We start from the raw sequence: 72,089 nt of genomic DNA, 5'->3' as shown, positions 1-72,089 counted from the left end.
GGATCTAATTTCCGCATATAAGAGAGTGGAACAACTTAAAACCTCCACAGAGAGGTTAATGAGTTATCACAGGAAAGAAAAATCTCACGTGACCACTCAGAACCTCAATTAAAACTTATTTCATGTTTATCAGTACCTCAAAAACGCTCACCTAAAAACACAATTTGTGTCAGAATCTGAGTTAGGCTACTGTTATGAGATATTGTAGTTAGATTCTAGGGAAGTTGTTTTTCTTTCCTTCCAAAGCTTTTGAAGGACCCCCTCTTGTCAGCTTTCCTACCATTATTTATGGTACAGGGACAATCCCACTTGATTGGATGAATAGTACAATTTGTTCCATATTCTAAAGGACAATACTCTGTATCCAAAATGGTAGCTTTCTTTTATTGGACAATAGCCCTAAACTATATGCCAGGTATTTGATTGTCAACTTAACAAGCTGACTTTTCATAGGTCAATGTTTTATATAAGGAATAGAAAGCACCAAGAAAAGCTTATTTCTTTATAGAACACTGCCATCTTCTTTCTTCTCTCCTAGGGAAATACATTAGAGATATCAAATTATTGCTGCATTTATTTCTTGATCTTTAGTCTTATGTACAAGATTTGGCTGATTGAAGAGTATGATCTCATCTAGACAGAGCCCCAGGTACAGATACTTTTGCAAACCTGGCCCTATTACGGTTCTGCTTGGATCAGAGCCAATAGGAACAGTCTTTCAACACAGAAGACCATAGCCTTTGGATTGTGTTTAGGTTTCCTTTCTTTAAAACTTGGCTCTTAATGATCTGGTTGAGCTCACTTCAACCCCTCCCACTCCTGGCTATAGAGAAAAGTAGCACAAACATTCTTTCTTACAAGAGTGTTAAGGCTCTATTATTTCAAGCAAGGAGTGGCCTGAACAGGCCTCTGACCCCACTGGCCAATTACTGCCCAAAAGAAAGGCTGCTGATAAGGCTTTTAGTCTTTTTCTTACTTATTTTTCTTTTTCCAAACAAGTTATGTCTTTGCTAGATATTCTCATCTTTTAGCTGGTTTATAAATAAATAACAGTCCACAAAACTTGTTGCTATTTCCTCAATGCACATTCCATAATGGTTTCTATTGGAACACACAATAGAAAGTATTCTCAAAGCTAAAGATGTTTTCAGGACTATGTTGATATTTTATTTTGCTGAAGATGGGTGTCTGGTTATCTTTGGCTAATTCAGGCTAATACTAAATGGAGTAGAATTTTGAGGCCTCACTGCTTTTACCTGGGTTTGTAGTGGGTTCAAAATATTTTTCTCAAAGTCATCCTGGCCCTTCTTGACAGAACTCCCTATGCTCACCTTATAGAAGGGTGGCCTGGATGTCCATTGGACACGTGCCTTGATGCGCTCCCTAGCTTCTGCAAAAGGATATGGACCCTAGCTCCAGCTTTGGGGTCTGCTTAGGCCCCGGAGGATGAATTCAATGAATTCAATAGCCACTCTCAATATATTTGCCATCAGCACACAATATCAATCAAAAGCTAGGTGGAACAATATTTAGAGAAGATTGCTAAAATTCTTCCAATGCCAGATATTCTGAATTAAATCCCTGGATCCAAGCTGATCAGAGGCTGGAATACTGTTTTTGTTGTGCCAATCATCCGTGTCTTTTCTTTCCCCCTTTCCAGAAGAACACCTTTTCTCTGTATCACATCTGTGTATGTACCACTAGCCTATATCAAGTTATTCTAATAAGCAGCCCCAATAATCTTCTATGAGTTGTAAAGAAGCTGTGATGATTGTTCATTATATCACCTACTTATGAAGATCCCAGGGAAAGTGCCTGTCTTTTCTGAGTACAAAGAACAATTAGACTTCCCCAGGAATTTGGATTGTTAGTGTCTTATGGACACTGTATTTGTATACTGATAAGGTTTCTCATTTCATGTTGGCTGCCAGAAAATTTAGGACCAGGTTTATGGCCCACCTATTGCACACGTGTGGGTTATTACGATATGCATTTTTAGACTCATTCTTGGCTCTTCTTCATCTCTACTCTTGTTTTACTTTCTTCTCTTGCCCCACTTTTAACAGATGCCATTGGGTCATTTTCGATGTGTCTTGTTATAGGTTGTTTCAAATCTTTTCCAGAATAGAGCAAAATATGAAAATAAACACACATACATAAATGAAATACTCTCAAGTAGAGTTTTGGAGGGAAGGTTGCAGATTGGTTGGTGAAGAGAAAATAGGGGTTTCCAGATGCAGGGAGCAACATGAACAAACATAAAATCTTCCTTATTACAATTAAAGTGATGTAGCAAAGCTGTTCAACCGAGATCTCTAAAATAGAACATGGAAAAAGATGCATGATATAAAATGAAATTGCTTTTAAAATCTCTCAGCCTGAAATACTTTATTTCAAGAAAAATTTGTGAAAATATTTTAGTTATTCTACATTGGAATGAAACTTAGAAGTTCTCTGAAAAAATAAAGGAAATCAAGATAAGAAAATCATATTAGTATCTTTACATTAATATATCTTCGTGTGTTATTTAAATACTTCAGAAAGAATTAGGTGAAGACATCCTTTCAATTTTATTCATGCCTTCCAAAGGTCATGCCTACATCTATGTGAAAAAACAAATATGGGAAAACACTGAACATTTTAGAGTGAGATTAGGTCTAAATTGGAAATTCAGATGAATAATGATGGCAATAATTCAGAGATAAGAAACATGATGTCTACTTTATTTACCTGGAGATCTTTTAATCTCAAAGCTCCATTTTCATTGATTAGTTCCATGAGATTAAGGGCTTTGTATCTAGTTTATTATTGCTATATCCCAAGTATACAGCCCATTGTCCAGAACATAGTGGATAATCAGTATGCGTTTGTTGAATGAATAAGTGAATGAGTGAATGAATGAATGAAATGAAAGCTAAGTTTGGACTATATTTGTAGAATCAGGATGAAATTGATTCAACCTCGAAGAAGCAATGATAGGGACTTTAGTTTTGCCCCATCTGGAGAATACAGGCTAAGGTAAAATTCCTTTTAGAGCTAATATTCCAGATAGCTTTTAAATGTTGCCATTTCTATGATTATTTGAAGACCTTTTTCCTTCCACAGTGTGGAGCCTAACCTAAGATGATTGTTTTGTGAAATAAGTACCCTGTTGCCATTAGAATGATGAATTAGTTAATGGTGTAAGGAACTTTAAGACCGTTAGCTCCTCCCCATGGAGGGGAGAGGCTAATGACTGGGAGGTGATACTTGTGGCCCAAATCTTTTGGCTCCATCTTCATGGAGGCTGTGTGGCACAGCAGTTACACACACTCACTCTGGATACAGGCAAGTCACCACTAGTCTGTTTCATCTGTAAGATGAGAATAATAGTTCTTACCTCATAGGATTGTTGGGAAAATATGATGAAATAATGAATATGAAGTATTTGGAAGAGTGCTTGGTATTATTGAAATCAGGGGTTCCAAAGTATGGCCAAGTTGTATCATTAGAAAGCAAAGTGTAATTAGCTTGAGAGCTCAAAGTCAGCTTTCCATATGGAATTTTCCGTGATGCCCAAGTAGAATGGATCACTTCCTTTTCTAAAATACCTTACATGCATGTCACTGCCCCCCCAATCTGGCAAATAGTGACCCTTGTAAAGGTAGTGTCGGCCTGCCCGGTAGGCAATTTAAAATTGTCTGTTAATTTTATTTGAATAATTATCAATATTATCCTTGAATGAAATTAATGCAGTGGTCTGAGACCAAGGCATTGTACACACAGATGACTTTAACGATTAGTTCAATTATTCAAACTATGAATTGTTTGCCCTTACTCAACTATTTCAGAGAGGAATAATTTAGTCACACTGGTTATTTGTCTAGATAAGGGTTTTTCAAACTTGGCACTTTGGCGTTAGTCTGGATAATTTTTTGTTCTGTGGGGCTGTCCTGTGCAATGCAGGAGGGTTAGCAATATCCCTGGCCTCTACCCACTAGACATCAATAGCACCCACCTTCCCCATCAGTTGCGACAATAAAACGTGTCTCCAGACATTGCTACAGGTGTCCCAGAGAGCAATATCCTCCCCAGGTGAGGACTACTAAAATAGATTACATTATATAGTTGCTTCTCTTTATTGCATTTTATAATGAATCTCTGGAATATGCTTTGAAATAAGATCATGGAGTCTTCTTTTGAAGGCTATCTGGAAACAGAGAATGATAATTCTCAGTTCTGAAAGGTACAGAGAGGTGAATCAAATGCCCTTTTTAAGTAACTCTCAATTCTCTGGATGGATGATAAGGAGCCCCCTGCTCATCTGTGTATTTAAATATTTAGCATATAATCTCCATGTTTGCCCTTCTAGGATATATTATGTAAGGAATCTAGCCAAAATTACTGGAGAATAATTACAAATCTTGCTTCCTTTAAAACATTATTGCTTTGTTTATTAGTTTCCTATTTACTATATTTGCCTTGTCCTTCCCCACTGCACAGAGCATTCTGAGTCATTTGCTAGGCCTATTGAATATAGTAGGACAGGAGGTTTGCGGTCACTGTGGCTGTTCACATATCTCAGAGCCTCTCTGCATATCCAGTGGTTAACACACCTGGTGCTTAGAATATATCCTAGCATCGCTGCTACAGCAAACTCCTAGCACCCACTCCAACGCTCTCTAGCTGCCACACCCCACAGACAATCAGAGCATTGTGCAGAACAATCCCAGAGCTGTTCAAAGAGCATAGCCCAGGGCTCAGGGGGTTGCTGTTAATTTGTGGCTCTAGATCAAGAATGATATGGCAGTAGCTTTATGAATATGCTTAGGAATGACTTGTATCAACAGCACCTGAGGCTCTGGCCTTTTCTCTCAGCCTTCTACTGTCCCTGAAAACAATGCTGTATGTATTTAAGGAGTTGGACATGTTCTAGGAAAACATGTATTAGGAATGCACCCAAGCCCACAGTGGCCTCTGAGTCTGTTGGCACATCCCTTGGTATTCCTCTGTCTCAGATACACGTCATTACACAGGTGAAGGAAAGTAAGATTGTGCATGGTTTGTTAGATGTCTGTTGGGCTTCATGGTCAGGGCTGGGACTTGGAGTCATAGGAGGCTATGAGGAAGCTAAGATGGCTCTAAAAGAACCAGATGCTTCCTGTCTCCATAAAGGGTCCCCCAGCTCCATCCAAAACCTGTTTGAATGAAGGCTTTTCCCAAACTCTAGTCATCCTTCAATTATATATGTGATCAAGTTAAAATAAATCACATTTAATTGATGGGGTACAAGAGAATCCAACTTCAGAATATCCACAACACAATAAAGGTAGAAAAATACTAGTGACATCAGGGAAATTCAAATCAAAACCACATTGAGATACCACCTTACACCAGTTAGAATGGCAAAAACTGACAAGGCAGGAAACAACAAATGTTGGAAAGGATGTGGAGAAAGGGGATCCCTCTTACATTGTTGGTGGGAATGCAAGTTGGTACAACCACTTTGGAAAACAGTGTGGAGGTCCCTTAAAAAGTTAAAAATTGAGCTACCCTATGATCCACCAATTATACTACTGGGTATTTACCCCAAAAAGATACAGACGTAGTGAAGAGAAGGGCCATATGCACCCCAATGTTCATAGCAGCATTGTCCACAATAGCTAAATCGTGGAAGGAGCCGAGATGCCCTTCAACAGATGACTGGATTAAGAAGATTTGCTCCATATATACAGTGGAATATTACTCAGCCATCAAAAAGAACGATTTCTCAACATTTGCTGCAACATGGACAGGACTGGAGGAGATAATGCTAAGCGAAATAAGTCAAGCAGAGAAAGACAATTATCATATGGTTTCACTCATTTATGGAACATAAGAAGTAGGAAGATTGGTAGGAGAAGAAAGGGAAGAAGAAGGGGGGGCGGTAAACAGAAGGGGGAATGAACCATGGGAGACTATGGACTCTGGGAAACAAACTGAGGGCTTCAGAGGGGAGGGGGGTAGGGGAATGGGATAGGCTGGTGATGAGTAGTAAGGAGGGCATGTATTGCATGGTGCACTGGGTGTTATATGCAAGTAATGAATCATGGAACTTTACATCAAAAACTAGGATGTACTGTATGGTGACTAACATAATATAATAAAAAATATTATTAAAAAAACAAAGAAAAATACTAGTGACAAGGAAGATTAGCTAAAGGAAGAGGCAACAAATGAACCCATAACCTTTTTCCAGATGTATGGTTCTGACTTAAACACAGACAAAGCAGAATTGTGGACAAGATTTAGAAATAACTCACAGAGGATTCACACTTAAGTATTTTTTTAGCACTAAGTTTATATAAAGTATGGAACAATATTTATTTTGAACATTAGTGACTTGTGTTGGCACAATGTTTTTATTGACTATTATTTCAAGCTATGGCTTTTATATTTTCCTGTTCTCTTTGACTGATATTTAATGAGTATATTTTAAAGAACATTTTTGCTATTTTATGGCCAGAGTGCTAGCTGTAGCAACTGGAAATTTGTAAAACTGTACAATATAGCCCTTCCAACATGGTTCCATCAGTTATACACCAATAAATAACAGTGATTTCAAGGATGATTAATCATAATCATTATAAAGCACTTTGGCCAAGCCAACATCTGTTTCCATGGATACAGCTGCCGGCCATCCAGGTTTTGTAATTTATATGTTTTAGTTATTGTTCCCTGATGACTATGAGGACCATTCTACACAATATGACCTTTTAACTTTAGGCCCCAATGGACTCTGTGGTTTACATGCAGCCTGTAGTTCTTTTGAGAAGTTTTTATTGAGAATTTGTAGGGCTCTGAGGAAATGAAGCAGGATTTCAGAGGTCTTCCCATCATTGCTTCCTTGAAGAGGCAAAGTGAAGAAAAGCACAGTGGTAACAATGTCAGTAACAGGCAACTAACTAACTGGAGACATTGTCAGTGAATCAGAGATCTAAGGACCCACAAGGTACTGGGGAAACTGAAGAGTGGGAGGTTGGAATGTCTTGCTCCATGTCACACTGAAATTGAGTGGAAAGCTGGTTCCTAGCCAGATCCCTTGACTCTCGGGCCAGGGCTCATCTTTTCCTCAATTATTTTAGACAAATAGGTTTTATTCAGTTCTTTATTGAATAAATGTTTATTGAACCATACTATGTGCCAAGCTCTAGGCTCAGTGCTGGCAAGTTAATGTCAAGCCAATGAGAGAAGTCAAAACTTGTCTTGGTATTTACCTGTGTGGCTCAGAATGAGTCTACTGGGGGAAGGCTGGCATTAAGCAAATAGGGACACAGGTGAATGGACAGTTAGGCTATGACAAGTGTTGAGTAGGTGAGAGCTATCATATCCTCAGGGCCTGTCATTGGGCATTAGGGCTAGTTACAGAGGTAAGGACAGGCTTCTCTGGAGGCGACGTCACCTGAGCTGAGATCTGAGGAAGGAATTAACTTTGTGAAAATGAAGGAAATAGCATGTCAGGGGCCGGCATGTGCAAATGACCATGGCAAGCGAGGTGAGTAATGGCAGTAAAAGAAGGTGTGACAGGTGTGTAGAAATATGGGACAAATGATCAGGGGCCTGATTATACAGGACTTGTGTAGCCCATAATGAAATATTCTGTCCCTATTCTAGTTACAGAAAGGACTCATCTGCAGTAGCCTAGCCTGATTGGGTTATATCAGAATCAGTAGGAGTAGCTGGGGACTGGTGGTTGGAGTCTCTCTAGCTGGGAGGGTACAGCCATGCTTCAGTCCTTTGCCCCTTAAACACCCTACTGTGACTTTTTCTGCAGTCGAGATATTGAGAACAGCAAGAAAGCCCCAAGGTCTTGGCTGTGATTGGATAATCTGGTTTCATATGTGGTAACTGTCCAGGGCCCTGGTCTCCTCTCAGCTGAGAAGGGAGACCACGCAGTAGACTGTGGTCACAGGGATGAAAGAATAGCCTTAGCACAGACCTTTCTCTTTCTATGCATAGGAACCAAAGTATAATGTAATCAGAGAGTGACATCCCAATTGCCAATCAATTCTGTTGGTTAGAATAAAGTCACAGATACTGCCTCCATGCAGAGGGAGCGGATTACAGAAGGGTGTGAACACCGAGAAACCGATCATCGAGCCAGTCTGTCTGCCACAGGCCCTAACATCACAGACTCATACACAGGGATTGTCTTCATAAAGCCTCGGTGAATCAGAGAGACCCCTGGACATGGTATGGTTGCCACCTAAGAGGATTGTGGAAGCCCAATAGCAAGTCAAAATCCCTTGGTGGGAAGGCAGTCCTCTAGCCTAGTGCTTTATAGAATGAATGACAAATGGAACATTAACTACTATGGGTGATGAGGGAAATGGGAGAGTGTCTGGGGATTTCCTCTAGTTCACCGTGCTTCCCTTAGAAGGCAATCAGCAAGGAAGGAATAGGGAGCTTGGCTGTAAAGGCAGGAGAAGGCAGGTTTGGGGCAGGACGGGAACTGGGTGCTTTAGATGGAGTTCTGGTTCTGCTGTCCCTGGTGGGTCATCCTCCTTCATGGGTTGTGCTAGTAAACAAGCAACTTGGAACAGGGGCTCTCTCAGTCTCTAGAATGGTAGTCTCTCTCTCTTTGTGTGTGTGCGCACATGTGTGTGTGGGAGAGAGACAGAGAAACAGAGATAAAGAGACAGAGAGAGATGCGAGGAGGGAAAGATGGGGCCAAATCCTAAGCTTAGGTAGATGGTGAGGAAGGAAAAGCTAGGACACGAGAGGCTACGTAGATTATGGCCTTTGGCATTAATTTATCATCCTGTAAGAAAGATAAGACTCCGCAGAAAACTGATTTGCCCAAGGTGTTGCATTAGTTATTTTAACAGCAACACTGGGCCCAGGGTTGACGTCTGATTTTCAGTTTGCACTTTATTGCTTCCCCATGAATCGCTAGGCTAAGGAGGGAGGTTTCAGGTGCTTTCAGGAGGGGAAAGTAGAAACGAAGGGAATAGGGAGACCACTCAAAGGAGAATAACAAGACCCCTAAATACAACTACGCCGATTTCAAACTTCTACTTCAGTGGGGTATGATGGAGCTTTACTGCTTTGAACAAGAAAAATTCTATTTTTTTAAAATACCACTCTCAGATAGACATTCTTAGTCACACAGGTTGCTCTTCACTCTACCACTGCACCTAGGAGACAGGAGTTTTTCTCTTCGTATTTTTATGCAACACGGGAAGGATTGCTAGGCATGGTATACCGTGCAGACTTTTGGGGGCTGATGATCTTACTTGGGCACATTTTTGAACCTTGTGAGTGGTGGTATGCAACCTGATGATAACACAAGTCCCTGCCAAGATAGGGCGGCTGACAGTGCTGTCACCTCTTTGTAGCCAAGGCCAGCTCCTCAGTGTGTCACAGAAGGGAGAATTTCACGAAGCCTTCCTTGCTCATAATCTTGGGGATGCAAGTGAAAACAACAATTAGGAGCATTTTCACCCATCAGATTAGCAAAAATGAAGATTAAATAGCCAGTAGGATATCAGTGATGTCGTCACTTTGGAGAACAATTAGGCAGTTTCCAAAAAAACCTAAAAGTGCATATTCATTTCGTTTCCAAATCTATACGCCAAAGAGGAAACTCATCTAACTGCATAAGCAGGCCTGCACAAAGCTGCTTCTCGATCAGCGTTGTTTGTGAGAGTAAAACATTTGAAACAACCTAAATGAAAAAAATATAATGAAATATCCTAACAGAACAAATATAATGGGGTTTGTTCATACAATGGAACATAATCCAGAGGTAAAAAAATAAATGAATACAGTCTCTCTACATAAACATGGATAGATCTCACAAACATAATATTAAGTGGAAATACTGCAGAACAATACGATTTTATGATGTGACTTATTTAAATGTGGAAAGCAACACAAAAATAAAAATATGCATTATCTATGAATACATAAATGTATATCCGATATGATATATACATAATAAATATACATATTGACTATATATCAAATAAATATATTATAAATAAAACATATATCAATATAAATATATAGCAATATAAAATATAGGTTTATATAAAAATTATCTATCTATCTATCTATCTATCTATCTATCTATCTATCTATCTATCTATCATCTATCCAAGTATCACAATGGATGGGAAGGTTTAATAGCAAAGTGCTGGTAGGAGTTGCTTCTGAGAAGCAGGGACGAAATTGAGTTGGAGCGTAGGAGGAGAATAAGGGCACTTGAATTTGATTTGTAATGTATTATTTCCTTAAAAATTTAAAAAATGTCAATATACAATCACACGTGTGTGTGTGCGCGTGTGCACGTGCGTGTGAGATGCAGGAACAGGCTTTTAATTTTATCCTTTGCGGTTTTTAAAAAGTTCTCAAAAATATTATTAATGAAGAAGATTACTGCTTCTTACCAAGGGGAGAAATGTGGAACTTTGCAAATCTACTCCTTTTAACTAGAGTGAGCGGGCTACCCTGAGTTGAAAAGCGTTTCCAAGGGTTAGCTTCAGCAGAATTTGGTATAACAGCATGCACAAGTATACAATATGAAACTACAAATGAGTAACTACGTTTGGAAATGACCCCGGGCAGACACATTCATTTGGAACTACAAAACTTTTAAAAGACAATGTGCTCAAAGAAGGCTTTAAGTAAACACTTGCTGAATTGGATATGCATGATGATTGCAGCTAATTGTATTTTTAATAGAATTATTCTTTGGTGTCTAGGAAAAGGAAGTTGAAAAGCAGGAAATAAATTATTTCTTACATTAAGTCTAAATTTCGGACTGGTTCCGATTGTGATGGAAATTGCTTTGTTGAAGGTTTTTCTGCTGTTCAGATGGGTGGCCATGGAGCAAAAGCACTTAGTGAATTAGAGGGGAACCAATACACTTATAATTTTGAAGGCAAAGGCAGGGATTTGCAGAAGTAAACATTTCCACTCAATAATGTTCAGGAAACCAGACCTCTTGCTGCTTTGATTTGCTAGAGTAAAAAAATCCAAAGACACTGCTGGAGATTTTCTGATTTCTTTTAAACTGAAATGATTGAGATAGTCTAATGATGATGCAATCATATATTTCTGTATCTCAGAAACCTGTTTTTGCTGCATATCATTAAAGATCTGTTTCAGTAGTAAATTATTCCAAGGATTATTAGTAGTGATTCTGGGTGTGATTCTATATGCAGGGTACACCACTGATGCAGAAATAGCACTTGTGGTTCAGTGAGGAGGAGTTACACAAATAGAAGACTGGATTTGTTTCTTATTTTGCCACTACCTCTTTCTCCCCAGCTCATCCCTCATTTTGGTTCCAGGTTAAATCTCTCAAGGAATCTCTGATGCTGTCATTCCCTTTCTTGGAAATGTTCAAGGATACCTCACTTTCCACCGAATTAAGAACAAATTTAGGAGCCTCTGCTAATGCTCTTCCCTAGTGTTATTCCCCACTGTTCTACAGCATGCCCAGCCAAGTGATTTGGTTTTTTCCACCTTTACTGAGGCAGTCTAAGTGGGTTAGCTTTGGGATATTTTCTGAGTAATTCTCACCTTTTGTTCATTCTTTTTCCCTTGTCATACTTCTCCTGTTCATTTTATCTGTTCTAGACATTACAAGAAGTATCTTAAAACTCATAACCTCCACACAACCTTTCTTAATTCCACCCCATGGAAACACTGTACTTCTTCCATAGCATTTGAAGAATGGGTTATCTGTATATTCATGGGTTTTTGACTATTTATTCAGTCTTTTTCAGTCCATTGCAGGCTTCTCCTGCATTGGACTTATGACTTATTTATATTTATGTCCCTCACAGCAGCTAGCACTGTGCCCTACAAATAGTAAGTGCTTAGTTAATGTTTAATTAATGATTACCTGATTGAGAATGCAGTTGTATGGAAATGTTGGCCCTAGTCAGCTATTAACTGACCTGACTTCAAATGTCAACTTCTTTTTTTTTTATAATAATTTTTTATTACATTATGTTAGTCACCATACAGTACATCCCTAGTTTTTGATGTAAAGTTCCATGATTCATTACTTGCATATAACACCCAGTGCACCATGTAATACATGCCCTCCTTAATACCCATCACCGGCCTATCCCATTCCCCCACCCCCTTCCCCTCTGAAGCCCTCAGTTTGCTTCCCAGAGTCCAACTTTCTAATTGTCTTAACAAACTGAAGAAAAGCAAGTGACTTCGTCTGGGACCTCTGTTTTATGTGGCAACTTTCCTAGAACAGACCAGACACCAAAGTGTACTTGTTTTCTTGCTGCTGTATGTGGAGATTGCTTTTGTGGTATGGTGAAGCCAGAGTTCAAGGACCTCCAGAAGTTCTCATCATGTGGGATTCTGCCAATTTTCTTGGGAGGCAAAAGATTTTCTTTTGGGTCAATGTTTCCAACTCAGTGGCATCAGGGATATTTTCCAGAGTATTTAGTGCACAGGATCTGATTTGCTGTGGTTTGGGAAGGTTCCATGGCATCTGGATAGGCAGGTATGGTGCAGGGTGAATGACCTTAGGACTCAGGTCCTCAGAACACTTTAGGATGCCCATTCTTTGCCTGAATTATACATAATGTGGATCCTTATTTTATTTATTAATTTAATTTATTTATCTATTCTCTTCTTCTGTAACTAATTTTAAGTTTTTTTATGACCAATGCATATATCAAAACAGTTAAATATAAACAGGAGAGAAGAATGTTAAGACTAGGGCAAATACAAGTTTGTGTCAGAGGAAAGGTAAGATGGGCAGGAAGATGAGAGGAATAAGAAGAAATCCCAGTGTTCACACTATGTGGATCTTCATATCTGTGAGAGATGAATAAGAAATTGGGCTCATGTTGGCAACCTAGATGAAAGCAAAAGTTGGCCTGGGACATGGTTTTAATATATATGAGAATAATATCAACCTTGGTGAGAAACAAACACTTTACTAGATTAGAATCTAAACTAAACTGCTCATGGAACTTCTCCAAAAGAGAGTGGATGATATTCTCAACAGCACTGCACAAAGCTGTGTGATGTTAGTATCATTTCTTGGTAAATTACAGACACACAGTTCTGTACAAGACCCATTTCAAGGGCCACTATGTCTCAGGACAAGTGTGCCCCTTCCTGAGGGATTAGTTTGATTTGAGGGTAAAACCTGAAATGCTAATGTCCACAATAGCTAAATTGTGGAAGGAGCCGAGATGCCCTTCAACAGATGACTGGATTAAGAAGTTGTGGTCCATATATACAATGGAATATTACTCAGCTATCAGAAAGAACGAGTTCTCAACATTTGCTACAACATGGACAGCACTGGAGGAGATAATGCTAAGTGAAATAAGTCAAGCAGAGAAAGACAACTATCATATGATTTCTCTCATCTATGGAACATAAGAACTAGGATGATCGGTAGGGGAAGAAAGGGATAAAGAAAGGGGGGGTAATCAGAAGGGGGAATGAAACATGAGAGACTATGGACTATGAGAAACAAACTGAGGACTTCAGAGGGGAGGGGGGTGGGGGAATGGGATAGACCGGTGATGGGTAGTAAGGAGGGCACGTATTGCATGGTGCACTGGGTGTTATACACAACTAATGAATCATCGAGCCTTACATCGGAAACTGGGGATGTACTGTATGGTGACTAACATAATATAATAAAAAATCATTTAAAAAAAAAAAAAAAAAAAAAAGAAGGCCATGTGACAACAAAAGCAGATTCAGAGAAAGAAGATGCCAAGTCTCTGTCTCTAAAGATGAAGAAAGGGTCCACAAGCCAAAGAATACAGTGGCCTCTAGAAGAAACAAAGGCAAGGAAATGGACTTTCCTGGAGCCTCCAGAAGGAACTAGCCAGTGCTTTGATTTTAGACCCGTAAGACTCCCTTTGAACTTCTGACTTTCAGAAAGGAGAATAAATTTGAATTATTTCAAAAAAAAAAAAATAGTTCAAATCTAGTTTTTCTTATTATCTTGGTTGAAAATATAAGCAAACAAAGCATCATTTGTCCATCTTATCTTATGAGTTTTTTTTTTGCAGTTACTAAATCAGTAGGGGATAGTCCTACCCAGTTTGGAGGTCTTGAACAAAATATTTATTTAGAAATCTCAATACTGTTTCACATCGAACCTTTGCTGTACGTATTCATTTATGGAATGGCTGTAGCTATTTTCCCCAAATATATTATGCTCCACTGTGTAATGTTTAGGCCAAATTTGTTCAGCTAAGATTCCTACCATATTTTTTCTAGCTTTTAAAATTAATGTGTACTGAGTTGGGACATATAAACTGTAGGCAGAGAGAAGAAAATATTTTCCAGTGTATTCTGTTTTCCTTCACATACAAACATTCTTCAAACCAAATTCAAAAAAAAAAAAAAACCTGAAATGCTAGGAAGAATGGGAAGACTATCAAAAAGTCCTTCATAAATATCTCCTTCTTCAAGCACAATTTGGATGTGAGGTGAAAGGCATAGAGTTCGTGATTGCATTTTTTATGAGCTCATGAGGGATTCTTCATTATTAATTGAGGGTGCATTATTAATTATTAATTGGCCCTTAGTTGCATTGTATGCCGAATTGTCCTCATTACCACCACCTCTACCAACCTCACCCTCATCCTCAGAAAGTATCTATTTCGCTCCCACAGTGATATGCACATAGTTGGTGATTAATGAACATGAGTTGAATTAACCATGCCAGGAGCCAGTTGAAAGTAAACCCCAAGTTTATGTTTCTTTAGAAATTGACCATTAAGTAAGCACTAGAGATGTATCAAGGCTAACCAAGATTTTCCATAATCAAATGTATCTGCAAGAAATACTTAGTTTGTAAGCCAAAGGGAAAATGGTTCTAAGAATTATATCCATGAAGTGGGACTTCAGAATGTTTTAAAATGACAATGAAGGGATGGTCAGAAAATGAATTCTAGACAAAGAGCAGTTTTTGAGAAAAGATTCAGTAGGGAGAGCACTTCTAATCTTATTTCAAGAAGTCCAAGCCCATAAAAATTATTAAAATGGGCATTTCTACAAAGATTACTTCCTTTTACCCTAAAGCTGTCCCACCTAGCAGAGATCAGTATCTGGTCAACTATTGAAAGAGACCCAGAAAGGCTACACAAAGACCTCAAGGTCACAGTGCCAGGACTAAGAATGTTTTCTGACTTCAATTCCAAAGCTTTAAAAGTTGGTCTTCTGCTTCTCAAGATGGTAAAGATGTATTTAATAAATATTATACAGGGAAGAGCAAACATTCCACTTGCTGACTCTTTTCCTCTTTACCATCTTACCCAACTATGCCCCTTTTGTTTTGCAGTTCCTTCTCATCTTGTTTTCCCTTTGTGCCAATCCATAAAGGTAGAGCACAGCAACATTCAATGGATGTTGGTACTTACGGATTGATACTTTAATTTGGAGTATGAGGTAAAAAACACCTGTTTTCTGAAGAATATTACAACAGTTCCTGACAGAGCAGGAGCAACATAACATACATTTGACATAGACTTTATGATTTGAATTCAACTGTAAGTATCAAATACCAGGAATAATTGTAGCTTAATCAAGACAGAAGATGTGTAAGAATGTCTAGGGGTGGCCGTCCAAAGCTGGGAGAGCAGACTTGTGGTGTCATCATGTCCTAGGATTCACCCTGCTGTGCCAGTCTTAGCACTGGCTCCTAGTCACTGTGTCAATTCATGAACTGAGTTGATTCATGGAACTCTAGGCATTATATCCACTGAAGGTTGGCAACAGAGGATACTGGAGAAAGATGAAAGGCTTAATCTCCTTTTTAAAAGAGTGGTCTTGGGGGCGCCCGGGTGGCACAGTCGTTAAGCGTCTGCCTTCAGCTCAGGGCGTGATCCCAGCGTTCTGGGATCGAGCCCCTCACATCAGGCTCCTCCGCTGGAAGCCTGCTTCTTCCTCTCCCACTCCCCCTGCTTGTGTTCCCTCTTTCGCTGGCTGTTTCTCTCTGTCAAATTAATAAATAAAATCTTAAAAAAAAAAAGAGTGGTCTTACCCATACAGAGAACAAACTGAGGATCACCAGAGTGGAAGGAGGCGAGGGAAGGAGCAAAATGGGTGATGGGGAGTGGGAGATACAAGCTTCCAGTTATGGAGTGAGTAAGTCATGGAGATACAGCACAGGAAATAAAGTCAGTGGTACTGTGATAATGTTGTATGGTGACAGAGGGGAGCTACACTTGTGATGAGCACAGCATAATGTATAGACTTGCATAATCACTATGTTGTACACCTGAAACTAATGTAACATTGTGTGTCAACTATACTTCAAAAAAATAAAAAAATAAAAAGTGGTCTTAAAGAGGTCCAGTTCGGTCATATAAGGCTTTGATTTATAACACATTGCTCAGAGTGTGGCCATAGGCTGCAGAAGAGCTGGGAAATGAAATCTGGTCTTGGAGGCAATGTGCCCCACTAAAGATGGGACTCCACTACTGAGGAAGGGAGGAAGCCACAGACGATTTAGGCTAAACTATTGTAATTAGGATTTCTAGTTTCTGATGATTATAGATTTCAGACATTTTTCCCCCAACTTAAATAGTTTTCTCATTTAGATTACTCTTTCTGAGTTGCATTAACTCTTGACTTCACTTAGATCTAAATAAATCTCACTAAACGAATCTCTACATTATATGTTCTCACAGAAAAATAAAAGAAAAAGAATGGATTGACATCTCATTTCTTTGTTTGCTCTATAGTTGATTAAAACTCTTAAAATGTTTGTAATAAGATTTAGTTTTATATATCCTGATATTTATTTCTTTCCTAATATTGCTCCTATTTTTTGCATTCACCATTTACTTGTATTTTGAAAACTGAGGACTCTTTCTGACCCCACGTGAATTTATATCATTGTTTTCTTATTTTGGACAAGAAACTTTGTGTGAGATTAAAACTACTTACCTTCAAATCCTTCATGACAAATTTAATTATGTCTGAATTCAGAACCACTTTTAATAAAAGATGATAAGAAAGATAGATACTGTCATTTTCCGTTTCTAAATTTTACTCCGTGGCACAGGATTCCCCATTCTCTTTAAGTTGTACATAAAAGAAAACTGCGTCCTACAAATCACTAGGTAGATTAGGAAACATTTGAAACCCCTTTCCTCTTCATTATTTCTTGCTAAAAATGGGTTCCGGCCTTCAGAATTCCTTCCATGCTCTTTCTCCGCTTAAAAGATGGCCTATGAAAAGTCCTTATGAATGCATCTGGTTCTAGAATTTTCCACCAGCCATCAGATTCATTTAACTCCATTCATTTGTTATTCTTTTAAAGTTGTTATGGAAAAAAAGTTTATTTTTGAACATCGGCAAAATGAAACACCTAGAATCTCTCAACACAACAGCTTCATGTTTGCCCTATTTTTTAATAGTACCACATTTCACTTAAATTTAAAAAAGAAAAAGTGCTCCCAGTTAAACATAAGACAGTATTGATTGTTAAGATGAATCCTGATTTTACACGTTGACATGCTAAAAATATGCCTTTTAGAATTGAGAAAATTCACTATTTGTCTAAATAAATACGTATTTTTACAGTTACATTTATAGAAGACAGGCCTTTCTTTATTCTTTTTTTCCCACTTAAACTATAAACCATGAACATTTTCTATATTTCTACATTTACTTTGCAATTACAATTTTAATAACTACATAATTTTCCATTAAGTCGATGTACTATAATTTCCTAAACCATTTTGCTGTTGTGCATTTAGGGTGTTTCTAGGTTTTTGACAATAAATATACTATGAATGTAGATATTTTTATACTGTTGAGTAATTTACTTATTTCACTTCCTGGATTGTCTGGAGCAAAAGATTTGTGAAAATTTGTATAGCTCTTGCTATTTTTCCATTGCTTTCCAAAAATGTACCAATTTCCATTGCCACCAGGAGTAAATGAGTATCCCAGTTCCACAGGAACCACTCCAAATGTGGAGAGCTATTTAAAAATCTCAGCTTTTTTCGCAGTCTAAATGCTTCATAAATGTTGCTTTAATTTATATTTATTTGAACTGGTGAGGGTAAACATTTTTCCTCATACTCGTTCATTTATTTTTTTCTTATTGAAGCTTGTTTACTAACCATGTATAGTTTTGGTTTCTATTCTTTACTTCTATTTGGCACTGGGACAGTTTTAGAAATAGCTGTGCTATTGGTGTGATAGAAAAAAAAAACCCGTCTTTATTTAAAATAAAATCAAAATTGTGGTCGTGGCAGAATGCGGTGACATGGAAAAAGAGATGTGGTGACCCTGGTTTAACAGAAAGACTGGGACTCTCCTGAACCTGCATTTCCAGCATCTATAGGAGTCCAGCAGTCTTTACTTCTTTTTTGTCTTTGAAAGATATTGGGCGATTGCTGTAGAATGAAGACTTTGGTATTAGGCTTACTGAGTTTTAATTCTGATCTTGACACTTAGTAGCTACATGGCATTGGGCAAATTACTTGGTCTCACCTAAAGTTTTTTGTTTTTTTTAAAAATTTTTTAAATTAATTAATTAATTTGAAAGACAGTTGGGGGGGTGGTGCAGAAGGAGAGGGAGAGAGACAAGCAGGGAGCCCGACACTGGGCTTGATCCCAGGACCTGAGATTATGACCTGGGCCGAAGGCAGACGCTTAACTAACTGAGTCACCCAGACATCCCAAATTTCATCTAAATCAAGTGGGATATTAATCCTCACCTAGCAAAGTATGAAGAACACTGAATAAGTTGATGTATGTATGAAAAGTGCCTAATGTGGGGCCTGGCTTGCAACGGCCCACTTAACTTTCCTGTGGCTACTGTGGATGCTAGAGCAGGCCATCCACAGCATGAGGGCACCATATTTAAGGGGATACCCTTTGTATTATGGTCATTGTGGATTTATATATATTTATTGCAATATAATAGACATTGTAAGTTTTTAATGTACTACTGTCTTGTTCTAACCAAATCAATATATTTTGACAACATTTCATCAGATACAAATAGATTTTCTTGAGAAAAGTGGACTTTTTCTAATTTACAGAGCAAAACAATGTTACTGGTTGGATAAAAGTTTTATGAATGACTAGTTTATGATTACCTATGTGTTTTTCTTGTTACAAAATAATTCACATTTGCAACAGGCCAAATAATGCTTCCTACCCCTCAAAGATGTCCACATCCCCAGAACTTGGGAATGTGTTACCTTACATGGTAAAAAAGAATTAAGGTTGCTAATTAACTGCCCTTGAAATAAGAACATTATCTTGGATTATCTCACTGGGCCCACTGTAATCACAGGTGTCCTTAAAAGTAGAAGAGGGAAGCAGAACAAAAGGTCAGATGATGCCATGTGAGAAGAACCTGACCCATTGCTGTTGGCTTTGAAGATGGAGGAAGCTGGTAGGAGCCAAGGAATACAAGCATGTTTAGAAGCTGGAGGAGGCAAGAAAGTGGATTCTCTTTCTCAGAGTCTCCAGAAAAGAACACAACCCTTCAGACCCCTTGATTTTGGCGAGTAAGACCTATATTGTACCTGTAAACTATAGAACTGTAAGATGTAAGATAATAAATTTGTGTTGCTTTAAGGCACTCAGTTGTGGTATTTTGTTACAGCAGTAATAGGAAATGAATACAACATTATTAGCAGGAAATTCAGAAACTACAGACAAGAAAAAAAGAAGAAAATAGAAGTCACTCACACTATTTCCTAGCTCTGCCTTCTGATAGGGTCTGATAGGGCCTAGAAGCATGGCATCCCAATACCAGCAAGCACCCCTGTCTCCAGATTTTGCTATGGAAAGGAAACCGTAGCTTTGCAATGGAGATACCTGGTAGACCCCACTTTAGCCACGTGGTCAAGGTTAACATCACCAGTGATAAGTCATGTTGTTGTCATATAGCCCTGATTTGATGCAATGAGAAAGCCACTTTATCTTTGTGGTATTCTTCTCAAAAACCTATAAACTCAGTCTAAACATGAGAAAAGAACAGGAAAAATCCAGATTGAGGCACAGTTTACAAAACACCTGTTCAGTACTCCTCAAAACTGCTAAGGTTATGATAAACAAAGAAAGACTAAGAAACTGTCATAGACTAGAGAGATTAAAGAGACATGATGGCTAAAGGCAAAGTAATATCAATATATCAGTTTTAACAAATGTACCATAGTTATGAAAGATGTTGACAATGGGTGGAAATGGGAGCGCTCCCTACTGTCTAACTTTTCTGTAAATCTAAAATTATCCCCAAATAAAAAAGTACATTTCACATAGTCTAATCACTCAAAAATTGCTATTAATATTATATAAAATTGAGGTTAAACTCTAATTTTTGGTAACCTACTTTTTTACTTGTCAGTATATTAGGACATTATCCCATTGGTAGAGCCATGAGAGACATCTTTCCCTTTCTAGTCATTGTGGTTCTCTGAGGTCCTTTGGCTACTTAAAGGGAGATAGTGACTGGTCAGCTGAGTCATAGATTGTATGGTCATATGACATCTACTATGTGGCGAGAGGTAAGCTCTGCCTGGCATTGGTTTGGTCCAGACCTCACTCCACTTGCAAAAGAGAGAAGTGTTCACAAAGATTTCATAAGCTTTAATGCTCATTCCACCTTAATGTATGTGAACTCTGCACAATTGTGCCCCTCCTAACACTTATAGAACAGGAAAGGTGTAAGGAGAGCTTCCTGTTGCTTTAACACAAGAGCACTGTCTTCCTTTATAATCCATAACTTATGATGCCACCAAGAGGTTGGACCTTGTATTTTGTACCAAAAAAACCCCCCAGATGACTATTTACTACTTGCCAGTCACTAAATGTTTTATGCATATCATTTAATCCTCAAAGCAATCCTCTGAGGTAGGAAATATTTTCATCCCCACTTCATACATTTATAGAGCGAGGTTAAATAACTTGCCCAATGACACACAGTTGAGTGGCAGAGCTAAGTTTCAGCCCAGACAGCCTGGCTCTAACCAGAATATTATTGTACTATGAGTCTCCTCAAGGAAAAGTTACATAAATTGGGAGATAGCAGAGAAATCACAGAGCTTATTCTATGGAGATTATTGTAGATCAAAAACAAGAACAACGACAGCAACAGCAAAACCCTCCTGCAATTGTCTTGTGTTATTGAGCCACCTGCTTGGAGGAGATAATGTCAGAGCAGCCAGCAGGAAAATGCGAGAAAGTGTAATCTAGAGAGTTCTCGCCACTCCTACTCTAGTTAATACTAAACCTCTGTAAGATTGACATTATTTTCAGTATCTGTCATAAATATTTCTCTGCAACATCATTTTTGATTACATCACAATGCATCACATCAGTGTAATGGACCTAAAACTTTTGCAAGTTCAGAAAAGAGAGTGTGCCAATCAATAGCTTCGAAAAGCTTTATAAACTGTAAAATGCGATGTGACTCTTAAGCATCCTATTATAAAATATTTTAAAAATTAGAACTCTTTTCCTACAAAGATCCCTAGGTATCCATCTAGTTACTTAATGCTAAAATGAAACAAAACTTAGATGTAATTTTCTCTTATCTTTGTTGCTGTCTTGCACATTTCTTTGTAAGTAGAATTAAATTACAACCAAAAATAGAAATGCATTTGTTAGCACCTGGTACCATTGTTCTGAAAGAAAGATATTTTCTCCATGATGGCAAACCTTCCTCTCACTGAGTAATATACAATTGAATTTGCATGTTAAAAAAATGGGTGCCCTGCTTTTTATAATTAAAGATAAGATTAACCTGTGTGTTGAATTTTCCTCCAACAACAACTTGAAAGATTTTCATGTTAATTTCACTGAAAACAGGGTGAGAATAATGGGTAATTATTTTCTGCCGACATTCCCTCCCATTAGATTGAATGTGCATTTTGGAACTGAGCTGTCAGTTTTGATTTCAGCTTAGTTTTTACATAGAGTTGGTGCATTGAGATTATTTTCCCATTATTGTTTAATATGTACTTTTTTACGGAAGTGGAAGTAATTTTGGGCCATCCGTCAATCATCTCCTCATAGCTTGGACACATATATGTGAAATGTAAAAGGAAAGTCTTGAGCCACCTGTTTCAGACAGTCTAACTTATTTACATATATTAAAAACCCTGATTTTGTAGCCTTTATTAGAATTGACCATGGTTTAAAGTTAAATAATTTAATGAAAATCTATATAGTGCTGATGTCATGGACAAAAGTCATTTTATTTGTTTATACAAATGAATCCACCCATTCATTTTTAATGCCATGCTCCTATGTATATTGCATTGAGGGGATGGTATTTACCTAGGTAGCTGAGAATATAATGTCAGCTGATCTCATGTTTTCTCAGCTTTCCTAAGAATTTGAGGTGTTGGATCACACAAAGAAGTTCTGATTAATATAATTATTAACTCATAAGGAGAACTTTATTTTCATTTTATATACCAATGGTTTAATAACAATTTTAAGTATATTATTCATTCTTCAAACATTTATTATGTGCCTACCATATATAATAACCCTGTTAGGTGGAAAGAGGGGTCCTAAAATATATATGGCAAGGTCTCTGAGCTCCAGGTACCAGCTATTCAACAGCCTGTAAAGGGATGTTTGGGTTTTATTCGATAAAATTTGGGGGAACTAATGAATGTTTTTGACCAAGAGCATCAACACGGTGATTTAGAGAATTTAAGTGGCCATGGTATGTGAGCTATATACCTTAGTAGACCATAGACTGGGACAGCTGGTATGAGGATACTATGACAGTACAGGGGGCAAATGAGGGTGCTGGTGTTTAGATGGATGGACAAAAGAGGAGCAGGTAGAGGAGGAGAGTCTAAACATCCTCACAGCTGACTGGCTAACTGAAGGTTTGCATTTGACTGAATGGATGAATTATTTTAGACACATAGTTGGGTCTGGGGATGGCTCTGGGTTAGAGTGGAGATGGTAGTTGCTTTGATCAACTAGGATATAGGAGCTGGTGAGATTCTCAGTGGGCAGGTGAGCATATAGGCTGAGATATGGAAAGAGGATAGGGAGATACAGTTTCTGGATTCCATTTCTTATAAAAGTAATTTGGAATTTGGTAGCTGTCAGAGTAGATAGGATTCACGAGGGCAGTTACTTTCAAACTGTTGACTGTGTGACCCATAGTATATTTTACATCATGACTCATTACATATATGTGTATGAATACGAATATTTATATATGATATATACCCATATAAATTTATATGCAATCTTCATATACTTATGTCCCCCCCAATTTTGCTCTTATTACATTTAATGCACTCTGATAATTTTCCATTCTATTTTTAAAATCTTATTTTAAAAAGTGCTGGTTAAGACCCATTTAATAGATTTCACAATCTATGAATCAGCCACAATCTGCGGTTAACAACATCCCTGCTGTGGATCCAGCTCCTGTGTGTTTTTCCTTATTATCATGGCCCTACACTCTGCAGGGAGGCTCAGTGAAGATTTTGAGCAGGGTGGCATTGGGAGCCCTGCTACCGCTACCCCTGAATTCCCCACCCACCTGAAACTGAACTGAGAAGAAGCAACAGCACTCAATTAAGGATAAGTCTTCTGATTCTTGGGAATCTGGGATGTGTAAAGTGTGGTTCTATTTTATACATGATAAAAAGAAAGGTGAGGAGAAAAGAGAAATTTACATGATAAAAGTATAAGAAGGAGATGAAGGAAAATGTACTTTGATGTTACATTTCCAACTTTCTTCATATATTTATGAGGTCAGATTGTTGGCAATCAAATACTTTCAAGGTCATCATAGGAGCCAGAGCTCTTAAATCTGTTTTTTGTTTGTTTAAAGATTTTTATGTATTTATATGAGAGCATGAGGTGGGGAGAGGGGCAGAGGGAGAGGGAGAAACGGATTTCCCACTGAGCAGGGAGCCAGACTCAGATCATGACCTGAGCCAAGGGCAGATGCTTAACCCACTGAGTCACCCAGGTGCTCCTTAAGTCTGTTTTTATACTGAGAGGAGGAAGGTTGGAGGGTATTTGTGGTTGTGTATACGTGTGTGTGTGTGTGTGTGTGTGTGCATTTCTATGTTTTTATGTGTGCACTTAGTGTTTATGTGTGTGCATACTACGTATTATTTTATTCCTTTATTTTATTAAATTTCACCACTCTGACCTTCAGTATACACAGGCTCTCTGAGATGCCTGCCTTAGCCTACACCATCTGCTACTATTCCGCCATGTGGGAATCAACTATTCCCTTTCCAGACACTCTCCCTAATTCATTAAAGATGTGAGTACTTGGTGTATCTTCTGTCTTTCTCCCACTAATTCTGTCATCATGTTTGGTAACATCACACGATATTCACGTAGACAATGCACTCCCATATCCTGCCCTCTCCTCAAGATCTTCCTTCAAGAATCTCACTTCCCTCCTAGGTGGGTCAGTTAATACCATAGCCATACTCATTCTCTCTTATCAAATCTCCACACTTCTTGACTCACTCTCAGCCTTGGCTTAATCATAGATCATTCCTAGATGACCTTGTATCTTATTTCAGTTGTAGAAATAGAAGCTAAAGAGAAATAGAAATAGAAGTAGAGAGCTTCGACATATTTCCTCACTTCGTTTTCCAACCCACTCACATTTTTGCTTCTGTGTGCTATCTTCTTCCTCCACAGCGGAGGGGCTGTTAGCTGCCATTAACTTCACCTGGTACATTGGATTCACATTCTCTCATCTATTCAAGAATATTGCTCCTGTGGTTATACCTTTCCTCAACATAAAAGTTTCCCTCTGCTAGATTATTTACAGCAGCATACGAACATGTTGAAGTATCTTCCACCATTAAAAAAAGGCCCCCTTCCTTAATAGAGTGCTCAATACCTGCTATCTTCACTTTTTAATCTCGTATTCTCTCTCTAATTCATTTCAGTCAGGTTTTCTTCCCTACTCCTGCACTGAAACTGTTGTTGGAAATACAGTTGACCCTTGAACAACATGGGTTTGAACTGCACAGGGCCACTTATATGCAGACTGTTTTGGATAAATACAGTACTGCAAATGTATTTTCTCCTCCTTATGATTATCTTAATAACATTTTCTTTTTTGTAGCTTTATTGTAAGAATATGGTATATAATACATATAACATACAAAATGTGGTATGTGGTAATCAACTATTTATATTATTGATAAAGCTTCCGGTCAACAGTAGGCTATAGTTAAATTTGGGGGGAGTCAAAAGTTATATGTGGATTTTTGACTGTGCGGAGGGTTGGTGCCCCGACCTCTACATTGTTCAAGGGTCAATTGTGTTACTGGTGACCTCCATCTATTAAAGTCCATTGGTCAGTTCCTCTCTGTTTATACCCAGAGCATCTCATTACATCTATCTTGATGATAGTGCAGTCTTAGAGCTAAGTCCACATGTGGGCATTTGGGAAAAGTCTTGATTGATTAAAACAATCTTTTGCATTGCATTCAAGAGAATAGAAAGATGTATCACAGCAAATAAGTACAGATTCCTCCTTTGTTATTGACTTCTGCCCCCAAGTAGCCTGAGACTGCATAAGTTCTGCTGGAAGAAAGAAGACAGGAGTCAAGGAGATATAGTTTCTAATTGCAGCACTATTAGAAACCGACAGTAGGGTTGTGTGTGTTGGGGGGGGGGGATAACCTAATGTCATAATCCTTGGTGCTCCATTTTCTTTTCGGAATTAAGGATGACACCAGAGGCTGGATGGTATCTCTGACCCCTCTCTGCTCCAATATCACACAATTCTTCTGTTGAGGAAGATCTTCCAAGATGAGCCTCAGCCATAGTCTTCAGGTTTTTTTCAACTACTTCATGTATGATGCAAATATGGACACATTTAATCCTTGTGAACAATTTAGCTTCTTCTGAGGGAGAGTGATCTATGTCACACTGAGCAATCAATCCCATGCTGCCGGTACCACGAGCTGTTAGATAAATGCAGGGTTGAGTTGGAGCCAGTGCCCGAGGACCATAGTGTATCTCTTTCCAACTTACTGTATCTCTTTCCAACTTACTGTTCAATCATGTCATGCTGTGTTGGTAGACTGAAATTGGCCACGGAAGGAGTATTTACACCAAGGAATGCGACACATCAGGGCTTTTCTCCCCCAACCTCGCTCCTTGCCTAAGAGTCTCTTGTTAAACATGTATCAGGACACTACCAGATACATGTGAATGGGTGTCACCATCATTAGATAAATAAATCAAAGCATATCTTTGATTCCCAGTGATACACAGGCTACATGGAAAACCCACATGTATAACCACCATCACCACCATCCTTTTAACAACCTTGATGGAGAACTTACTGATTGAGTCACAAAATTAAGAACTTTATATGATTTATTTAATGCTGACAACAGCTCACAAAATGCTTATTATTAGTATCCTTTTTATAGGCAAGGAAGCAAAAACAGAGAAAGGATAAATAATCTACCCAAGATCAGACAACTGGTAAGTGACAGAACCTGAAGTTGTGCCCATGTTTCTCTGATTCCAACAGGGAGGCTACACTGCCTCCCTGACACATAATAGACACACAGAGACATTCCTCTCCGTACATACATTTATGGGTTTAAAAATACTTCTTTTCTCTCCACTGTGGTAATTGTTTATCTCTTTCTTCACAAGTGCAAAAATGTCATGAACACGAATATCACACCAGAGACTTGTTTGTTCTCTGAAACATTTAAAATATTCCCTAGGGACTATTTCAGAAATGAGACTGAGGATCTCATCTGAGTCAAAATCATCAGAAAGGTATAGTGATATGGAAGATGCACACATTTTGTTCTTAGAAAGCTTTATCTCTTCTTGCTAGCAAAATAGCTGAAAAGAAAACTGCTTAGCCTAAGACAGGGCACTTTGCCCTCAAAATAAATTGCTTCTTAAAAAAAAAGTGGTTGCATAATCTTTGAATTAGAATTCCAAATCCACAGAGAAAAATGTTACCAGCACCGTGTTAGCTTTAAAGCAAAGTGTCCATTAGCTCACAGAACAGGCGAAGGAAGCTAATATCGGGACAGGAAGACTGGTGTGGGAGTAAGGGCGATGCCTTTGATCCACTACCCATACAGCATTCTTGACAGAATTATGTAAATGACCTTTAAAATGTATTTTGGAGCATGCAGACCTGGACACATTTATAGACTTCCAAATCTAGGTACCTAATCAGATGAGAAGGAAAATTAAGCTTTTCTCCATTTACTTCAACTAGAAGTTCCCTTTTCTAATTTCTCCTTGCATATGAACCTTTAAAGATGACAGTTGCAATCCCCTAGAAATGCCTCCAGGATGTAAAGAACGGGAATAGAGAATTGCTGCCTATGACTTGTCAGTTTCAGCATATTGATCACCTTCCCCTCCTGGGAGATTTGGTTGAAGTGGGTGGCAAGGGATTTGGGAAATTAGGTCAGGGGTTTCCACCAGGCAATCGCACTTGAACCAACTGTAACATATGTGTCTAAGGGTTTGTAAGAAATTAAATATGCTAATGAATCGGGTTCTTGGTCTGTGGGAAATATTCCTCATCTGTCTGCATCTCTATGTAAAATGGAAGTGTATTTTCAGAATGACCTTGAGTTGTTTATGCTGTTGATGCTGCTGGTCCAGAGAACAAACTTCTGAGAAACATTGGTCAATGGTTTTCAACTCTAGCTTCACTTTAGAATCACTGGGGGATAAAAAGAAAAGAGTAGCAAAGCCTGGAACCTGCCTCAGACCAAAATCTCTAGGGTGGAGTTGGAATATCGGTGCCTTTATAAGCCCTCCCAGGTGATTCTCCTACAGTCGGGATTTAAAACCATGGATCTAGCTTTACCTCTTCATTTTACAGGTAAAGAAATTCAGTTTTAGAGATGTGAATAGTGCAGGGTTACACTTAATTTAGTTCAATTTGGCAAATGTTTATTCAACCCCAGCTATGAGTTAGACTCTGGCTATAAACTCAGGGGTACAGAGATGAGGGCGTTGCTTATGTGGCAAGGAGTCCATCTGTGCTTCCCAATGTGGCATTTCCTGAACTCTTTGCAGGCCTCACAGGGCTCTGGGGGAATATTTTCATTATTTCAAAAATCCTAAAGGGTACTCCATGTTCACCGGTGATAAATCTGCACAGACAAACCACATGGTCTAATGTATTTGCTATTAGAGTTTTATTAACTAGATGCATGATAACTCTGATGTTCTTGTGCCAACCAGGAGCTCTGACTCCCGGAGCAGATAGCTAGCGGTTATAAACGTTGACTTTTAGAATCAAACTGTGGGGTCAAGTCCTGGGTCCTCTACTGACTAGTGATTTGACTATGGCCAAATAATTTTATTTCTCTGTGCCTCAGTTTCCTCAAAGGAGTGATGATAGCCTCTCAGGCATAGGGTTGTTTTGAAAATATCTGTAAAGTGCTTATGTTGTCAGGAAAATAACACCCTATAAATGTCAGCTATTGTTACCAATGTGTATTTTTCCTTCATTCTTTCTTCTATGAGCTTTTACTAAGCTCTGTGCTGGCTCTAATGCTAGGGAATGTATCAGATTGCCAATCACTATACATCTCTAACCTTCAACTCTGATCATTATCAAGGTGAACTAGAGAAATATGAGCCATGAGTTGCATTTTCTTCTTTGTTGAAAGCAGTCGATTAAGTGGAGCAGCAGGGACTTTTGCCATGCCGTGGTGTAACTGTGCAGTGGCCATATGGGTGGGAGGGGTGACTTGGAGGGAGAAGCAGGGGCCAAAGCAGTGAGTTCAGCAACACTGAAAATAAATGGCCTTTCCTTACTTCCAAGAAATCTTTGGTAAAAGACAACTCTAACAGCTTTCAGTTAGCATAAATGAAAATTGGCACAATAAATTATTACTTTTATTGTTGTTCCCACACTGCTGGGTGAATTTAAAAAAAATATTTTATTATTTAGATTTTGCAACTAGAAGGGAAACCTGGTAGAAAAGGTTAATATGAATTGGGTCATTTGGGGCAGAATTTGTTTGCTGATCCTCTCTCAAACTGACATTAAAAACACACAATATGCAGTATGTTCTAATGTCAAATATTCCTCATCAATTAGTGATTAGTCATAATTCATACCTTCAGAATAAGAAAATAAGAGTCTCTGGTGAGAAAATCTTTTACATGCCGTGTGTGTGTGTGTGTGTGTGTGTGTGTGTATGAATGTGTTCAGGAGAAACTGAATTCTCTCTCTCTCTCACAGAACCCATGGGGAACCTTTTCACAGAATCTTTTCTTTGCCTGGATGTCTTTGGTAATTGTGAAGCTATAGGCCTTATTCTCAGGAAAATGTTCCTAGGTGTATGTGCATGATTTTGCATGTATTTATACATTCTTTCAGGTTAAAATAAACTCTGAGGGTTTACCTACCAAAGTTTATGATTTCCAAACTTGGGTCTACAAAAAAAGGGGAGGGGTGGTTATTTACTAGATGGGAACCTCCAGCTTTCCTGAAGGTTCCAGGCAGGTGATATACAGGTATTGCTTCTTTTCGTTACCACAGCAGCCACTAGATGCTGGTTTGAAGCATCTCTCTCCTCCCTCCCCCAATGATTTATTGAAATTTTGTTAAATCTGAAGATACAGTCAGTACTTGATCATGTGCAGAAAATTGTGGGGATGAAGTCCCTAGAAATCTAACTTCTTTTAGTTTTTGATAATTTGTGATCTGACACAAACTACTGAAGCCAAACTTGGAGATGCCATAGGCAACACTGGCTACATAATTTGTGGGGACCAGTGCAAAATGAAAATGCTGGGCCTTTTGTTCAAAAGGCATCAGAATGTCAAGATGGTGACAGCAGAGCATTAAATCATGTGGGGACTTTTTAAGCTTGGGGGTCTGTGCAACTACACTGGATGGTCACCCATGAAGCTGGCCCTGACCATGAGAGACACAGAAACATTGATGGGTCATGGTAACTAATATAAAATTTAAAATTGTTTAAAGACAGAGAGGAGACTGGTCTTGTTTTTGGCGGGAGAGTAGAGTCAGGAAACAAAGGATGGATGGGAAAGAACTTTATAATATTGTCTCTTCTCTTTCCCCCACCTTTTTCTGGGTGGGCCTGAAATTGGAAGTTCAATGTGGGGGGGTCACAGCAGTTTACCATGCCTTCTTACATGGCCCAGGTGAATAGGAACTTATCAGGTGGGGGTAGCAGTGATTTTCTAGAGAAGAGCCAATTGCAATGGGTACAGTGGACAAGTTAGACTCTATATGTGCCCTCCATTCCTTCCCCCTCCTCTTGCCCTAGGCAATTATAATGAGGGGTGGTTGTCCCACTGCTGCTGAGAGCAGTGCCCTAGGCAGAGATTCCATAAGATTAGGAGCAGGCAGGGAACTTAGGTGGGGGGAATGGAATAGGTGGGTCTAGATAGTAGCACTAGAAGTCTTCTGCCCCCAGGTACTCCCCATCATCCCTACTCCTTTAAGGACCTCTAGCTACGGCCAAAGCCACTGTCCCAAAGAAATAAAACATGTGCTCCACTCCCCCTAAAAAGATTCACTATTTGAGGGACATAAGCTCCAAATAAGAAAGAGAAGTGAAATTAAAAGCCTTTCTGGAGGAAGCAGAGCTAATGAAATAGAATATGAATTTAAAATGGACTTAATAAATATCTTCACAGAGAGATATAGGAAGCTCTCAAAATTATAGAGCAGGAAAAGGTACTAATTTAAAATTTGGGGTATGAAAACGTAACTATTGTGATTAAAAAAAAAAAAAAAGAAAGGAAACAACTAGAGAGCCAGTGGAATCACAGAATGGGTACAACTGAAATACAAACTAGTAAGCCAAAAGGTTGTGTCACAAAACTTTCCTGGAAGATATCGGGAAGAGAAGATGTCAGGAAGAGATGGAACCCATGAAAAATGTTGAGTCATGAAACAGAGAAATAAAAGTGTCAAAATCTATAAAATAGAATTCCCAGACAGTGAGAAAGGAGCAAAACAGAGGAGAAAATATGAACAAGAATTTCCCAGGATTAAAGAAAGATATAAAAGCTCAGGATAAAAAGGCTAATGGAGTGCTGAACAGGACAGATAAGAAAACTACAATCAATATCCAGACAGATTATAGTTAAACTTAAGAGCATAAAGCCAAAGAGAAAATTTAAAAGCTTGCAGAGGGAAAGAAAAGACCTAAACAAGTGCCAGATTTATGGCAGGCTTCTCAACAGCAACAGTGGATAGTGTCTTCAAAGTTTAGAAGGAAAAGAACTTTGAACTTAGAATTTTATATCCAGATAAACTACCATTTTAGTAAAGAAATTCTCAGGATTACAAAGTTTAGAAAAGTTTGCCACTCAAAAATCCTCTTTTGAAGTCTTTCTGTGAGAAGTGCTCCACCAAAATGTCTGATCAATATCAAGGGATAAATGAGTATAGAAAATAAAGAATTTAAAGAATTTGATCAAGTTTATTAGTGTCTAAAGGAGCAATGACTTTATAAAAAGCTTTATAATTTTAACAATGAAGAATGAACACTCTAGATGATACCGCCAAGGCAAGAGCAAAGAGGATTTAAGGAAAAGCATGTTCTAGATTTTGATTTGTTTGGGAGGCATGGAGATTGATAAATTTAAACATCAAGAGGGAAAACCAAGCATAAGAATGGATCCTAATAAATTAGGATAAAAAGCAAGAATAAAAAAACAAAATGCGCAAAGCTCAAATGGCAGAAAAAATTTTATCTAAACAAGGATTTGCTCAATGTCATGGAGGTTAAAACACAGACTTAAAGATGAAAATACTTAGGTTCAAACACTGATTGTGCCACTCATCATTGTGTGACAACAGGCAAATAACTTCTCTAAATCTTGGTTTTATGTCTGTAAAACTGGAATAACAATGGCTATCAGGAAGGACTTACGTGGTGCTGAAATAAGATACTATCGGTATTGGACTTAGTGCAAAGCCAGAGAATAATAAATGCTCACTAAATGGCAGCTAGTCCACCCTAGGTTCATAGTTTCAGTGCTGACTTAGCACTTCCCTGTTTTGGGGACCAAGAGTACTGAGATTATTGCATAGCACACATTAGCATACTGGGATTCTCATTGATTGCTTACTTTTGTGAAATAGTCTTGTGTATACAGTAGTCCTCCTTACCTGCTATCTCACTTCCTGAAATTTCACTTACCTGTGGCCAACCATGGTCCAGAAGCAGATGATCCTCCTGACCTACCATCAGAAGGGCAATACTAGCCTAATGCTATGTCACAGTGCCTATGTCATTCACCTCAATCTCATCATGTAGGCATTTTATCATCTCACATCATCACAAGATGAACGGTGAGTACAGTACAATAAGATTTTTTGAGAGAGAAGGTGATGACATTCACATAACTTTTATTACAGAGTATTGTTACAATTATTCTATTATTGGTTATTGTTATCAATCTCTTATTGTGCCTAATTTATGAATTAAACTTTAACATAGATATGTATGTATATATAGGATTTAGTACTATGTATGGTTTTAAGGCATCCATTGTGGGTCTCAGGACATACCCCTTGTGTTAAGGGAGGACGACTGTATTTACATGCTGCTCTCCATGAAGTAAAAATCTTCTGTTAACTCACCATCGGTAAACATGTGCTTTGGGGACTCTTTGCAGGAAAAGTTAATCCATACTTCACCTCAACAAGACATAAGGTATAACCTAGTAGTTAATATGGATGTTGGATCCAGCCTGACCTGGTTTTATGTTCCAGTTCACTGACGTTGACAAAGTCATTTAACTTTAATACACCTCTGTTTCTTTATACTGTGACCTGTGCTATGACACTACTGACAGAACCTATCTCATAGTATTATTCTGAGTGTTAAATGAGACTAGGCATACAGAATGCCAGAAGAAGAATAAATGTTCAGTGACTGTTGGTGTTGATGACAATTAGGATGGTGATAATCATGGTTACAGGGACAAGATGTGGTCTAATGCTGTGGGGACATTTTCCCTCTATCCTCTTTTCCATTCCTGCAAAGTTAAGAATAAAATATTGAAAATAAGCCTAACTATCTTAATCAGTTAATAGAAATAAACCAAATGCCTATGAGCATGATTTAATATGTTTGTTTCTTTCCTTCCTCTAATAGTGATGGTTCACATAAATAATTTTTTTCTTTTTTTTTTTTTAGATTTTATTTGTTTATTTGAGAGACAGAGAAAGAGCAAGAGTGAGAGAGGGGGCAGGAGAGAGAGCGAGAGAGAGAGAGCGAGAACATAAGCAGGGGGAAGCAGAGGGACAGAGGGAGAGGGAGAAATAGACACCCTGCTGAGCAGGGAGCCTGACGCAACCCAGGGCTTGATTCCAGGACCCTGGGATCATGACCTTAGCCCAACGAAGGCAGACACTTAACCAGCTGAAACACCCAGGTGCCCCATCACATAAATAATTTCACCTTCACAATTGCTAATACCTGCTGAGAGATTAGGGTTTTTTTTGTGTGTGTGTGTTTTGTTTTTTGTTTGTTGTTGTTGTTTTTCTGATCTCAGAGGGGTGAGATGCCCTATCCAAGGACACAATACACAGTAAGAATGAAGGTCATGTTCCTTATGAGACCTGGAAAACACTTTTTTCCCCTTGATTTCTTTGACAAAAGGTGTCTCCATGCCAGTTTTCATGCAAGATTTATTAAATTGTCACATAGAGTCATGCATATTCTAGTAGAAGATACTAATGATGATTCTAAAGGTGCATTCTTTTGTAACCTTCAGGCAGTAATAGACTAAAACCAATGCCTGATGGGAAACTCCCAAGAAGATATGGAGATGGAGTAATGTGTCACTGAAAGTGAAGCTGCAGATTCATTTTGTCGTGCTCTTTAACACTTGATTGTATGGAAGTGGCTCTGGATGGTGAAAGGGTACTCAATGCATTTGGCTGGAGGCACTCTTATGATAATACTGAAAATAAAAGGGAACCAGCCTATGAAGAATAATGTGGGGACAAAAATGCCTAGGCAATCACTAGGGTGTAAAATAACCAGTCACATCAGCACAGAGTGTTTAGACAGAAAGATGTGCTACATCACAAGCAGGACGGCAAGGGTATTAACAAGTAGTCAGGACTGGAAGGTGGAGCTCATGGTGGTATGTTTTCATGAAGGAAGTTATGGATGATTGGGTGTGTATGATGTATCAGACCCTCTGATAGTCATTTCATAACTATTAATTCATGTTATTCTACAGACCTTTATGAGTCATGTTCAAATATTATCATCATTTTTTATAGATGAGGAAACTAAGACACAGAAGTTTAAGGGATTTTCTGAAACTACATCTTTCAGAAAGGAAGGAGCAGGGGTCGGCGGCGTGGGGGAGCCAGAGCCCTGTGCTCAACCACTATGCTACACTGTCTCTGGCTGATGCCATGTAAACAGGCCTATTGTGTGAGTCCCTTAGAGAAATGCAGGTCCTGGGGATGATCTGAGACCCAGGAGAACACAGCTCTGTTTTGAATTCCCAATAGTGTTATCCTATGTCCCAGTTTGCTCAGGACAGCCCTGGTTTATGCCTGCTGTCAAGGTGTAATCAAGAACAGTGCTCTAAAAAGTGTCCCAATTTGGAAGATAAAGTATATAGCCATCGTATGTAGACAGTCAAATGGTTAATCTCTGGTCAAGACTAAATCCACTTGAAAGCTGAGGTGCTGTGCTGATGATTTCTTGTATACACAAGAGATGGATGGGGTTGGGGAGAATTTGTTCTATAATGGGAATACTAAGGAAGTAACTCCTCTCATACCCGGGGGGGGGGGGTCAACAACAGAAAAAAAACAAACAGAAAATAGCAGGAGACTCAAACAAGGCAGCATAATTAGATTTAGTAAAACTACTCCAAAGAGGGCATTTCATTGAGCTTACTCTGCCAAAGGCTTAGCCAAGATAAAAGGCTGATTTTCTCAGAGAAAATCTGAGGTGAATTTCAATCATATCTGGGTTGTTTTAATATCTATCTAGGTGTTAGAACCCACCCTTAAGTATCAGGAATTAGGGGACATGAGGTGGAGTTAATTTATTGGAGTTTGTTCACAGCTTGCTATAGCAAGCCTGAATCCATTTTGCCAATGTCAATATGTTGATTCTCAGAAGGAATTCACAGGTGGTGTTGTTGGTCATCAATAAATTAGTGTATAGCAGCTATTAAATTAATGAACTGATTATTAAATTACTTTTTGTGGGGGAGTTAGTCTTTCCTTATTCACATCTATCCTCTGTGTCTTTCCTGAAATAAGTGTCGGGCCTTGCCTTTTCATACTCGGACAACTACAAATACATATATGAAGATATTGAGTCCTCTTCAGTATCAGTGAGGTGTTACAATGGGTAACCGTCAGGGGCGCCTGGGTGGCACAGCGGTTAAGCGTCTGCCTTCGGCTCAGGGCGTGATCCCGGCGTTATGGGATCGAGCCCCAAATCAGGCTCTTCCGCTATGAGCCTGCTTCTTCCTCTCCCACTCCCCCTGCTTGTGTTCCCTCTCTCGCTGGCTGTCTCTATCTGTCAAATAAATAAAATCTTAAAAAAAAAAAACAACAAAAAACAATGGGTAACGTTTAACGTTTCTTAGCCAGTCCCCTGGGTGCCAAACCAGAGAAGGCAGGAAGCAACCAACTTCCTTATATAACCCACAGCAGTGATTATGGCAATGTTTCCCTGTAAGTCCACTAAAAACTTCTTATTCTGTGTTTGCAAGATGTGGAACTTACTAAATGTGAGAACTCCAGTCAGAAAGTCCAGAAGTTTCTGCCAAATCCATTCTTTTTGCCAAGTAAATTGATGAGAAGTTCTTAAGGTCAGAGCAGGAAGCTTGTGTCTTTGGGATATCGTTGAGAAGACACGGGGAGAGGGAAGCTGAAATGAAACTTTGTGTTGTCTACACGTAAAACTTCACATAACTAGATTTTCCAAAAATAAGTCTCACTATACACTGAAAATATGGAAAAGAGTATACTCAATGAGAAATAAAATGTTGAGGTTTGATCATAAAAATTGAGTTCCTATTGTTAATATAGCAGAATGGGTCTTTTTATGGGATATATTGCAAGGGAAAAGCACTGACTCTTGATAAGTGATAGACCTGCTAGAATTCATTCCTTTACGATTACCAGGTAGGCAATTTCTTAGAAAACTATAGAAACCTGGTCAAGTACCTCTATTTATTTTTCACTAAGTTTGATTATGCTTTATTTCCCATCTAATTTTCTATTGGTAAGTTGGTGCTGAGATAAAAGGATTTTTGTGCTATTAATGTACACTGTGGTCTAGTTTCAAGAATACTTGGAATAACTGCTCCTAGATGGGCTCAAAATTGTGGACCAGAAACCTCTGGGGGAACTTTCACTTGATCTGGGTTGTTTTCAAAACTATTGCTTCTGCTACCATTTCCAGGAGAATTTTATCATCCGCCCCCCCACTTTTTTGCAGGTAATCTTTGTGACAAAGATTTTTATAGAAAACCAGGTGCAGTACAGTAAAGTTGAGCTGTACTATTCTTGAAAACCAAATACCTCCCTGTAGTGCCATGCCATTTATCATTTTCTTCTCCCTCTTCAAAGGCATTTAGGTCCCCATCTGCACATGGGACTGTGCTTGGGCTTAGAAAAACAATTTAATGGAAAAAAATCTTGCCCTCTGGGGACTTCTATCTATTTTGATCAGGAGGATCTGACGGTTTTAACAAATAACCCTCAAATCTCAGTGGGTTAACACAATAGAAGTTCATTTGTCATTTACTTCAGAGTCTAGCAAGGCCTCACACAGGGTGTGGTCCATGCAACCATTTAGGGACCCAGGCTCCATCTATCTAAGTGTTCCCCTAACCCAGAAGACCTCAGAGGCCTCCACCGCAACCCCTAGTTCCAGCTAGCGGGCAAGAGGAAAGGCAGCATTTAGGGCACACAAAGGTTTTTAGAGGCCAGGTCTGAAATTTATGGTCTCATATAACTACAATGGGCTGTAAACTGGTCTCCCTGTAATCAGGAAAGAAAAATAAAAAATAAAACAGGGTTTTGTGATCACATAGCTGTCTCCCCCATATTCCATACCATCAGAGGCATATCCTTACCTTAAACAACATGGTTACTGTATAGCATTGCTTTTCTTTTTTTTGAATGGAGATTATTCCATTTGTAATGTTGATGCTGAGATAAAAGGATATTTGTGCTCTTAATAAATACCATAGCCCACTTTTAAGACTACTCAACATAGTTATTCCTATATTGTTACTGGTAGGCATATGGCATATCTGGGATTTTGTGAAGTAACAAGATTATTCACAGATTGGGTGATAGAAGTCAAACATCTATTCTGTTGTTGAAGATGATTAAGAAACATAGGGTAATGTATTTGGATACTGCCTCTAGGCATTTGGAGGATTTCATTTTCCTGCCTGAAAGGTTCAACCAAATGGCTTAAAATTAGGTGATAACAAATTCTTTGAGAACAACTTTGTCTAGGAAGTAGAGCTTTATTCCCCTCCTCTTGATTATAGGCTGGGCTTAGTGAATTGTTTCTAAGGAAGAGCATATTTAAAGGAAAAAATAGTAACTTTTTAGTGGAGAAATGTGGCAGATACCACTTTAACAACGTGATCAGAGTGTTAACATTATTACTAATGTCGTGTTGATAGCATGTGCCTCTGATGTGATGTGATGAAATGCCACTTCACCTCAGTAGTGTTCTTCCCCAAACCCATTACCCCAGTCTAATCATGAGAAAACATCAGACAAATACCAACTAAGGGACATTCTACAAAATATCTGACCAGTATTACTCAAAAGTGTTCAAGCTGTCAAAGACGAGGAAAGACTTAGAAACTGTCACAGATTGGAGGAGATCAAAGAGACGGGCAACTAAATGTAATGTGGGATCCTGGATTGGATCCTAGAATAGAAAAATGACATTAGCGAATAAACTGGAGAAATCTGGATAAAACCCACAGTTTATTTAATACTATTGTGCCGATGTTAATTTCTGTTTTGATAATGTGCTGTGGATATATAAAATGTTAGCATCAGTATATGAAAATTGGTATTATTTTTGGAATTTTTCTGTAAATCTAAGATTATTTCAATATTAATAGCTAAAAATAAAACTAAAAATGAAATTAAAAAATTAGATGATTAGCCTGAGTAGAGAAACAGAGTTAACAATGACAGAGACAGAATTTCAAGGGTAGAACGGACATTTTATTTTATTTTTTAAAAGATTTATTTATTTATTTATTTATTTATTTATTTAGAGAAAGACAGCATGAATAGGAGGGGCAGAAGGAGAGGGAGAGAATCTCAGGCAGATTCCGCATTAAGTCTGGAACCCGACAAAGGGCTCCATCCTAGGACCCTGAGATCATGACCTGAGCCAAAACCAAAAGCTGGACACTTAACTGACTGTGCCACCCAGGTGCCCCAGAAAAGACATTTTAGATCATCCCAATGTATCAATTTATTTGGAAGAGAAAAACAAGATGCAAATCAAATTGCCAAATATTTCAGAGGAAATAAACAGTACCTGCCTCAACATGAAGGGTTTATTACTCTTAACCCAATAGTCTTGTCCCAGATTTTTCCTGGGGTGCATCTTTGTGGTGAGAGGGGAGAATCACAGCATCTATGTAGCAATCACACAATAATAAATTTATGGACTATTAATTTTAATTTTTCTGGTTAATTTCTAATCCATAGGAACTATGGTTCAATCCCCCCCCTTCACGGACATACACATGCACACACACACATATTCCTTTCCCCACAGCATGCTACCTGCAGTCCTACCAGATAAGTTTTATTATTTCTGGTTTGTAGAAGAGTAGAATGAGACGTGAATAAATTAAGTGACCCGCCAAGGTTTCATGGCCAAATAATTACCAAACTCTGGATTGAAACCTCTGTCTGGAACCTAAGCTCCAGCTCTTTTCATTATACCCTGGTGCTTCCTTTCCTGAGGAGTGGAGAAGCCCCTGAAAAGATGAGAGACGAATATCTAGAAGCAGTCATCTGGGTGAGTGGCAAGGGTTTATTGCAAAATATTTCTCAGGGTACCAGAGCTGTAATTTATGCCCCTAAGTTTCTGAAAAGGTCTTAAGTGAGTAAGTGAGACTGAGGCAAAATGGGCCAGTTTTCTGTAGTTTTAGGGGCTCTCCTTCAGAAAAAGGATTCAAATAGTTTATTTTATTCCTTTGAGTAACTTTCTGCATGATCAAAATATTTAGGTATGTGGTATGTTAATCTGGCAAGACAATGGTCTTGCTTCAACCCTGAAAGTATATAATAATAACACTGAATGTTGACTGCATCCTTCCTCTGTGCCTAGCACTGTGATATATTACATTTATTATTTCTATGTCACACCACGAGTTAGGAAGGGAAATGTTATCTCCATTTTACAAAAGAGGAGACTGAGGACGTTTTACCAGTGGCGCCTCTCACCCCCATGCCAAATACAAAACTAATACCATTTATGTGAAGCAGTTAGTATAAAAACATGTTTATATGAAACAGTGCTGCCAAAGGCAGACATGTCTCTTCTAATAGATTTCTGTCATCAATCCATTTCATACATGTGAGCAGCCATTTCTAGGTATTGTATAACAAAACATCTATTAAGTTAGAGATCTTTTCAACAACCTATTTAATTTCTGGAAATTTAGAATATAAGGAAGGAAATGGACTGCAATCCAGCTTGTGGGATTCTTTACCTTTCCATTCATCTCGGTCTCCTTAAGGTTGAGACTGTGGCTTCTTGAGTCTCCTAGTGTCTCTGGGAGACCACCCAACACCACCTGGAAGACTCCTGGGGATATGAAGAGGCCTCACAGAATGACACTGACATAACACCTTTTTTACTTCCTGGTGAAGGCCCTAGTGGTAGTTGGTGGGCTCAGGTCTTTGGCCCATCAGTGATGAATATGGTGCTGAGACATTATCATTGCCTTTCATCACCAACCAGAACTCCCTTAGGGAGCAGTGAAGCTGAATAAAGACCATAGCTGATTTTCAAACTCTCCTTACCAGGTCTACGTTGATTAAAAGGAGCTCTGGGCCCAGAACTCCTGTCAATTCATGCATATCTACAACTGCTTCTCTCCTAGATAATGTATTAGTTGACAGGGTTTCTGATATGATTATTTTTATTAGTTTGTATGATGCTTTTTATACTCACAAGGACATCACTGTTCTCTACCATAGGGGAGTAACAGAGGCAACCTCTGCCAGTTAAGTGCTGAAGAGAAAGGAAATAATCTATTCTAATAAAATGCAGACTGTTACTTTCTTTTGCCTCCCCCTTGACTGTTCAGCTTGAGTTAATTTCTCGCTGATCACAGTTGATGTCCTGTCTTGAGTATCTCCCTGGCACCATTGTAAAAGGGAGCAAGCCAAATGAGAGAAATTAAACAGGGCATAACCAAGTTGACTGTTTCAAGTGCTTTAAGGAAAATGTGTTATTTACATAAGTCGGAATCAAGCTCTTGGAGTTATTTAGCAAAAGATAAGCTATGGTGAAAGGAAAGGTAATGGCAAGCCATATTTGGTGACCAACATTCTTCATCATTCTCTGCTGTGTGGCTCATGCTCATAAATATTAAAAATATGGTATAATCAATTAAATCAATACTTATTCAGCACTTACCAAGTACCAATCATCATGGCAAGAGTTAGGGAAATGATTTAGACACAGTTCCTGCCCTCTTTAGGTGAAAGATACAGGTAAATAGAGAAGTTATACATCAATAGAAGTTCATACATACTAGAGAGAAGGGGAAAGGTTGGAATTTGAAGACTGGGTAGGATTTCACCTAGAAGAAGAGCAAATGCAGAACGTCAGATATGCAAAAAATACAGCATTTGTGGGGCATGATGGTGAACTAACAAGTTATGTTCAGGGAACTCTAAAGAGCTTCTCCTAAATGCTAGAGAGACAAGGGCCAGGCGTGAGGGTGGATATGTGGTAGGAAACATTGTCAAAGAGATAAGCAGAGACTAGACCATTGAGGCCAGTCAGAATTAATTAAATACTTAGCACTATATAAGGCACTACATGGGATACCAAAAACTACTTAGATTCTTTGCTGCTCTTAAAGAATTTATGACCAAACTGGGAAGAGAAGCCAACATACATGAGGCAATTAAAACACAATTAAGAAGTCAATGATGTGTTATTGACTCTAAGTGCAGCTGGAATTCAAAGAAGGTACGGAAATCAATCTAGTCTTTGATAATCAAAGAATTAAAAAGAAGGTTGGATTTGTACTGCCCCTTGACAAATGGGAAGGCTTAGTTCAAGAGTTCTTAACCGACCAGTACTACCCCCTAGCGGACATTTGGAGATGTGTAGGTTTATTTTTAAATGTAGAAATGGGGAGGAGAGAGGGTCACTTCAGTCATTCATTGGGCCAGAGAGGCTAAATGCCTTGTAATCCATAGAAAAGAATTACTCAATCAAGAATCGTCCCTCTCGAAACTACTAGTGCTCCCATTCAGAAGCACTAATTAGACAAAGGGAAGAAAGAGTAGATCCCAGATGCTGAGAATAAAACAAATATAAGAATTATAAGTACATATCACTGTTGGTCAGTAACAAGATTCAACTGGATAATTCAGAAGAGGAATCTACTCTATTTTTAAAATTTCTCACTTTCTCAGTTTATTTCAGAAAATTCATGATTACCTAGGGTTTTTGGCAGGATTGCAATCTCAAGTGCTATTAGGGGTTAGACAAAACACATAAGTAGGTAAATTGGTGATTTAACCAGCACCACTCTTCCTGCGACACTGCAAGGCTATTTGAGATGAATGGCAGCTCAGCACCGTGGCTGTCTTACCCCTCACCAAGCAGTATGTGCACATTCTCCCGCATCCACCATGGGATCAAGCCAACTGTCCCAGTTTCAACTGCTTATGTCACTCTTCTTCTTACATATGGTTTTTGTCTGCTCTTAGCTTTTGTTTACTGTTCTCTTTCAGTTTCTTCCCCCATAACTAACTGTCAGATGTTTGCATGTCACTCTCAACTCCCCCCAAACTGGGTACCTGATCAGTTTGCCTGAGGCTCCTTCCCTGATGGACAAAGCCTGAGTCCACCTTGTGGGTCACTGGCTAACTTGTATCTTTATAGCCTTGAGTTCGGTCCTCCCACCATCAGTTAGCTGTAGACACAGTGGTGTGGTCATGAACATGGCTCGGGGGACCCATGGAAAAGGAACTGGGCCACAGCCTCAACAACAAATGGAGTGGCTTTTCCACAATGACTCTGGCTGTATGAAACTAAGGAGTTTAATTGGAGTGGAACTGCAGGATCTGCTACTCACAGTGCAGTAAAAAGGAAAAAAATCAAAGCCAACTTTGATGAGCATAAAGGATGGAATAAACTGTTTACAATTTAGAACTCTTCTGTCACATTTATGCATATAGATTGTGGTCACTTTCAATTTCAGGTGGCATTATTTTCAGATATCAAGGTCATGGGTTTACTGTTACTTCAAAGTCAACAACTATAAAATTTAACTCATAGATTTCTATCATCACTAAATCACCCTCCAAGCTTCTCTATTTCTACCACAGTATTAGAAATGTTATAGGGAGTAGAGAACTAATTGTTAAGGGGAATAAATCATGGCTGTGAATTGCAAATATCCTAGGCTCCACTTGTTAGAATGCCCCAGGGTCAAGATTGATGGAGACAAATAACCATATAACCATATAAAACAAAATTTATAACCTGATGGACTGCTAGCCAAATTGGCCAAGAAATGTTTTTCATTTTGATGAGTATTGTATGTTGTAAGCATTTGAGTTAGAATATGAATACAAATAAAGGCATGTGAAGTAGAGATTTTAACAGCCTCCACCAGTCCAGAAGGGGCTTGCTAAAAAAGAAGCCATAGTTGAATACCAGCTCACAGGAGATGAAGTGCAGGTGTAACACAAAAGTAGGGCAGGGTGATGAGGTCAGGTGGGAAACATTTTGTTTGGCTCACACTTTCAAATGCTCACAGTGCACTTCTTATAAGGTGGTCACGCTCTCCAGCCACTGTATGACACCTACAGTCACATGGCTGTCTCTTTCACCTGAATGTGGGACTGGTCTAGGGGGAAAAATAAATGTGCATTTAGAAGTCTAATTAAAACACACACTGTCAGCAACACTGTACTGAAAGCCCCATTAAGCATCTTATGAATACCCAAGAGTGCCCCTGCCCATGTTTGGAGTGACACATTTTGGCTCGGCTGGTGACAATTAGGATCAAACCCAGGACACTGGAGAATGTGCACTGCATCCCATATGGCCTAGTGTGTAGGTAGATGGTTCCCGGGTGCTTGAAACTCAATGAAAAAGCTCTGGGTAGGAATTAGATGAAAATGATGGAGAATACAAATTAGCACACTATAGATGGATCTGTATCATGTATGGCCACATTATGGATTGGATTCAACTGTCAGATGGCTATGTATTATTCATGATCAAATTCAGGGTAAAGATACCAGATGGCAAAGGCATATTCATGGTCAAATCATAGTTGTTAGATTAATTATAAATCTACATAAGAATTGGATAATAATCATTTAGACTGCTCTCAAAAGGATACTCTGTAGATCATCTAATCAAAAGTATTTTTAAAATAAGGTGCATAGGTTATTAGGTGACATTAAACATTTCATGTTGCCATAAGTTATTTTCCAAAAAGACTCTAGTAACATAAAAAAAAATTCATATTTCACTAACCTGTGGCTTTGGTCTTAATGTTTCATAGAGCTGGTGGTAACAGTGCCATTTCTTTAAAGGAGTTTGGATGATTTACACTAAATGGAATGTTAAGGGACTGGTGGAACTCTGTTAGACAATAACAATGTTTTCGTCTGCAAAGCTACACCTCATCATGTACAAAAAGGTTCTACCTAAATGTCATTAGCATTCCTGTGGGCTGGACATCTTCTGATTGCTCGCCCAAATCCTCTCTCTATTCTTCCCCACCTTGCACTGTGCTCAGTGAGGATGCTCTATAAGGGTCATATCAGCGAGCTCTTTTGTCTTCTGGATTTCAGCTGCTTCACCCCTGAGGAGCATCAGTGGGAGATGGGGCTTGGGAAGAGCAAATATTCGTTTGGGTCCCTCCCTGTAGGATCTCTTCAGGCTGGTTGCCTCCAGGACAAATGCCACAGCTCCTGTTAGGTGGTCCTCTCCAACACACCTTTTCTATCTGATAGGTTTTCTTTCTGAAAACTTCATTGGTGATTGTGCTTTTCTGCTGTTACTAACCCTGGGGTTGTTACTTTTTGTGGTTTCCCTATAACCTGCCCATACCTTTGTAAATCTTATTAAATTCTCCTTGAATACCTACTTTGAGTGTGCCATCTAGTTTCTGCTAGGATCCATACTGAAATATACCTTAACCACAGAACCATAATATCAAAGAATAGGTTGGCTACAATGGAATGTAGACATGATCTATTCAATCCTTTCCACTTTACTAACGGGGACATTGAGGTGAAGAGATGTTAAGGGATTTGACCAAAGTCACCAGCTATTATGTGACATACTAGGGACCAGAACCCAAATAGTCTGAATCTCTTCAGTGCATTTTCCAGAACAGACTCCTCTGTGGAAGGTCGTGGGCACCACAGGTACCCACTGAAGGTGTCTGTCAAGGAAAGTTAGCCCCAAGGGGTTGGTCAGTAGAGAGATTTTCTACACACAGCAGCTTACGGTCAGGAAGCTATCAACAGTTCCAGGAAGAGACTCAGTAAGTAGGCTGGTGGTAGTGAAAATTCAGAGATCCATATGGTAACTCGGAGAGTAGTTTCTAAATATCCTAGCTAAACTCGGCTCCCAGAATGTTGCCCCAGTCAGGAGGGAGAGAATAAAGGGGGAAATGCATGAACTGGGGCCTTTATCTCTCAGGGCTCAGGTGTTGTCCATAGACAGGTGGAGGGGATGGGCAGGAGGGATGGTTGCAATTAGGCAAGACAGGTGTCAATAAACAGGTATGAGAGAAGAGAGACGGGATAAGATAATTAACATAAATTGAATATCTATGTGCCAGGAACTGCACTGTTTCACATTCATTATTTTATATAATTCTAACCATAACCCTCATTTCACAGATGAGAACAAAAAGATTCAAGCAAAAAGAAGTTATAGGGAGTGGGAAGCAAGCCCCAGAGGAGACCTGGAGTTCAATAGCACTGAGAACAGTGATAGTAGCAACAAAGATGATAACATGTTTGTTATTGCCTGCCACTGATTAGGATGCTGGGGATGGAGGAGATCAGGAAAGAAGCACCATGAACTAGAAAGATCTAGTTTTGCCATAGTGTCCTATGGGATGTGGGTCTGTAGGCGTGGGATAGTAAACAGATGACTAGAACGTAGTTTGGAAGGACAGGTACCATGGGGGTACAGAGGAGGGGCAGGTGACACAGCCAGTGGAGGGCACGAGGCAATGAAGGCACAGAGGAAGTGACACCTGAGTTAACCACTGAAGGATGAAGATGAGTTGGCAGATGAAGTGGAAGGGAAATGTGTTTCAGGTAGAGGGAACAGTATGTGCAAAGGCCTGCTGTTAAGAGAACTCCTGGCAAGGGGCACCTGGGTGGCTCAGTTGGTTAGACATCTGCTTTTGGCTCAGGTCATGTTCCCAGGCTCTTGGATCAAGCCCTTCATCAGGCTCCCTGATCAGAGGGAGTCTGTGTCTTCCTCTTCCTCTGCTCCTCCCCCCTACTCACGCACTTGCTCACTCGCTCGCTCTCTCTCTTTAAATAAATGGATAAAATCTTAAAGAGAGAGAGAGAGAAAGAGAGAGAGAACATTCCTGGCAAATAAGTTCACTGGAGCTGATCATTAGGGATAGTGGGAAGTGAAAGGGGCAAGGCTGCCAAGCCAAGTCAAAGATAGTATAGGCTGAGCCTATAGGTCATTTTAAGGAATCTGGATCTTTCCCCACCCCTCAGAGCATTAGAAGGACATGAGGGTTTTACATATGGAGATGACATGACCAGATTTCCTGGGGTCACTAATCCTTGGAGAGAGATTGTTCTCTGCTCTGGTTTTGTTGGGTGAATAACAAGACTGCAATGTGTTTAGGGTAGGACTATGAGGCAGCCAGGATGCAGTTGAGCTCATGGGGGCCTGTGGGTGTTAATCATCCTTGACTGAGAGCTAGGCCCCTCCAGGGATCCCCAGCAGTTCTGGTCACTGACAGTGCTTCACTCCATGTGCCAGTCCACTTGGCACTCTCTGCCTAGCTCCAAGGAATCTGAATTTATTTTTCCATCTTGCTTCCTTTAGTGTTTTGTCCTGTTTTAAAGGCAAACCCAAGATATTGTTCAACAGAAGTGGTGAATTATTTTCATAGTTTGATATAAGTACCAATCTTCCTTGATTTACGATGGGGTTACATCCCATAAACCCATTATAAACTGGAAATACCATAGGTTTAAAAATGCATTTAATATACCCAGCCTACTGACACCATAGCTTAGCCTAGCCTACGTTACATGTGCTCAGAACACTTATATTAGCTTACAGTTGGGCAAAATCATCTAACATGAAGCCTATTTTATAATAAAGTGTTGATTACCTCACATAATATATTGAATGCTGTACTAAAAATGAAAAACAGAATGGCTGTATGGGTACAGAATGGTTGTCAGTGTATTGGGTGTTCACCCTTGTGATCATGGGGCTGACCAGGAGCTATGGCTCATGGCTACTGCCTAGCAACACAAAGACTATCATACTGCCTATTACCAGCCTAGGAAAAGATCGAAATTCAAAATTTGAATTATAGATTCTACTGAATGTGTATCACTTTTGCACCATGGTAGAGCTGAAAAATCATAAGTCGAATCATCAAAAGTCAGGGCCCACCTGCAGTTGCTATCTCTTTTTAATTAACCTTTGTGTTTTGTCTGCTTTTTCTTTTAGACAGTAGTGTAGCACTGAGCTAGAACAATGGCTCAGGATATTTATCTGCCTTGGATGGACTTGGAAAACTTGACCTTGAATTTGGATCTGGTCATGTGATACAATCAGACCTTGCTAAACTTTGGGAGCCACAGAATTGATAGGAAAAGTATGTCCAGGCAAGAAAAAGGGCAGAAAGGATATTCCTTTGTAAAATGTGAATGGACAGAAGACTGAAACGTTGGCTGTATTTGTATATGCATTAAACTGTCCAGAGAAGTTACCTGAAAGATGCTTAATGAATAAAAGAGACAAGTGCTTTGTTATTCTTTATAACCAAAGCAAAAAGTTCGTAAATTAATATCTACCCTTACATGTGCATTTCCCCCATTCCTTTCTTCTCTCGTTTTTTTTTCTATTCCATTTTATTTAAGAGGAAAATGCTAGTTACAAGCTACTAAATTGATTTTAGAACTCACTCATGATTGGATTATAACCTGCAGTTTGAGAAACACTGTTAGGGAAGATTTAGCAAAAATGTATTTTTCCTAGCATCCCGTTATGGCAAAGAAACCAATACGGCCTGAAGTATGGAGTTAATAAGTCCTACCTAATTGCTTGGAGTATCTGAGGACTGGTGAAGGTTTCCACAGAAACTCTTGCCTCATAGGAATGGTAGCAATACCATTTCTTTTTCTTTTTTTTTTTTTAAGATTTTATTTATTTATTTGACAGAGATAGAGACAGCCAGCGAGAGAGGGAACACAAGCAGGGGGAGTGGGAGAGGAAGAAACAGGCTCATAGCGGAGGAGCCTGATGTGGGGCTCGATCCCGTAACGCCGGGATCACGCCCTGAGCCGAAGGCAGACGCTTTAACCGCTGTGCCACCCAGGCGTCCCAGCAATACCATTTCTTAAAGGAAGGCATACTGTTATGTGGCATGGGATGGTAAATTCTTGAATCCCACTATAGTTGGGAGGATGGTTAGTAGTGTTTGATATTGCTATGAATCAAATGCAGTCTAAACTAGACACTCTGATGGCCAGGGTAAATGAGGCAGAAGAACAAATTAGTGAATTGGAGGATGGGATGGTAGAAGAGAGAGTTAAAACAGAAACTTGGCTCAAACAAAATCCAATCTCAAGAATGTAGATTACGGGAGATTACTGACTCAATGAAACATTCCAATGTCAGAATCATTGGCATCCTTGAGGGAGGGGAGAAAGAGAGAGGTCTAGAAGAGATATTTGAACAAACTGTAGCTGAGAACTTCCCTAATCTGGCAAAGGAAACAAGCATTCATGTCCAAGAGGCAGAGAGGACCCCTCCCAAGGTCAATGAGAACAGACCTACACCACGTCACATCATAGTGCAATTTGCAAATATTAGATCCAAGGATACAGTACTGAAAGCAGCCAGGGGGAGGAAAACCTTATGTACAGAGGGAAAAATATCAGAATAACATCAGACCTGTCTACAGAGACCTGGCAGGCTAGGAAGGGTTGGCAGGGTATTTTCAAAGCTCTATCTGAGAAGAACATGCAGCCAAGGATCCTTTATCCAGCAAGGCTGTCATTCAGAATTGATGGAGAGATAAGGACCTTCCAGGATCGGCAGAAACTGAAGGAATTTGTAACCACCAAACCAGCCCTACATGAGATATTAAGGGGGGGTTCTATAAAAATGTGTAATGGTTCCTTCCCACAAGAAGTCTGTTTTCAGTTCAAACTCTAATCAGAGAGGTATTCCTCTGACTAAAACAACTGATATGGTGTATACACTGCTGATCACTAACTCGGAAACAGCTGATTAGAATTCAGAATGCTGAGATCAGAGAGAGAAAAGTACAGGGTTGGGAACATAGGAAGAAGTGCCATTCCTATGTTCTAAAGGAACTGAAAGCCTGAATTTTTCAGATCCCATTGAAGGAAGTAGTTCCACTTAGCATTCACATTAATTCTTAGTCCTGAAAATAAGGGAATGAGTAGAGACTTGAGAATTTTTCATGTGTCATGAATGAAGTATGAGAACCTTTTCAGTCCCAGCTCGTGTGGAATAAAACCATGGAAATTATGAGCCCCTGGGAAGAGGGTCAGAATAGTAAAGGTAAGAAGATAAACCCAATGGAACTGATAGAACAAAGACATATTCTCTTAGCCTTCTGGGTTAAAAGATTTTCCCCAATTCCTTAATGAGAATTAGGAGAGTTAGAAATTGATATCAGAAACTCAATGTGGGTGTTATTTGCAAATGTACTTAAATAAATGAACAGTCAACATTACATGGCTCTCCTTCTGCACTGTGGACTCAGTCATTCTCACAAACCATTTGTGTGACCCTTATAAATTATAAGTCTATGACTCAAATCAAAACTGATAAACCTAACCTCCACAGGTTCTGTCCTGTTCTACATGTCACCAATGAGTGTAGTTTTGGCTTTGCCTTCAGCAAATATAACTTTAAAATGTTTTCCTTCCTGCTATGGTCTGAATGTTTGGGTCCTCCCCTAAATTAATATATTGACATCCTAACTCCCACAGGTGATGGTATTAGTAGGTTGGGCCCTTGAGAGGTGCTTCAGTCATGAGGGTGGAACCCTCATGAGGGACTGGTACCTTATTTGAGAGACCCCAGGGAGAGAGATCCCTAGACCATTCCGTCAGGTGAGGACACAATGAGAAGTGTGTGACCTGGAGGAGGACCCTCATCTGACCATGCTGGCACCCTGATCTTAGACTCCTAGCCTCTAGAACTGTAAGCAATAAATTTCTGTTGTTTATAAGCTACCCAGTCCACAGTATTTTGTTGTAGCAGCCCAAACACACTATCATACTTTCCTTAGAATTTGAGTTTTTGGAGATTTTCAGCAACAATTCTCAGGAGCAGAACACAAAAATTCCTGTTCTCCATGCTTGTTCTCTGCAACACTGTGGAGTGGACTGTGCTTGCTTACCAAGTCCCCTCACTCTTTTTCTACAGGGATCTCTCCCCTTTCAATCTTGCCTTCCTCAGGAACCCAGTTCTTGAGGAAGTACTTTCTCTCTTTGCTGGTTTTGGCTTCTCTTTTCCTCCAGTAGCATACCTGTATGTGTCTGAGAACTAGAGTTAATCTCTGAAGGATTTTTGCAAAAATGTTAATGAATTAAGGAAGATATGTCTTTTGGAGAACATTTTCACTTTAATTGAGCACATCTATGCCTTGACCCAGGGGTTAGACATAATTAGACCAGTACTTTCATTTCTTAATCTAGATGAAGGATGTAAGGCTCAAAGAAGTTGTTAACTTGTCCTAGTCCCTCCTCAAAAGGAATATTCTATCAGCCAGATTTTTAAGCTTCTTGGTCCATCATTGAGATACTACGTTTTTCTAGGAGAAAAGAGGGCAAGTTTCTTTTCTGAACTTTATGGTTTTTCATAGAGATTGTTGGTGAATTTTTCTTGGTGTGTATTAGGAGCACTAAAAGTTGGGTTGTAACATATTATGAGAACAAAAAGTTAACAAGACTGGAACTTCAGTTGAATACACAGATACTCAGATTAAATGTAGGAGAAAACGGGAAGAGAAATGCACTTACATCTTTTGAAAGCTTACCCAGGTGGTAAGGTGGTTTATGCATACCACCTCCTTAATTCTCACAGTAGACATTTCAGTTGAGGTTTTTTTTTTTTTTTGAGAGAGGGGTGGGGGGAGGAGCAGAGGGAGAGAATCCCAAGCAGGCTCCTCTCCCAGTGCGGAGCCCAACATGCAGATCGATCTCACGACTCTGAGATCATGACCTGAGCCCAAATCAAGAGTCGTACATGTAACTGACTGAGCCACCCAGGCACTCCTCAGTTGAGTATTCTAATCTACGTTTTACAGAAGAGGAAACCGAGGCACATATACTATTTTGTTCATGGCCACAAAGATCATAGAGGCAGGATTTGAGCTTAGTTTCTTTTTGTTTCTAAAGTTCATACTCTTTCCACTAGTCCATGAAAACTTCCTTCGCAAAGTTTAGAATTCAGATGGGCACTATTTCAGACATAAAAAGGAGATAATATATATTATGAAGTCCAAAAAAATAAGTGGCCATTTGTGTTAAGATAAGATTGGATAAGTAAACCAGGGCTGATTTCACAAATAAAACTCTTCTACGTTCCCACTCGGAGATGCAGAGCTAGAAAGAGCATCTCTCATGCTCTGATAATAAAACAAACAAACAAACAAAACACCAACCAACAAACAAATTGCAAGTTCGTGACTTTTTTTGAACCCATCAGAGAACTTGTCACGGGGTAACCACGTGGCTCAAAATCTAAGAAGAGAGAGGCGTCTGCAGGGAAAGATCAGACGCAAGCACTGATATACCTGGTGCAGACACATGTAGACACAGGTAAGAAGAATCCCATTGGGAGATTAGGGGGTTGATGGAGGCCAAATGTACACAGATGAGAGAGTTGAAGCACCTAGGGGCCACAGAAATTGGTGAATCTGCAACCTCTTCAGGCTTTTTCTCCACAAACCCTACTGAGAACTTGCAGAAAAGTTTGGAGAGAGTCTTAAGAATGTGTCCTAATTTGGGGAGGGAAAGAGCAGCTCCTGAAGGTTGGTCACAGAATTCTACCTGGACTCCTCCCACTGATATTCCCCATTGAATGACAGGCAGCAATGCATTTGTTTATGGTACTGGTGAAAACACATTGTAACCAGCGAAACAGAACAAGGGAAAACGCTATACCACTGGGGGAGAGGCAGGAGTAACAAATATGTTGGGCCCATAACCACAGCCAAGGGAGGTGTAGAAGCACTGAGATGGCCATATCCCTGGCATGCTTAGTCTGCTGAGTGTCTGGAAACAATGACACTCCAGTAGCAATGAGCATATCTAATGCTAATGCTCAGATATTGGTTTCTAAATACCATTCTTCAATAAAAGAAATCAGGGTTCCTCAGAGAAGTGGTCCTTTCCAAGACGGAGGCAGGGAAAGTACAGGATAAGCCTGGAACATTTGGAGGTAACAGAAAGCACAGTAGTGAAAAAAAAAAAAAGAGGCTATTTTCATGTTATAATCTGAGCAACAAAATAAATAATGATAGTATTGGATTATAACCCAAAGAATAAAGTAAATATCCATGAGTCTATACTGATATAAATAAATAAGTGAATAAATACATAAATGGAGAAGAGTTAAATTATCCTTATAGAACAGCTCCAAATAATAAACGTTGAAGGAATGAGGGAAGTAGAAAAATTATCATTAGAACATAGAAAAAATTGCTACAATCAAGACTAGTGCTAAAAAATCTTTGGATGAAAGTTTGAGAAGAGTAAGAATATTTGTCTCAAATATTTGTTCTCAAAGGGAAAAATAGTAACTTTACAGTGGAGAAATCTGAAAAAGCCACCTTAAACAACTGATTTCCTGAAATACATATCAACATCATGTAATCCCTGATACGATTCATTGCAGAGAGCACACCTCCTCTGTGGTATCCTTTCAAATGGAGCATAACCTCAATCTAAGCATAATGCATTTCTTAACATCTCTAACTACATAAAATGTATATCTAAGCATATTACAAGCTATTTGAAGATAAGGGTCAAGTGTGTTTCTTTTTCTTCATTTTTAGTCCATCAAAAAAGGAGATAAAGTAGAATACAATCAAAGCCTTGAAAAGAGAGAATAAGATGCCAGCCATAAGTGGTAATATAATGCAGTTATTGAATAATGTATGTGGCTCTGAGCTTCCTTTCTCCCAAGGTAAAAAGAGAATTACAAAGAATAAACACCAAATTTTGTGAGAAATAAAGTTTTCCATACCAATATGTATTTTTGTGCCATTATGAATGTGTGCTTTGAAAGAGGGAAAAGGTACCCGTAATTTTACTCCAAATATATAGTTCACCTTTGAACATTCACTCGTGTGAATATATGTTTTGTATATTTGAAATCACAGTGTAGATGTCATTTTGTATTATTTTATTCACTTATGTCACTTATTTTCCATCTTTCTACTTAGTATTCAAAATTATTATTTTAATGCTCATGTAATACTCTGTTATGTGAAAATGCTGTAACTTACCTATGCATTTCCCTATTGTTGGACGTTTAGGCACCAAATGTTTCTTGGCATTATTCTGGAAGAAGATTTTTGTGGGATCCCCAAAAGGGGACATGGAGCAATGAAACAGACAGTGTCACTAACAGCACTATTACAAAATGCAGAAAAGAATTTCATGTGACTCTTTCTGATGATTGCTCTCCATAAGAGGTGAGAGTATGGTCCAAAAATGTAAACCAATGAAGTAGATTTACTCATCTCAACTCAGCTCAGCTATTGCAGGATTGATTTGTTGGTATCATACATCTTTGTATGCTTTTTGTGTTTAACATTGAACCTTTCATATAACTGAAGCTCAGCAAATGCATGTCAATGTAAATATAATTCCATCTCCCTCATTATTCCATCTCTGTACTTGCCTTTACTTTGGAGGAAAATCCACCTCAAAACCATATTATTTCTAAGCTTTATGTCAGAGTCATGTGGGTAAGAAACAAAGTACAGTTGACTCTTAAACAACTCAGGGGTTAAGGATGCCAACCTCTCTGCCCTAGCCCTGTGCAGTTGAAAATCCACATTTAACTTTTGATTCCCCAAAACCTTAACTACCAATAGCCTACTGTTGGCTGTAATCGTTCCCAATATCATAAACAGTTGGTTAACTCATATTTTGTATGTTATACGTATTATATATTGTATTCTTACAATAAAGTAAACTAGAGAGAAGAAAATGTTATTAAAATATCATAAGGAAGAGAAAATACAGTTATAATACTGTATTTATTAAAAAACAATCTATGTATAAGTGGCCCTGTGCAGTTCAAACTCATGTTGTTGAAGGGTCAACTGCACTTATGCACAACAGAGGAAATACAGAAATGCCCTTGTGTTAGGAAAAATAAAGGAAAACAAAAGCAACTCTCAAAGCTACAAACCACAAAGAATAAAAATACATTTAGTAGCAGAGCAAGTAATATTCTTCAAGGACTCATGCTTTCCCATTCCTCGCCTCCAAATTAAAGGAAAACTCTGCAACCTTTCAATGTTTTCAAGTTGATTATGTAGATAACTAAACATTATTTTACTGTTGGGCTATGAGAAACTCACTCAGGTATAACAACAACAAAATCTTTGTAAAGCAATCAAGCTTTCTACTGGACCAGATGTCTGCACACTTACCTAAAACTACATTTCTGAATATACTATTTTAATCTCTAAGTTCATCAACTTCTTAATCTTCCCTGATATGTCATCCTTGAAGATATCTTAGTCTTTTTTTTCAATTATGTTCTTCATGATTAGAGTGATGATTAAAAAAAAATTTTTAACAGAAAAATTTTTGTAAATATTTTCATTTTTAGGTTTTCTAGCCATAAAAATATATTTTCCCTTCTTTGAAAGTTTTGTTTTTCTAAGTCCTAGAACTCACCTGTGATTCAATGCAAAATTTACATTTCTTTACTATGATAAATTTCAAGATTCTATCATAACGTCTTGGGTATTCTGTAGTTTCAACACTATATATCTCTAGTATAAAACTGGAAGTTTTCCACTTGCCCTTTTTGTGAGTTGTTCTATTTAAATTGATGATTTTCATCAACTCTGAAAAATCATCAGCTAACATTTCTTCAATATTGCTTATTATTATTTATATTCTTTCCTTCTGGAACTCTGATTAAATAAATCTAGGACATTTTCATCTGCTCTTCATGTGTTTAACTCCTCTTCCACATCCCTATCTCTTGGTGGGTAATTTCTTAATATGTATCTTTTATCCAACCAGTTCTTTTCTCAGCTATGCCTAATGTACTAATCTGTCCATACCATTTTAATTTTAATTATCATATTTTTTCTTCATTTATATGTTATTTATAATTTATTTTTTATCTTGCCTGTCATTTGCCTAAACTAATTTATCCAAAATGTCTGTGTGTGTGGATTAAGATATGTTACTATTCACTGCCTGCTGTTAATAACCTGGCTTCCTAAGTAAGCATATAAAATAAAAAACATTTTAAGGAAATGACAACAAGTAATTTTTTAGTGTTGTCCCAGGCAATATTTGGGATATACTTATACAAAAAGGCAATTTGTTCCCTGTCTGAAATTCAAATTAAACTGGATATCTTGTATTTTTGTTAAATCCGGCAATTTTAGGAAATGCTGAGGCACTGTGCTGAGTAATGTGACATTCTTTACTCATTAGCAATAAAATGAAAGACACCCTTTGCCATTTTGCAGTAATCATGTATGGTAGAATCTAGACATTTGGTCAATAGTTACATCCAAACTCTTTGTGAATATCCTGACTCATGAGCATGAAAATGTTTGCCCAGGCTCTGGCTTTCTCCCAAATCATATATGTATCACAAATCACGTGTAATCTGGAGGTATTCTCACACTTCTAAAAAGCTCACTTACCAGCTAAATGACTTGCTTCCAACAGTTTTGCAATGCAAGATTCAAATTAATACCTTAGAAACATGACAAATTATTACTTGTCATAGACCTTTCCAGCGGGTTGCAAACTGTCACAATCGTAAATGTGAAAAGGATGTGATCATCATAGCAATGACTTTCAGTGTTTCCTTAAGCTCTAGGGTTCCTCTGAGGTATTGCTAAGGCCACCAAGAGGGCAAAGTTCTCAGTTCCTGACTGAACCCAGGTATCTCATGTTTTATCTGTTACATGTACTTGGTTAGAACAAAACATTTCATTTAAAAAAGTCTTCTGCTGTTAAAAAATAATTTGAAGACCAATAATTTGGAAACATAGGCTTTGATGTAAGAAAAACTTGTCTTACCCTGGCTTGAGCACTCGTTTTTTATGTAAACTTAGGCTGCTTACTTAATTTCTCTAAATCTTTTCCCCAAATGAGAAAAAGAGATAATGACAGAACGTTCCTCATAGCTTTTTCTTCCTTTTTTCTTTTTCTTTTGATAAGAACACTTAACATGAGATCTATCCTCTTAACAAAATTTTAAGTGTACAATCCAGTATTGTTAACTATAGGCACCATGCCGTACAGCAGATCTCTAGAACTTATTCATCTTGCATGCCTGAAAAGTTATAGGCATTGAACAGCAGCTCATTCTCTCTTCCCCCAGCCTCCAGCAACCATTATTCTACTCTGTTTCTATGGGTTTGACTACTTTAGATACCTCATAAAGATCCGTGTTTGTGTTTTATAGCTTATTTTGCTTAACATAATGTTGTCCATATTCATCCATGTTATTGCAAATGGCAGGATTTCCTTCTTTTTAAAGGTGAAATAATATCCTGTTATATATATAGATATATAAATATAAAACATTTTATTTATCCATTCATCCATCGATGGACATTTAGGTTTTTGGCTATTGTGAAAAGTGTTGCAATGAACATGGGAGTGTAGATATCTCTTTGAGATCCTGCTTTCAATTTCCTTAGATGTATACCCAGAAATGGGATTGCTGGATCATATGGTAAGAAAAAAATGAAATGATTAATGTAAAATGTTTAGTACAGCAGCTGGTACATAGTACATAATAAATGTTAGCTATTATAATTATTATTATTATGCCACAGTGGGGAAAACAGACTTGGGCAGCTTGGTGAGCAGCACTGTGCATTCAGCGATAAGTGGCCGAGTAGAGTTTTGAACTTGGTTGTCCCAAGTCCAAGTGTGATATTCCTTCTATTAAACCCAAACTATCTCTTCCAGAGTCAACAGGTACATGCTGATAATAATTTATATTATCATTTAAAATTTCAGATTTGTGGGGCGCCTGGGTGGCTCAGCAACTGACTCTTGATTTCGGCTCAGGTCACGATCTCAGAGTTGTGAGACTGATCCCCCCATTGGGCTCTGCACCCAGCAGGGAGTCTGCTTGAGAGTCTCTCTCTCCTTCTCATTCAGCCCCTCCCCTCTCTGTCTTTCTCTCTCAAATAAATAATCTAAAAAAATTTAAAAAATATTTCAGATTTGTGAATTTTGGAGTTTTGCAGAAGACTTGCATTATTAAATGATTATCAGTGTTTTCTTTCCAAGAATCAAGGTCAATATGATTAGTATAAGTGATCAGAAGAATTTTTAAGGGCCTCTGATTCAGGTGCTTTTTGATTATTTACTTCCTAGACTCCAGAGGGCTGTGGTTTGCTGTATTAATTGATGTAGCCTTCAGGAGTGGAGGAAAGCCCCTGTCACCCCATCCTTTGAAGAATCTTGCATTGCTTTCCTATAATTATTTCTGTAGGTTAATGACATCAAAGAGCATTCTGCGGCAGATAAAGTGAACTGCTTCTGATAAATATATCATTACAGCAAGTCATACCAAGTAGTGCTTCTTTTCTATGCTGCCAAAATACACAAATGCCTTATTTTTTCCAAATGTTCCAAAAAATTTTTATAATTAGCATATCAGCTCATCCCAGTCATTGGGATTAGTGACATAGAATTATTTCACTAGAGATTTTTCGTCTGCTTGTTGAAATGGCATCAATCTGAAATATTTTTTTCTTTGCCTGAATTTCCATTTTTATATTTCCCAATAAAATATTAATGGAACATTGATAAAACATCTCTTTTTAGTATCTATTATATTGTTGCTCTTTGTGAAACATCATTTTGTGTCTGGCCTTTACACATATTATTTCACTTAATCTTTATTACAACCCAGCAAGGTAGGTCTTATTCCATCTTAAAGATAAGGACACTGAAGACAAGGGAGTTAAAGCTGCCTACCTAAAGTTTCACTATCTGCAAATGAAGAAGCTAGAATTGATTGCCAGGTTTTGTTAACTCTGAAGGTGAAGGTCCTTCTGGATATAAATGCAAATAAGTGCAAATCTCAAACAACCTGGCCTCCAAATACCATTCTCCACAAACGATGTACATGATTATAGGCATATAGGAAGGCTATCACTTAGGGCGCAGTGGAAATCAATGTAATAAACATGGTAATAGCTAACATTTACTGGGAGTTTATTACGTGCTAGGCATTGTGTTGCATTTTGTAGGTATTAACTAACTTAATACTTCCCAAAACCCTTCAGGTAAGTATGTTTTTATACCCAAATTACAGACAAGGGAACTGAGGTGTAGGTAATTGTCACTCTCATAAACTTCCTCATCTAGTAAGTGGGGAGCTTGAGTCTGACTTGCTTCTGTGTGAGTAAAGGCCTCCTCTTTACTCCTAGGTGATGCAGTGGTTTTGGTTCTAGTCACTCCCTTTCTTATTGAGTATCTTGCCAGGTTCTGAATCTGTGCCGTATTTTGGATGCTGGCAGAAATTGTATGTTGACTTAATCCTGGGGGACTGATATCTTCTTTCCTTTTTTTTTTTTTTAAAGATTTTATTTATTTATTTGACAGAGATAGAGACAGCCAGCGAGAGAGGGAACACAAGCAGGGGGAGTGGGAGAGGAAGAAGCAGGCTCACAGCAGAGGAGCCTGATGTGGGGCTCCATCCCATAACGCAGGGATCACGCCCTGAGCCGAAGGCAGACGCTTAGCCACTGTGCCACCCAGGCGCCCCTGATATCTTATTTCTTATTCAGACTTTCCTCGTATATTCTGGAAGTGAGGGAGAACATCTTCCACACTAATCCTCTGTTAATCTAGTTAATTGCTGCATGGGTTTGTAAATAATGCTTAGTTTTAGTTTAAAAAATGCATTTTTCTATTATTTAAAACAAATACCCTTGATTCATTTTTAAGGAATCTATGTTATTAACCAAGTGCTTTTCATTTTATTTAAAAAATTATTTACATATTTGTTAAACCTCTCTATGGGCAGGGCACCTGGGTGGCTCAGTCAGTTAAGCATCCAGCTCTTGATTTTGGCTCAGATCATGATCTCAGGGTTGTGAGATTAAGCCATGCATCAGCCTCCACGCTCGGTGTGGAGTATGCTCAGGATTCTCTCTCCTTCTCCCTCTGCCCCTCCACTCATGCTCTCTCTCTCTCTCTCTCCCCTTTTCTAAAAACAAAACAAAACAAAACAAAAAACTGAAAAACAAAACAAAACCCCCTCGCTGTGGGAAAGCTTCTTTTACATTTGTATTTTGCACATTACGTACTTTTTCAAAACACTAACATTCAATTTGATGTTAGTCCTTGATTTTAAATCAAATTATAATTGACATATAGCATTATATTAGTTTCAGATGTACAACATGGTGATTCAATATTGTATATATAGCAAAATGATCATCATCACAGAAGTCTAGTTAACATCATCCCTATACATAGTCACAAAAATTTTTTTCTTATGATGAGAACTTTTAAGATCTATTCTCTTAGCAACTTTCAATTATGCAATATATAATCACAATGCTGCGCATTACATCCCCATCACTTATTTACATTTTAAAACTAGGTTTTCATCATAATTAAAAAAAACCACAAATCATTAAATCCCTATCCTCTAACAAACTTATTTTTAATTACTTTTAAAATTTCTCTTTTGTTATGGCCATTTAAAACGTTTAAATATCTTTTATTTATTTATTCATTAAATACTGTGCCAGGTATTTTTAAATGAGCTTTTAACAACATGATCCACAACTGATAATTCCACTGTACTTGTGCCTGTCCTCACCTGGGGATCAATACAACATCAAAAGAGAACAGGCTATAGAACAACCAACCCATTAAGTCACCTCTGTTGCTAAGCAGCCACTCTCACCATTATCCCTCCTCCTGTCACTTAAGTTGCAGTTAAGAACAAACGTGGCACTGAGAGGAGTCATGTGTAGCCTGAAGCAATGCATCATGTCCACATACTAGTGGGAGTCTTAGTGTTTCTGTGTTGCTCTAATGAGTCTTCGGAAGTCCCTGCAAAGAAGGGATCAGGGTCCCTAGCTTCAGGGCCAGAGTGGAGATCATATCCATAAAACATGGAGATGCTCTGGAGGTTCCCTCTGCTCAGGTTGGCCATGACAACTTATCCTCTATTGGGGTAACTTTGAGATAAACACTATTGAGATCAAAAGGAGGTGCGACTCATAATCATGCCCATACAGTAGGTTTAGACTGGACCCCCTTGGACTCTTCCCCCAAAATGGTCTTGTCACTATTCTGTCCACTTACCTGAAATTCCTTATCTTTTGAATCTATTCTTAGTGATCAAGGGAGTTTGTAAAGGCAAGGTTCTTGTCTAGATGAAAATACCACAATAATAATAATAACTCTTATTTATATAGTATTTCTGCAGGCACTATTCTAAGACTTACACACATTAACTCATTTAATCTTCAGCACAGCATATGACAGATGGGCAAATATAGGTACAGGAATGGTAGTGGCTGCCCAAGACACACAGTGAATAAGGAGAGATGCTGGGATTTGAAACAAGGCAGGCTGTTCTCATATAGCATCACATATTTATCTATTAACACTAATTGAATACATTAAAATCAGTTCATGATGTTTCCAGATTGTAAAAGGATAAACCTAATAGGGTCTAGTTTATTATTATAGCACCAATAATTCACTCATCCATTTAGCAAATATTTATTGAACTTCAGCTGTGTGCTTGTCACTGTGAGAGACATAGATGGTGTAAAATAGCCAGGATTCCCGATTTCATGGAACATCCAGCCTGTCTAGGAACACAGACTTTTAAACAAGTGACTATAAGAAAGCAAGCATGATATGTGAAGGGATGGGAGGTTCCAGGGTACAGAGGACCTAACCATGTCTATGTATCAGGGACGGCTTCTTTGGGGAAGCAACATTCCCACTGAGACCTGGAGGATGAACAGAAGTTCTTCAGGCGAAGGGCAAGAGGAAGGGTGTTCCTAGGTGGAGGTAGCAGAAATGGGGGAGGTTATCAGCCAAAAGAACCATCTGGAGCATGTAGAGAAGGTTCAATGTGCAGAAAGAGCAGAAGTGAGGCTGAAGAGCTAAGCAACACAGATCATGGGCAGCTTTGAAGCTATGTTGGAGTTTCCCCTCAAACTCAAGAGCAAAGGGAGCCCAAATGAAAGATTTAAAAGCTGGGGGACGATATGATTATATCTGCATTGTAGAAAAAACATTCTGAGTACCATATGGACAGTAGTTTGAAAGTATGTGTGTGTGGAAGGTCAAGACTAGAGGGAGGGAGGCCAGTTAGGAGGCTATAGTCCAGGAACAATGGTGACCAGGTCTAAGTATTCATGGAAATGGAAAGAACTGGACAGATTTAAGAGATAAGTAAAAGGTAAAATCTTAGTAATTGACTAGATGTGAGGATGAGGAGTTGAGGGTCAGATATTTCTGGCTCTGGCAGAGGAGAAGATGATTATGCCCGATATTGAGTTGGAGAACCTTGGATATATGCATAGGCCATGGAGGAAAGATGATGATAATGGCATTATCTGAGTATGCTGAGTTTTAGGTACCTCTGAGACATTTAAATGAAGACGTTAAAAGCCTACAACAGTGCACCTAGTATATAGTAGGTGCTCAATAAATACTGCTGAGTTGAATGAATGCGTGTGAGACAGTGGGGTGTATGTATTTTCAGCTTAAAGTCCGGCCTACAGAGATAGAGACAAAGATTTCTAAAATATTAGCACACAGATGACAATTGGAGCAAAAGCAGTTCTGGAACGTGGGAGCATGAAGAGTGAGAAGAGCAGAAGGCCTGGGACTGAGCCTTGGGTAGTGCCAGCACTCAAGCAGTGGGTGGAGGAAGAGGAGGCTATAAAGGAGAACTACCAGTGAGGCAGGAAGATGATCACAGGAGTGCTGTGTCATGGAAGTAAAAGGAATGGCTATGTTCAGAGGTCAAACTATCAAATGCCTCAAACAGATTAGGTGGCATAAGGACTAAAAAAGATCTCTTGGGTTTAAAAATAAAGAAGAAATTAGTGACCTAGTGACATCGGAAAGTGCTGAGGCCTGAAGCCAGATGGGAGTGGATTGAGGAATGACTAAAGAGTAGAAAATGAGGACAGCAAATATGAACAACTTGTCAGAGAATACTGGAAGTGCTGGAAGAACAGATAACAAACAAACAAAAAAAGGCCAATAAAAAGAACACTATGCCTCTTTTCCTTTTCTTTTTCCTTCTCCCTTCCTGAATAATTCAGTTCTAAAACATTAAGGTGGGGCAAAGCAAGAGAGCTGTGCACACAGATGGCTGGCTGGTGTGAGACACTGGAGCCTAAGCAGGATGAGGAGTGTGTCCACCTGGGGGAAAGGCCAGTGAGAGGTGTTACACATTTGATTAACCTTCCTGTGTGCAACCAATCACTCATCACCATGGCCACCCTCTCCTCTCTCTTAATGCTGTCTTTATATCCCATATAGCTCTGTATTCCTATACCCCATGCTGAGCCTTCCCCAGGGTGCACACTCTGCTCATCCTGCTTGGGCTCTGATGTTCCTCACCAAGCAACATCTCTCCATGGACATCATACTCACCTTGCCATGCTGTGACACCTATGTCAGATTGCCCAATTCATGGATGCCCTTCCTACCTCACTTGGATTCTAGTAACTCCCACTGGGCCTTTCCCTATATGGACACATTTATCGCCTCCCTTAGATTCTGAAATTACAGCCAGAAGATCCTCACATATGGATATTGTGATGGTTAAGTTTATCACCTTAATTTGGTAATGGGGTACCCAGATATTTGGTTAAAACATTATTTTTGGATGTACCTGTGAGGATGGTTCTAGATGAGATTAACTTTTGAATTTGCAGACTGAATAAAGCAGATTGCCTTCCCCATTGTGGGTGGGCCTCATCCAACTCATCGAAGGCCTGAATAGAGTAAGAGTAAGAAAGAATTTTGGTTCTCTGCTTAACTATCCTTGAGCTGGGACACTGGTCTTCTCTTCGCCAAGATTAGCCAAGACATAGTCTCAGACTCAGACTAGAATTTATACCATCAGCTCTCCAGGTCTCCAGCTTGCTGACTGTATATCCTAGATTTCTCAGCCTCAATAATCATATAGTAAATCTCTCTCTCTCTTTCCGTCTCTCTCCGATTGAGTCTGTTTCCCTGGAAAATCCAGACTTATCTGCTTCCCCTTCACCCTGCTTAGGCTCCAACAGCCCATGCCAGTCCATTCCTCTCCACCACGCAGTTATCCTATTCAGCTCCCCACCCCTTTCTGCCTTGAGCTTAGGAAATCTCAAACTGGGGCTTTTCTCTGTGTGGACACACTCCTCACTCTGCTTGGGCTCCTCCATCCCACACCAGCCAAGCTTCCCTGTAGATAGCTCTTTTGTTCTGACCCACCCAATATCTTTAGGACTGAATTATTCAGGAAGAGAAAAGGGGGAAAAAAGGAAGGAAAAACTTGTATTATTTTTATTGATCTTATTTTTTGTTATCTCTTCTTCCTTTCACAGCCAATCTTCTCTCACAGGCTGTTCATATTTGATGTAAATGTGTGTGTGTATGCATGAGTATATGCATATAGATACATACACTCACTCTTCTCTCCAGTGAAAAGGTCTTGGAATAGCTTCCTCTACTATAGCAAGGAGTATACCCAGAGCCCACATCCTGGACTCCAAATACCATTCTCCATGAAGAAATGGCTGATTCCAGAGCTGGGACAAGGAAAATACAAGAGCCTGGAATAGCTTTTTGTACTAGAAAGTTAGGAGGTGCTAAAAGATGACAGAGCACCTCAAAATGACATATTTTGGCTCTTCTCAGGCAAATCTTGAACTATTTGAGCCTCAAAATAAATAACTAATCATTGAATATAATAAATAATGAGTTCATTCTGATATATATAAACAAATGAATAAGTTGAAACTTTGATGAGAAAAAGGATGTTTACATAATTTCAAAATACCTCTTCCACATAGTCCTTTCCCCATAAAATATGTATGAATAAGGGAAAAAAGTAAGTTCACAGTGGAAAAGCCTGGCAGATACCATCCCTAGGAAGTGATCAAAGTTAACATTATCAGTGGGACAAACAAAAATCACACATTACCTAAGAGGTTGCTAAAAAGAATGTACCATCACTTTTGTGATATTCCTGCCAAAGACTCCTAACCAGAATCTAATCATGTGAAACAACAGACAAAGTGAAACTGATGGACATGTCACAAAATAACTGTCCTTTAATCTTCAAATGTGTCAATGTCATATAAGTTGAAGAAAAGCTGAGGAACTCTTCCAGAGCAAAGGTGATTAAAGACACATAATGACTAAATGTAATGTGTAATTCCGAACTGGATCATTTTGCTATCTGGAAATCCTTGAAAGGTTGGCGAGTAGGTGGTAGTAATGCATCAATGTCAATTTCCTGATTTTGTTGTTGTGTTGGAGAATGTCTTTGTTTATAGGACACAGATATTAAAGTATTAGGGTGAGACTGGGCATAAGTCTGAACTAAATAGTTCAGGGAAAAGTATTCTTTGTACTGTCTTTGTAGCTTTTCTGTAAGTTTGAGATTGTTTCAAAAGCACCCCCTAACATACACACTAATACAACAATCACACCAACATGTGAATGACTCTTCAGAGTTTTCATTGTAACTCTCTCTATATTACCTAATCCTTATACAAATACAGTTAAGTATGAATATGGGTATTATTAATTTTATATTTTAAACGAGGATCCGTGGTGAAGAAAAGTTAAATGCCAAAGATCATGCAGGTTGTAAGGAGCCACTGGGTGGAAAGAGAGGAGAGACAAAGTCCTGGAATGCAGGGTGATTTTTAGGGAAAACAAGTGCAGATGAGGGTGTTATGATTAGAGTGGGGTGAGGATGGCTTGACAGTATCAGGGTAGAAGGAAGGTAGATACACTTCAGAGAGGAAGAGATGAAAAGAGGAATAATTACCAGCTCAGAGAAGTTAAATGACTTGCTGAAGATCACCTAGCTAGAAAGAGTGAGCTGGGATCAAGGGGTTTTCTTTGACTTCACATTTCACAACCTTCAGTTTGTCAATTAGAGAGGTCTTTATAATTCTGAAAAGGTAGATTTAGTAAAAGAGGATGGGAGCTTGAAGAGAGGGTTAATGGGAGAGTGGTGTGTGGGAGGATGGAGAACTGGAGTGTTGTTTTCTCTTTGGTTAAAGAGTATGAAAGGGAGAGGTAAGGCAGGAACCTGGAAGGGTTGACAGGGTTAAAGGAAGATCTTTTTCTTAAAATGGTAGAATCCTGAATAGATCTGCATACGGGAAGCAAAGACCAGTGAAAAGGAAAGCCTGGAGATACAAAATTGAGCTACCCTATGACCCAGCCATTGCACTACTGGGTATTTACCCCAAAGATACAGACGTAGTGAAGAGAAGGGCCATATGCACCCCCAATGTTCATAGCAGCATTGTCCACAATAGCTAAATCGTGGAAGGAACCGAGATGCCCTTCAACAGATGACTGGATTAAGAAGTTGTGGTCCATATATACAATGGAATATTACTCAGCTATCAGAAAGAACAAGTTCTCAACATTTGCTGCAACATGGACGGCACTGGAGGAGATAATGCTAAGTGAAATAAGTCAAGCAGAGAAAGACAATTATCATATGATTTCTCTCATCTATGGAACACAAGAACTAGGAAGATCGGTAGGGGAAGAAAGGGATAAAGAAAGGGGGGGTAATCAGAAGGGGGAATGAAGCATGAGAGACTATGGACTCTGAGAAACAAACTGAGGGCTTCAGAGGGGAGGGGGATGGGGGAATGGGATAGACCGGTGATGGGTAGTAAGGAGGGCACGTATTGCATGGTGCACTGGGTGCTATACGCAACTAATGAATCATCGAACTTTACATCAGAAACCAGGGATATACTGTACGGTGACTAACATAATATAATAAAAAAACATTAAAAACAAAAACAAAAACAAGAGAGCAGTAGGTGGGGGTTACATCACAAAGGGCTCTGAATGCTTTCCTAGGACGGCTGATTTTAAGCCTGTGAGTGACTGGCAGCCACTTGAAATGAATGGAGGCCATACTTAGGTGGTGGAGTGGAGAGGTTAAGAGCTTGGGCTATGAAGTCAGACTGCCTGGATCTCTACTCTGGTTCTGACATGCTTAGACATGGTATTGGGCAAGCAACTTAATTTCTCTGCCTTGACTTCTTATCTTTAACATGGAGGATCATAAACACCTACCAAGGACTATGTGAATTAATTCATGCAAGGACCCTGAAACATGGGAACACTCAATAAATGTTAACTACTATTATTTTTGATGGGCTAATGTGTAGAGGTCTGAAAATCTTTTTCAACAGTTGATATGAGAGATAATGAGCACTTGAACCAGGGTTGTGGTAGAAGGCTTTCATGGAGGGGCTAAAGTTGAAATGTATGAGTAGCTAAACATGGCAAGATGTGGTACCTGATTGAAGGCTTGGAGTAAGGGAGAGGATTTGCAGAACTGGGTGATGATGTTGCCATGGTAATGTGGCAAACGATGAACTGAAGATAGTAAATTCAGTTTGGGATGCATTAAGATTGAAGTGCCATGTACATCTAGGTGGAGATGCCCCACAAACAGTTGGGTATATGAGGTTGAATTGGTGGAGAGAAGTGATCATGTATAACCTATACCTAAACCATGAGACCGGACAAGGAAGCTGGGCTGAAAGCAGTGTTGAAGAGTTGAGGGACTTGTGATAGGTTTGGCACAGATTCTGTCAAAAACTCAGGAATAAACAAAAGAGAGCCAAGTAGGGGCCAGCTGTGGGTTAGGATGAGGTAGACCTCCAATACAGGTCAAGCTAAAGACATGGTGTTCCAATTCAGATGGAACTGACACTGTGGGCCTTTTAGGAAAGTCAGATACAACTTCCATCAGGCTGTCCCAAATACCAAACCTTTATAATTGATTATGTCCACACATGATGGTCATAATGTTTTCTATTGAAACATTTTGCCCAGAGTTAAAAAGAAAGTCAGACTGGGCAGAACTGTTATTGCAAGCAGCATGTTTTATATCTGATCCTATCTTTGGTTGATTGTTATGCCTCAAAAGTCCTGGCGAGCCACCTCTATGTGGCACTGTGCCTCCCTAGCAGATGGGAATGTGTAGTTATTCAATGATTTGGTATGTGCATCAATTTTAAGATCAAAATAGGATTTTCAATGCAGAGTGTCTAGGCATGAGGTTAAAAGGATAAAATGCCATTATATCTCCAGTGCGGAAATGGATTAGTGCTGAAAAGTTAACAATTGTTTATGCAAGTTAAAAGTTTGTTAAATTTCACTCTGGATTTGTGTTCATCTGGGAACTTATGATAATGAAGACTTTCAGTCCCAATTCGGGTCTCTAGAGGAAGAATACATACAAATTCATTTAATAACTCAGAATGACTTTGATCTCTGAACAGATGAATCAGGTGCAAAAAAAGTGGAATGTAGATCTTTGTGTGTGCCTCATATCACATTGCTTTTGCAGAAGACGGCACAATTTTGGAGTCATAAATGTATCTCTATAATTAAGCTCTGGCAATCTAACATATAGCATGGTGACTATAATTAGTAATACAGTCTTGTATACTTGAAATTTGCTAAGAGAGTAGATCGTTAAGTATTCTTACTAGACACACACACAAATGGAACTATGTGAGATGATGGGTGTGTTAACTAAGTTGATTCTGATAATCATTTCACAATGTATGCATATATCAAAACATCACATTGTATCCCTTAAGTATATACAATTTTTATTTGTCAAGTAAGTCTCAATGTATTTGGAAGAATGAAATAAAAGTAAGAGGAAATACAAAATTAAAGTCACTGTATCAACAACTTTCAGTATATAAAGTATTTTAGAGTTAAAATACAAAAATAATAAAAATCTGACCCCAGAGGCAGAATTGTATGGCCATGTTTATACATTCAAAGTAAAAATGAGAATTCAAGGATATTATAAGATAATTATAAAAAAAATGTTTTACTCTATTACATTAAATTTGGTTAAAACTCTTTTCTGCATAAGGGTTTCAATTTTTTATTTTGCTTTCAGTATCTCTCTCTCTGGACATATATATATATAATATATTAATATATAATTATAATTATATATATAGTCATATATATAATTATAATTGTGTGTGGTAGTATATTGCAGTTTTCTATTATTCTGTAACAAACTACTCCAAAACATAGGGCTTGACATCATCATTTATTTTGCTCATGACTTTGGGATCAGGAATTGAAGAAGGACTCTGCTGGATGTGGTGTCCACTGGGGTGGCTAAGGCTGGAAGATCCACTACTAAGGTGCATCTTTACTCATGTGTGGTACTTTAGTGGCTCCTTAGCACTTTCTTTCTGTCTCTCGATTTCTCTCTCTCACTCACTCTTTCATCACATGGTCTCTCATCTTTCAGGGCCTTTCTATAAGGCTTGGGCTTTTCACAGCATGGTGGTTTCAGGGTAGTCTAGTGGTTTAAAGAGGCAAGAAGCAAATGATTCCAGGCTAGTTAAAGGTTATGCCTGCACCTTGCATGTTATCAGTTCTTCTGTATTTTATTGGTCAAAGCAGACACAAAGCTTACTAGATTCAAGAGGGTAGAGAAATAAATTCTACCTCTTTACGATTTTATTTATTTGTCAAAGAGAGAGAGAGAGCAAGCACACGAGCAGAGGGAGCAGCAGTCAGAGGGAGAGGGAGAAGCAGGCTCCCCACTGAGCAAGGAGCCCAAAGCTGGACTTGATCCCAGGATCCTGGGATCATGACCTGAGCTGAAGGCAGACACTTAACTGACTGAGGTACCCAAGCATCCCTAAATTCTACCTCTTGATGGGGATATGGCAAGAAAAGAACATGTGTGAGTGACACTGTTGCCATCGGCATTAAAATATACAATAGGCCACAGAGCAGAACCAAGGAGACACTGCAAGGATTTCAGTGCTTTCCAAGTGTGATAGGCAGACTGCCTGCATTAGAATCACCTGGAGAATGGGTAATGTTAATATGTAGACTGCTGAACCTCATCCTTGATTTTCTGGATAAGAATCAGAATCTCTGTGGGACTCTGTAGCTTTCAATAAGACCTCCAAGTGATTGCTAAGTACGCTAAACTAATGCTACTTCTGAGCATGGCTCTGGAGACATAAAGACCTGGATTCAAATTTGACTGCCACCAACTAGCTGTGTGGCCTTGGGAGTGACTTCATTCTCTTAGCAATGTTTTCCTCATCTGTAAATTGCACCCGATGATAGTATCTGCTTCATTGTGTTATTTCCAAGATAAATACACACCACCTATGAACTATAGTGTCTGGGACATTGTCAGTAGCTTAATAACAAAGATTTAGGGAGTTAGTGAGTTTCATTCCCCAAACAGATGATGACTTTTGAGTGTGTAGTGAGGCTGTACCCAGAGAATGGCCTGGACCTGAATTGTGGGCACAATTAAATTCACTGGTGTGCCAATATGCCAATGATACACGTACATTCTCTCATCAGAAGCTGTCAGATGAACACGTGTGGACCTTCCTGTATGTCTAGGGAGTTGAATGGATTCATGTATAATAAAGAACTGATTAAACAGACAGCAGCATACTAGCTGACAATAACCCTGAAATTGTTTTTAAAACTGTTCAGTGAAATGGTGAGTACAGTTTGGGCAGTAAGACACTCTTGGCATTCCATGACCAGGTGAATTTCAACTATGTGTTCATATGGTCCCAATGAACTCAAGGCCTGCTATTACATGGTAGTGGGAAGGAGGAATCTGGTAAGAGAAAATGGAAGGCTGATCTGGCAAATGGTTGAGCAAAGAAACTAGAGGCTCAATATCATATATTTATTAACAATTGTGTTATACTAGAATTAGAATTAAAAACATTAAACACGAACAATTATGAATAAAGTGTGAGAAGGCTAAGTTGTTCCTGAAAAGTTTCAGTCTTAGAATGTCAACAAAACCTGCAGAAAATACTCTTACCATATTTGATTCTGTTCTAGATGTCAACTGCAATCGATAAGAGACTATAGCATCTGAAAAATGGGCACCGTATGTTTGTGACAGTGAAAGAAGACAAGAGTGTTCGGAAGAAGATGAAAAGCACCCAGGTTCTGTTTCTTGTCCCTGAAGAGCTCCCAAAGTGAGGTTCTTTTTAAAAAGTCAACATACTTGAAATCCCGTACTTAAATGTGCTTTATATAGTTCAGAATGAAATGAGAAACAGGTCCTGAGAGAGGTCCACTGAGAATGATAGACTGAATTTTTACATACCCTGTGAATTTTCTGTGTTGTCTGTCCCTTTAGAAAAAACCCCTCTTATTTATGCAACACATGTTCTTCTAAAGCATTCAGGGCTTTATGGCTGACACTGATCTATATTTACTCATCAAATCAAGTCCCAAAGCATTCCTAATTATCTAATTTCTATTTCTTTATGTTCCCTTATTTATTTTCTCCTCCTCTTCCTTTCTTTCTACAATCTCTCATTACATTTGTTTGTCTTCTCTATCCATTCTGTTGTTAATGTCTGCCCACCCAACTGATCCAATATTGACCCTTGGAAATGATGATAATCCAACATTACAGCAATAATGACACAGTATCTCTGGTGAGCATTTGCTGTTTATCAGATGGTCCTTCTTCCTTCCTCTTCTCTCACCTGTGCTTCTCTGCAAGTATGGACACTTTGGTCTTATATTTTGAATAGTGGATATAAATTTGTTTTTGTCATGTATCATAACCTCATCAGAGTCATGAACACAAATCATGAGCATGCTCTATCATTCTGTTCCAGTATTCAGAATGTGGGAAGAGGAAGTCACCTTGGAGCAAAGAACAAGTACACTCACGGTGTACACACTTAATCTTAGGCCTCATAATCTAACAGAATCTACTAATTCATTCTTTTGTTTCATTGTTAATATCTCACAACCAAGCGAGGCACAAAATTTTTTCTTTGGCTTCTGTCCTGCATAATCAGGGGATCGGAATAGTCATGTAGATAACACAAAGCACCTTTTCCAGACTCACTTGAGGCTGAGATAAGCTCACTTCATGCCAGCAAAAGTGGAGGTCCAAGCAGTTACAGGGTGAAGTGGCCTCAAGGAACACTTGAGCGAAGAGCTCGCTGACTGTCCATCTGCCATCTCCTGGGCCCCCCAGGGGATGGAAAGCAGCAGCTAGGCAGAGAGACACCCTTCCTCTGTGCTATGTGCATGAGTGTAGTTGTTTCCATTACTAAATTCAGCAATAAAAACTTAGTATTATATTGGCATGCAAACTGCTGAAGTGAGAAGAACTTTGTTTCTCTCTGAGAGAGTCCATCCTTGATATTTCCTTTATGCCTTATATTTTTATGAAATCATTGTAGAGATCAACTGTCAAAGTATATCCTCAGGAAATACATTAGATCTCTTCTGTGCAAGGAAGAATTATGGGACTAACAAGAGGTTTTTGTTTTATCAATTCTCTAAAAACTGATAAAGAGGAGGAAATATTTTCAGCAATTTTTTGAGAATGGTAAAATTAAGCCCATTTAAAGAGCTGTATTTTCTGTTCTATTGCCTGAGCACAACCCACTTCTCCATGAAACTTTTATCTTAGCTGTCAGGACGAAGACGTAAGCACGACTTTAGCAATTTGTATTCCAGGCAGACACATCAATTCATCTCTGAGGAGTCAGAAAATGGAAGGAAGCTGCAATGAAGGTGGCTTGAATGAAATGAACATGAAACTGCATGGGATGCCTCATAACACAGCCTTGCTCTGGACCAACTACTGCCATGACTGGGAGGCTGAAAGAACCTTGGCCTCAGAGGGAAAAGAAGGAGGAAGGCAGATGCAAATTAACATGACTTATGTCAGGTGTTTTCCACCTGTTACCTTCACTCTAGCTAATGGAGCCAATAGTCTCATCCAAAATTTACACTTGGTGAAGTCACATTGCTACGAAGTGGGAGGAAACAGGATTTGAACCTGCACCTGTCTCTTAAGCTTGTGTTTATTCTGCCTCTTGCTGTTTCACTGAGAAACTACATGCTTAGATTTTCTTTCTTAAATAATTGGAGTTACTAACAATATTGAGGCAGACAATTTTTTCTAGCTCTGATTCAAGCCCAGAGAAGTTCTCACCTATCTTTTTACGTACCAATATATCAAGCTTACACATTGTTAGATAAACATTTAAACTGTGCTATATCTTGTCTAATTTTGCTAACCCATATAAACATGAACTTTCTAACTTTCTTGTATTTCTAG

The sequence above is a fragment of the Ursus maritimus genome, unplaced genomic scaffold, assembly GCF_017311325.1.
Source record: "Ursus maritimus isolate PB19 unplaced genomic scaffold, ASM1731132v1 scaffold_6, whole genome shotgun sequence".
NCBI classification, from domain to species: domain Eukaryota; kingdom Metazoa; phylum Chordata; class Mammalia; order Carnivora; family Ursidae; genus Ursus; species Ursus maritimus.
Note: the sequence above shows the minus strand (reverse complement) of the source record.